Here is a 72,089-nt window from a genome sequence, read left to right as displayed (position 1 = left end):
TGCAGAATTCCATCAGACCTTCAAAGAAGACCTAACACCAATACTCTTCAAACTGTTTCATTAATCTTTTCATGCTTCCAAATCCAGTACCCACTGAGTGATTCGCACACCTTGCTAAGACTAGCTGCAGCACAAGATAGAACCTTGTTGGTCTCTGGAACACAGCTTCTTTGTGCTCTAATTAAATACTTCCCAGAAGATTTCACCTCAGCCATTCTCATACCTTCTTAATAACTATTTTCTTAGCTCCAGCATCAATCATCAAAGCTATCCCTTCTATTCTTGACTCTAAAGCTACTGCCACATGGTTGAAGATGCTGAATTCCTCAGCTTCCTGGAGATTGAACATTTCCTCCTTGTTCTATGATATTATCTACAGTATTCTGATTTGCAACTCATTTGCTGCCTGTTTTTCTGTCCTGGAACGTGCTTTGTAGATTGACCTTGAACTCAAAGATCTGCATGGCTGTCTCCTGAATGCTGGGATCAAAATCATGTAGCACGGTGCCTTGACTTAAGCTTTTCTTCACCTAAAACTTTCTCTGTCCTAGGCTGATCTTGAACTTGGAGATCAGTTTGGCGTTGTCTCCTGGGATTAACGATGTGTACTGCCATTCTTGGGACAAAGCTGTACATGGCCACTATTCCTCAATAACTGGATCACAAGTTTGTGTCTTCCAGCCTCCAAATCTGCATCACAATTGTGTCCCCCATTTCAGGATTGCAGTCCATTCCAGATTAAAGTTCTGAATGAAAACAGAAACCAGATAATAATGCCTGACATGTCATATCCATTTCTTGTTCAACTGTAAACACATACACTTATAAGATAAGCTTACCAGATGGGATCTTGCCTAAAGGTCACCACTTTTAATTCCATTTAATATTCTTGGACACAGGATTCGGCTCCATCTACTTCTTGGTGGACATCTTTTGAGCCACACATTTTGTGCTTCTCCTTTTCAGACTTGCTACACTTGATAAAAATGTTCTTCATGAGTCTAAATCAGAGAAAAATGTCTCTGATTGGCTTTTATGAGATTTCCTTTGTCAATGCAATTTTTTAAAATCTCTTTAACTTAGCCTCAGGTAGACTCTTCAAACAGAACAAAACAGCCATATTCTTTAACAAAATGCCACAAAAACAGTCTCTAGGCCACATACTGAAATTCTTCTCCACTGAAATCACATGGGCAAGGTCTTACCAGTCTAAATCCACCTATAGCACCAAAGTCTTCCATTTTCCTACTGGAATGGTCTATTAAGAACCACTCAAAGCATTCCACTATTTCCAAAGTCCCCAAATCTACATTCCTTCAAAAAGAGCATTTTCAAGCCTATCACAGCAATACCCCAGTCCCTGATACCAACTTCTGTCTTAGAGTTCCCATTCTGAGGATAGACACCATGCATGGCCAAGGCAACTTTTATAATGGACATTTAATTGGGGCTGGCTTGCAGGTTCTAGGATTCAATCCATTATCCTGGCAGGAAGCAAGGCAGCATCCAGGGAGGCATGGAGCTGGAGGTGCTGGAAGTTTTACATCTTGTTCCAAAAGCAAACAGAAGAAATCTGGCTTCCAAGCGAGATAAGAAGAATCTCTCTCAAAGCCTACTTCCACAGTGACACACTTCCTCCAACAAGGCCACACCTACTCTAGCAGGGCCACATCTCCTAATAATGCCACTACTTGGGCCTAGCATATTCAATCCACAACATTTAGCTAGTTATTTAGCCTATCTAATACTGGGTCCCAAGTTGTAACCCTGTCTTGGAACTCGCTATATAAAGCTACTGCTCTAGAAATTAGTATGCAGACCATGCTAGCCCTCAAATCAGAGATCCACCTATTTCTGTCTCCCACATGCTGCAAAAAAATAGGCATGAGGTTCTGTGCATAGGATAAGAGGGATTTCCATCTTGAACCGAAAAAGAAGCTGGCTGGAACCAAACATAGGCAGCAAGGCAGTCATTTGGACTGCTTTGTTTGCTTAGTTAAGCATGTATATAAAGTCACATTTCTTTCTAAGGGTCCATGGGAGTTGTTATCTCCAGTCTACCCTATCATTGACCCATCTTTGCTTTGACTCTAGTATTCTGTAAGGTGGTTCACTAAGTTGTCAGGACTATGTGAAACTGATTTTCTTGGAGATACCTTCCCCATTTGGTTACAGCACCAGGTTTCCAGCCCTTTTCTTCTCCCAGCATGAGACTAACTAAGCTGGCTTGGGAATCCCCTGGCCTGCAAAGAGGCTGGGGCCATAGGGTCCGCAGGCTTTTGTTCCGCGGGTTTTTGGGCACCCAGATACTACTGGAAGTTGCAGAAGATCTGAGACCAGAATCTGGGCCCAAGGGCTGGATCTGGCCCTGGCCAAGAGAAAAGGGGCCTCCAGCTGGTCCTGTGGGGAGAGTCCTTGGCTTAGTGGTCACAGACTTGGCTTGAATTTGGTGGTGGTCCTGGCTGGGAGTACAAAGAGGCCTTCTATGGGAGATTAGACAGTGGCTCTGTAAGCAAAAGCCTTCTCCATGGCTCCCCACAGTGAATCCTGATTAAAAGAAGCAGTCTATGGTTTTATGGCACTTATTGTCATGCAGAAAGTGGATGTGTAAAGCAGTATCATGCTTCTCAGGGTGGACTTGAGATTAAACACCTTTTGCAGGGGAAGATGTCTGGGAAGGAAAGCTTATTGGATAAGCCCTCCAGGCCTCTATACCCCATTAGTATGGAGATCTGTCTTGAGCCTAAGTGACCACAGGTCACATTGTCTACATGTGGAGGGACTTGGGCCATTGTCCTTATGTGAATGATGGCCACAAATCTATGGGGGGCTGCAGCTAGTGACAGGGGCCTGGTGCCTGGGAGCAGGCAAAGCTCCTACTGTCCCTTCAGAGTCTCCAGGGCTTCTAGACTTAGCTCAACTAGGAGCAATGCTACCTTTCATGCTCCCACAACTGTTGATGCAATGTGACCAGCTGCTTCAAGTCTTTGCATCCAGGACCTCTCCAGCAATATACACTGTACTCAACAACCATGAGACAAAATAAACCCTTTTTACTTTTAGCAACAGCAAAAGAAACTAATACAGCCCTCAATACATTACACAATATACACCAAATTTATCATGTGGCAATAGAGCTGCAGGAAAGAACATTAGTGTAAAATAAATTATTTTAAAAATGTGTGAGCAATGAAATAATCTGGCAGCTATATTTCTTTACATTTGCTAGTTTCCAGTAACCACACAGAGAAACAAAGCTTTATTTCAACCTATTCCTCAATATCTGGGTGGTTAAATGACATACTTCAACACTGCTGTTAATCTGAATTCCTCCCTGCCACATTCCCATGATACTTGCAGTTTAATATTATTGATTTGGCTCTTTTGGGCTTCAGACATTTTTACCTGGGTGTCTTCTCATGTCACGCCATGGTGAAGAATATAGCTATATCCTAGAGGTTTGTGGGAGGCTGAATTGAACAATTATGGACTCACTTGTCTGATAGAGATTTCAAGTCAGCTCAATATTCAGACTGCAGTGGCAAGGACACCAGGCAGGGATAGCCCAGGCTCCTCTATGTTGTGGGCAAATCAACATTCAGACTGGGCCTAAACAAGAATTAATCCATTCCATAGTGACTGCCTTGATCTAAATTGCACTACTTTGAGAAAATTTTCAAGAAAGAGTGACTTCATGTATGTTTAAGCAATTAACATGCACTCTCTGCTAGCACAACTGGAGGCACAAACTGATTAGCAATTTATATGTGCCAATCATCAATGACTCCAAAAAATGTTAGATTGTATCAAAAACATCATATATGTGAGCTTGTCAATTATCTGAGTTGGAAGCTCTCTTCCATGTATTCAAATTCAGAGCACCCTCACACTGAAGTGTGCTGCATGCTGTCACCTGACATTCTTAAAGAGCTGTGTCCTGAAACATGGCCATTTGCAAGAGTTCCTACCTCTTTCCTGAGGAAGTTTGGATATCTTATCTCCTTAGCAGGGAAATGATCCCATCCTGCCAAACAACTCTTTAGTCCTGTGTCACTTCTCATAACATTTCTGACCCTCACTCTCATCTATGCCTATATCCTTAGGTTTGGTCTTCTCATTGTGTCCTGGATTTCCTGGATATTTTGGGTTACAAGCTTTTTGCATTTTGCATTTTCTTTAACTGTTGAGTCCATGGTTTCTATGGAATCTTCAGCATCTGAGATTCTTTCTTCTATCTCTTGTATTCTGTTGTTGATATTTGCATCTCTGTCCCCTGATTTCTTCCCAAGGCTTTCTATCTCCAAAGTTGTCTCCCTTTGAGTTTTCTTAGTTGTTTCTACTTCTGATTTTAGATCCTGGATGGTTTTGCTTAGCTCCTTCACTTGCTTGTTTGTGCTTTCCTGTAATTCTTTAAGAGATTTTTGTGTTTCCTCTTTCATGACCTCAGCCTGTTGACCAAAGTTCTCCTGTATTTCTTTAAGTGTTTTTTGCGTTTCCTCATTATTGGCTTTTGTATTCTCCTGGATTTCTTTCAATGATTTTTGTGTTTCCCTTGCAAGGGCTTCTAACTTTTGATCCATTTTCTCCTGGATTTCTTTAAGTATGTCCTTCATGTGTTCCTGTACCAGCATCATGACCAGTGATTTTAAATCCAAATCTTGTTTTACTGGTGTGATGGGGTATCCAGGACATGCTGGTAGAGGAGAATTGGGTTCAGATGTTGCCATATTGCCTTGATTTCTGTTAGTGACGTTCCTGCGTTTGCCTTTTGCCATCTAATTCTCACTGGTGTTAGTTGGTCTTGTCAGTGCTGGACTCACCAGTGCAAGCTGCCCCTTCCCAGTTGGCCTCTGGTGCACAGCTTACCTCCTGCACTGCCTGGAGACAGGGTGCTGTTGCCCAGGCTGTTCAGATCCCGAAGTAGACACCCGAAGGCTCCCGCTGGTGCCCGCTGGATTCACCGGAGCACACCGACTTCTCCCAGCTGGCCACTCAGAAGCCCCTCCGGCCTCTTGCAGGACCTGGAGAGGACCTGGGTGTTGCCGCCCAGGCTGATCTGGATCCGGAAGCAGAGAGAGTTGAGCTGAGGGCTCCAGCCAGAGGCCTCAGGACTGGGACCCAAGCTCTGGGCCGCAGGAGCAAGCCGCGCTGCGAGCTCCCAGACTGCCTCTGGGTGCACACCGGGTCTCCCGCACTTCCTGGAGACCGAGCGCTGTAGCCCTGGCCGTTCAGATCCCAAAGCAGGCACCCGAAGGCTCCCGCTGGGGCACACAAGGTTAGCCTGGCCGCCCAGGCCCTGGATCCATGCAAAAGCCTGGGAGGCCAAGGTCCGAGCAAAGTTCCCCTCGGGCTATGACTGTCAACAGGGTCCGCCAGGTGACCAGGATGGCGGGCGTGCACGCTCGCGCTCCCCGAAAGCGCCGGGAGAGTCTGCTGGGCTAACAACCTCCTGGGCGGGTTGACACACAGATGGCCCACCAAGCCACCCAGTTCTTGGGGTCAGTCCAGGGCCTGTTGGGGCCTAGACCTCCGCTTTGTTAGCCTCGGGCTATGCTTGTTAGCCGTCTCTGCCCTCTGCGCGCTGGCCAGGGCAAAAAAAACCTCCTGGCTGGGTTGGCACCCCGATGGCCACCCGAACAGCCCAGGGGCTGGGTGCAGGCCAACGCTCGTCGGGCTCAGACCCCTGCGATGTTGGCCTCGGGTTATGTTTGTGTACCTCAGTCTGTCCGATCTCTCTGGAGTCCAAAACCAAGATGGAAGTGAGCCTCTCCTGACTGGCAGGAGGCCGAGTTCTGCTAGAGTTTTTATATCTACCATTTTATATGTAAATTTTTCCATAAAATAGTCAATTTAACGTGCTTGTATATATATTTCTTGAATTTTTCCAGAAATATTTTCCATGTAAATCTTCAATTTTATCTGAAAATGTTTATACTCCCCCTTCAATCAACTTAGAATTCTCTTTATGCCTATCATTTTATCTGTATAATTTCCATGATAATCTTGAACATGTTTTCCTATATATTTCTTCAATTTTATCAGAAATATTTTCCATGTAAATCCTCAAGTTTATCAGAAAATGTTTATAATTCCACTTTCAATCAACTTAGGAATACTTTTATGCATACCATTATTATATCTATATAAAATTTTCCATGATAATCTTCAATTCTAACATGTTTTTCTACATTTCCCTACAATTTTATCATAAATACTTTCCACGTAAATCTTCAATTCTATTATAAAATGTCTCTATTCCATATTTCAATTAATTTAGCAATATTTTACATTTCTACCACTTTACTGTTTAATTTTCCATGAAAATTGTCAATTTTAACATGTTTATGTGAAGTATTTTCCATGTAAATCTTTAATTTTATCATAAAGTGTTTTTACTTACCTTTTCAATAAAAAAATACTTTTAAAATTGAAAAAAAAGAAGAGAGTAAGAGAGAGGGGGGAGAGAGAGAGAAGATCTTGGGTCTTTTGAACTAGCATCAGGTGTTACTCATATTCCTTGTTTAATCTGGAGTTCAGATGTGGGTATGAGTGGGTCACCAGCTAGGATATTCTGGGTCAGCTGAGTGTGTTTCATGTTGTAGTCCGTTAAAAGACCCCCCCATACACACACTCAATAAGGCCACAGAGACTGGATTCGCTGCAATCTGCAAGAGGTTTATTGTTCCAATGTACACTGGGGTCCCCCAGCACACAGGCAAGAGGAGACCCTGAGTTCACAAAGTACACCATTTTTACGGACATTTTGGCAGGGAGTTCAGCGGCCGCCTGAGTTAGACACTGCGATTGGTTACCCTGAGCAACATTTAAAATTATTGGTCAACCAAATGGGGAGGTTGTCTCTGCCATTTGGCTCTGTCCTGCCCACCTTGAGGTATTTGTGTTATTTCCTGGCATTGTCTGTATGTGTGTGTGTGTGTGTGTGTGTGTGTGTGTGTGTGTAGTCACTTCCCTCGATGACCTCACCCTAGGCAGGGTGGAATGGTTCTGTTTAGGCCATTTCCTTATCTAGCCTCCCCCAGGCAGTTCTGGGCAGAATGCAAAGTTTCAGTCTAGCTTTGAGCCCCCATTCTGAGTCGTGGGGAGCTGGCCTGACAGGGTTCTCACAGTAGCACAAGATGTGAGTCCACATTCCATTGCCACAGCTCTGGTTTGGAACACACTGCTTAAGAGTCAAAACCAGAGGAGTACTTAATTGTGTTGACCCTGTGCTGCTGCTGGGCTTTAGGCCAAGACACTGCTCAGAGGGTGGGAAATCTCAGTCTAAGATATGGGAAGCTGACTTTGGGGTTCCCTGACTCCATGGAATACAGTCAGCACTGGGGTTTTGCACAGAGGATTCTGGAATGAGGGATTGGAGGTCCACTGGACAGGAAGAAAGCTGGAACTAGGCACTCCCAAACTCCCAGTCATCCAGGCTTCTCTGAGTCAAGAGACTTTAGGAGCAGAGTCGGCCCCACCCTTCCCCCAACCCTCCACCACACACACACACACACACACACACACACACACACACACACACACACATATACACCTACAGGCTGAGAACAACAACCAACCCTGGTCTGGAGGAAATGGGAGCTCCAGCTGAGCTCATTGGTGATTGTCCTTAGCTTGACTGTGATGTCTGGGGGCACAGACAGACTTCTAAGGGAGACTTAGGCTGTGGCTCTGTAGGCAAAGGCCTTCACCATGGTCCCATGGCAGTTTTGATTGAAGAGACAGTTGTTGAAGTCCAGCCATATCCCTGGTGATCTCACAGAAAGTCAGAGACTATTTCAGTCTTCTTGTATCTCTTGAGGCTTGTTTTGTATCCAATTATATGGTGAGTTTTGGAATGGGTTCCTTGATGTGCTAAGGTATATTCTCTTGTTTGGGGGCAAAATATTCTGTAGATAGCTGTTAAATCAATTTGATTCCTAACTTCTGCAAATTTCCATGTGTCTCTGTTGAGTTTCTGTTTTGGTGACCTGTCCATTGGTGAGAGTAGTATACTGAATTCTTGTACTATTATTGTGTTGTTAAATACGTGTTTTGAGATTTAGTAAAGTTGTGTGTGTGTGTGTGTGTGTGTGTGTGTTTGCTCTTAGATTTAGGGCTTAGAAGTTCAGAACTGAGACTTCATCTGGATGGATTTGTCCTTTGATTAGTATCAAGTGTCCTTCCCTTTCTCTGTTGATTACTTTTAGTTGAACATCTATTTTATTAGATTAAAAAATGGCCACTCCAGCTTGTTTCGTGAGCCTGTTTACTTAAAACATTTTTTTTCCTTCAAATTACACTAAAGAAGTGTATCTTTGTTGTTCAGGTATATTTCTTGTATGCAGCAGAATGACAGATCCTGTTTACATATCCAGTCTATTAGCCTGTGTCTTTTTATTTCTGAGTTGATTCCATTGATGTTGAGGGATATAAATGACTAATGATTATCAGTCCCTGTTATTTTTGTTGTTGCAGTTAGTATTATGTGTATGTGAAACACTTCTTTTAATTTTGTTGTGTGATGATTGATTTCTTGTGTTCTCTTGGGTGTAGTAACCCTCCATGCGTTGGAATTTACCTTCTAGTATCCTCTGTAGGGATAGATTAGTAGAAATATAATGTATAAAATTGATTTTGTCATGGAATGTCTTGCTTTTCCATCTATTGTGATTAAGAGTTTTGCAAGGTATAGTAGTTTAGACTGGCATCTCTGGTCTCTTATTGTCTGCAAGTCATCTGTAGAGGATCTTCTCTTTCATAGGTTTTTACCATCTCAAGGGTTGCCTCCATTTATGAATTCTTTTTTTTTAAAGATTTATTTATTGTTATATGTAAGTATACTGTAGCTGTCTTCAGACACTCCAGAAGAGGGTATCAGATCTTGTTAGGATGGTTGTGAGCCACCATGTGGTTGCTGGGATTTGAACTCGGGACCTTTGGAAGAGCAGTCAGTGCTCTTAACCACTGATCCATCTCACCAGCCCTGTGAATTCTTTATTATATCTATTTCTATTTTTAGGTCTTGGACAGTTGTCTTCATTTCTTTCTTTCCTGTTTTTTATTGAATATATTCTTCATTTTTACATTGCAAATGTTATACACTTTCCCAGTTTTCCCCTCCCAGAAAACCCCCAATCCATCCTCCCACCCCCTGCCTCTAAAAATACGCCCCTCCACCTAACCCACTCCCACCTACCCCGCCTTGATTTCCCCACACTGGGGCATTTTTCAAGCCTTTATACGACCAAGGACCTCTCCTCCCACTGATCACTGACAAGGCATGCCTCTGCCACTTTTGGCTGGAACCATGTGTACGCCTTGGTCAATGGCTCAGTACCTGGGAGCCCTGGGGCATCTGGGTGGCAGACGTCGTCTTTCTTCCCATGGAGCTGCAAAACCCCTTCATCTCCTCCAGTCCTCCCTCCAACTTCTCCTTTGGGGACCCAGCACTCAGTCCAATGGTTGACTGCTAGCATCTGCCTCTGTATCTGTAAGGATCTGGCAGGGCCCCTCCAGAGACAACAACCACGACAGGCTCCCTTTGGTATGCATTTCTTGGCATCATAATAGTATCAGGGTTTGGCGACTGTTTATAGGATAAATCCCCAGGTAGGACAGTTTCTGAGTGGCCTTTCCTTCCGTCTCTGCTCCAAACTTTGTCTCCATAATTGCTCCTGTGAGTATTTGTTCCCTTTCTCAGAAAAAACAAAGCACCCCCACTTTGGTCTTCCTTCTCCTTGTGCTTCCTCAAGTATATGAATTGTAACTTGAAGAGCATGGAGCAGATGAGCACAGGGGAAATTTTCCTAAACAGAACACCAATAGCTTATGCTTTAGGATCAAGAATTGACAAATTGGACCTCATAAAATTGCAAAGTTTCTATAAGGCAAAGGATACTATCAATAGGACAAAATGGCTACCAACAGATTATGAAAAGATCTTTATAAATCCTACATCAGATAGAGGGCTTATATCCAATATGTAAAACGAACTCAAGAAGTTAGACTCCAGAGAACCAAATAACCCTATTTAAAAAATGGGGTACAGAAGTAAACAAAGACTTCTCAACTGAGGAATATCATTTAGTTGAGAAACACCCAAAGAAATGTTCAACATCCTTAATCATCAGGGAAATGCAAATCAAAATAACCCTGAGATTCTACCTTACACCAGTCAGAATGGCTAAGATCAAAAAATCAGGGGACAGCAGATGCTGGAGAGGATGTAAAGAAAGAGAAACATTCCTCTACTGCTGGTGGAATTGCAAGCTGGTAAAACCACTCTGGAAATCAGTTTGGCGATTCCTCAGAAAACTGGACATAGCACTACCTGAGGACCCAGCTATACCACTTGTGGGCATATACCCAGAAGATGCTCCAACATGTAATAAGGACATATGCTCCACTATGTTCATAGTAGTCTTATTAATAATAGCCAGAAGCTGGAAAGAACCCATATGTCCCTCAACAGAGGAATGGATACAGAAAATGTACACATTTACACAATGGATGTGCAATTAAAAACAATGAATTCATGAAATTCTTAGGCAAATGGATGGAACTAGAAAATATCATCCTGAGTGAGGTAACCCAATCACAAAAGAACACACATGGTATGCACTTGCTAATAAGTGGATATTAGCCCAAAAGCTTGGAATACCCAAGATACAATTCACAGACCACATGAAGCTCGAGAAGAAAGAAGACCAACACGTGGATACTTTGGTCCTTCTTAGAAGGAGAATCAAAATACCTATGGCTCACGACCAACCAATGGACTGACAATAGGGTCCCCAATGGAGGAGCTAGAGAAAGGACCCAAGGAGCTGAAGAGGATTGCAGGTCCATAGGAGGAACAATATGTAACAACCAGTACCTGCAGAGCTCCCAGGGACTAAACCACCAACGAAAGAGTACACATGGAGGGACCCATGGCTCCAGCTACTTAAGTAGCAGAGTATACCTTTTCAGACATCAATGAGAGGAGAGGCCATTGGTCCTATGAAGGCTCAATGCCCCAGTGTAGGGGAATGCCAGGTCAGGAAAGTGGGAGGGGCGGTTGGTAACCAGGGGGAGGGGGATGGGATAGGGTTTTTTCAGAGGAGTAACAAGGAAAGGGGATACCACTAGAAATGTAAATAAATCAAATATCAAATTAAAAATATCCTGCATATAATAAACAATATACACTGAAAGATTCAAAGACCTAACATCTAGTATTCTAGCAGAGACAAGAAATTTTTTACATAATGTAAGGCCATTCCTTGAGGAAAAACTGTCCAATGATTACAAACTCACTAAAAACAAATCCCTTTACAATTATAAGGATGCAAAGGAAAAATCGGCCCTCCAAATTTATAATAATTCTACATGGAGTATGCAGGCCAGATTTTAATGCCTTACAAGTTCCATAGCCTCATTAACTTTTCAAAGATCTTAAGTTTGAACTTTATTTTGAACAACACCTTGAAAGTACTGTAATAATGCTGTTTCAGACTGAAACTTCCTAGGTGGGGTTTGAGCCACACAAACATTCCTGAGGCAGCTCTGAGCTTTGCATTAACTCAAATGTAAATATTTCTTAATCTGAGTCTATTGCCTGAGGCCAGGCCCGATGATTACCCCTCCTGTAGTGCTGCAGCCATAGCCAGACCATGATTACAGAAGGATCCAATAACAAAAGGAATCTTTGCTTGAGGGTTTCTGAAAATTCTACCAGCTGTTTTTAGTAGTCTATCCAAAAATTCCTGAAACAGTTCATCAGGAGCCTGTTTGATACCAAATAAATTCCCACTGAGATCTCCTTTCCAATCTCGGGGTGTGGGGGTGTGGGGGTGTGTGTGTAAAATTTTGCTCCTACCACTGTATCCAATAACGCTTGGGTAAAAGAGGCAGTAGTCCCATACTCGCCACAACTGGCTTTAACTTTTATTACTCTTGCAATCACCTTAATTACAAAATATGGGTGAGTTAAGGATCCTTTGCTTGAGATCATTCCTGCCAAAGGAACACTGGCAATTTAACTACAATTCTTAGGTTTCTCTTACAATTAGAGCATAAGCATAACTTTGGAAAGCAAAACCCAATTTTAAACAATACATCCTCTTGAAAATCAATACCAAAACCATTACTTTCACATTACAAAGTTTGGCTGCCAATTCTTATATATGAATGCATGACAGTGCAATTTTTTAAAGATATTTTCTTTATTTACATTTCAAATGTTATCCCCTTTCCTCATTTCCCCTCTATCTCATTCCTCTTTCACCTGTTCACCAACCCACCCACTCCCACTTTCCTCACCTGGCATTCTCCTACACTGGGGCATCAAGCCTTCATAGGACCAATGGCCTCTTCTCTCATTGATGTCTGAGAAGGCCATCCTCTGGTTGGTGGTTTAGTACCGAGTAGGCTTCAACACAGGGATGCAGGGATGGTTCAATATTCAGAAATCCATCAATGTAATCCACTATATAATCAAACTCAAAGAAAAAAAACCACATGGTCATTTCATTAGATGCTGAGAAAGCATTTAACAAAATCCAACACCCCTTCATGATAAAAGTCTTGGAAATATCAGGAATTCAAGGCTCATATTTAAACATAATAAAAGCAATATACAGCAAACCAGTAGCCAACATCAAACTAAATGGAGAGAAACTTGAAGCAATCCCACTAAAATTAGGGACAAGACGAGGCTGTTCACTCTCTCCCAACCTGTTCAACATAGTACTCGAAGTCCTAACCAGAGCAATCAGACAACAGAAGGAGGACAAAGGGATACAAATTGGAAAGGAAGAAGTCAATATAACACTATTTGCAGATGATAAGATAGTATACTTAAGTGACCCCAAAAATTCCACCAGAGAACTCCTAAGCCTGATAAACAACTTCAGCAAAGTGGCTGGATATAAAATTAACTCAAAGAAATTAGTAGCCTTCCTCTACTCAAAGGATAAAGAGACTGAGAAAGAAATTAGGGAAATGACATCCTTCACAATAGTCAAAGATAATATAAAATAGCTTGGTGTGACTCTAACCAAGAAAATGAAAGATCTGTATGATAAGAACTTATCTGTATGATAAGCCTCTGAAGACAGAAATCAAAGATCTCAGAAGATGGAAAGATCTCCCATGCTCATGGATTGGCAGGGTTAATATAGTAGCCTAAAGAAATCAACAGAGCAACTATTATTACATCATTAAAGATACATCGTTTTAAATCTTATCTCTTATAAGACTAATTTCTAGGATAAGAATTATATAAAATATCTCAATTTAGAAGTATCTTTAGAGGCCTGGTTTCCTGGGCTGGTTCATGCCACGTGTTATTGTTTAATGTTAGCGTTGTGACTCCAACGCTAAGTTACCAGTTTTAAGCTAAGTTTCTGGCTACCAATGTTACAATTTTTAAATACCCAATAACTTATAAGCCAATGCTTTATAACCAAGACATGCAGGACATATTTATACAATTAAGAGCAATCAGAAACAAAAATGAAATAGCTACACAAATCTCATAAATTTAGCCCAAACAAAATTTTTACTTTTTCTAGTTATAATTTCAAGAGAAAAAGCACTTTTGTCATTTGCTGAACCCAATAAACACAAGCTTTTTCTAGGAAAAAACAACTATCAGCTTATTTGCCCTAGACCTTGAGAAGCTGTTAGCCCCCTTTAAAAGCAGGTTTTCATTAGGGCTTCTCCTGCTGTGCTTGACTCCTGGCTAAGGGTGCAGGGCAACTTAAAAAACCTCCACTGTGCAATCTGAGACTGAATCAAGACATGGATAACCAGTAGATAAAGTTTTAACCATTTTTTCTTTTCAACGTGAAACATCGAACAACAGTCATTTAAACAATGAAACAAAAACAGCTACAAATGGACATGAGTGGACAGATGGGTGCACAAAAGACAGACAATGCAGAAAGGAAAGAGAACTCAATGTAATCAGAACTAAGAATATCTCCAACAGGGCCCAGGGAGGAAGCAGGACATCTCCTGATTTCCTCCTGTCCATAGGAGAGCTCTAAAATCTATTTCTCTCTCTCTCTCTCTCTCTCTCTCTCTCTCTCTCTCTCTCTCTCTCTCTCTCTCTCTCTCTCTCTCTCTGTCTGTCTCTCTTTCTCTCTCTCTCTTTCTCTCTTTGATCTGGTTTTTTGTTGTTTGGGGTTTTTTTATTCATTTTATTTTATTTTATTTTATTTTATTTAAGTCCTACTCATCTCACCTGATGCAATTCTAGACTGTGGACAATTGCCTAATATATAATTCACTGTTCCAATGCGCTGTCACCCCTACCAGATATCCAAGTTGGGCCGACACTGACTCAAGTCTAGCCTGTATCCTTTTTGAATCCCTGCAACAACAGCCTTCAAAAGATGAAATTTATAGAACTAACATTAATGCTGTATGTTGCTTACCGTGCAGGATATGTAACTTCTTCTGCTTTCTGTGGAGCTCCACGAAGACAGTGTCCCTCAGTGTCCCTCCATGTCCAGCCCCATATTGGGCACCACCTGTAGCTGTCCAGCGACCATGGAGAACTGGGTACACTGGGAAGGAGAACTAGGGATAGAATAGGATTGGCGGGTGAGAGACATAATGAACCAAGACAAAGTTCTCTGATTAAGGCTCAATGCTTAATATCTTAACTCTGAATATATAGGGGGAAACCAAGAACCCATTCCCTGTTTTGGCTGGATTCTGTTACTTTGTTTCAGCTGGATTCTGTTGTAAAACAAGCTCAATGGGCAGTCTGCCACGAGTGAGCAAGGCAGGAGACTTCCATCAAGGTCTGAAGACTCCACCCAGCTCAGCAGAAGACAGGCTGTGGCAAACAATTAAGGTCTGGTTAGCCGACTCAAGGCTGGGGGAAGGGTACAAGAAGCAAGTGGACCTGTGTGTCCTGGGTTAGAGCAGGCCACCTAGGAGACAGGCAGTGCTGTGTCTCTGGTTAAAGCAGATATTCTATGTTCCTAATTAGAGTAGGCATCATGGGAGACAGGAAGAGCTGTGGGGTACATATATAATCCTAAGTGCAGTTGGAGGTTAGGACTGGGAGAGAGATTGGATTCCAGCAGGGCAGATACAGTCAACATCTGCTGGACTCTGTGGGGTCCCGGGTGGTGTGGGTATTGGGGCAGTGGTCTGCCCTTTGTCCCACTTATAACAGTCCTCCTGGGAGACATGTGAGGTTGGGGAGGAGGCATGCCAACCTGGTCATCCCCTAATAATTTTTTTTAAATTATCTAATGTATATAGATGTTTTGTTTGCATGTATGCCCAGTGCCTAGAGGACAGAAAACTGCAACTGATCCCCTGAAATTGGTCCTATGGATAGTTATGTAGTGCAATTCGGCACTGAGGACCATATTATTCCAGTGTCTGAGGAAACCCTGGAGTGCATCAGCCAATCTCAGACAGGAATGATTGCTACAGAGTCACTGAGTGCTATCAGAAGCTACTCTATACTTCTAGCCTCATGACCACTCAATAGCAAACCATTCTGATAGACAATATACAATAGTACTTGAATCAAGTCAGGAACGATATATCCTGAAACTGTATCTGGAATACACTGGTTGTTGATAAGTTTTGTTTTGGTTTGGTTTTTTTTGTTTTGTTTTGGTTTTGTCTTAGCAAATGAGGCCAGCTATGGTACATGGTCTTTTATTTTTAACCATCCATCCACTGTCATCTAGAGTTTGAGAATATGCCCCTGACAACTATGATATTTTCCTTTGATATTTACAATAGGCATACTGGAAGGAATGTATCTTAGGATGTGTTTGTTTTTACCTTTGTCAAACTCTACTTGTCCCCCTTGATTTTGAGATAAATTATTAGGTCATCTGCAAGTATCTTCTCTAGCAACCTAGTTTAAGAAAGAGAACTATCAGTTCTCTGTTTATTGGATTCCATGCATTCCCTTGGAGCTAACACACCATGAAAGTCCACAAATACTGGAAGAGTGTAAGATTCCACAGACCCAGAAACTGTCTTTGGTACAGCCTTGGGCTCAGATCACAATGGGGTTACTGCATTCTTAGGTAGGTAGGTAAGTAGGTAGGTAGATAGGAAGGTAGGTAGGTAGGTACTTTGTCAGTCTTAGACAGGGTCACACTATGTAACCCTGGCTGACCTGGACCTCAATCTGTAGACCAGGTTGGACTTCAAATCATAGATTCACCTGCCTCTGCCTCCCACATGCTGTAAATAAAGACATGAGCCACCACATCCAGCATAAGAATGACTTTTCATCTTGTCTAGGAAAGAGAAGAGGCTATCCAGAAACATGGGCAGCAAGGCAGTGCTGTCGACAGATTTATTTGCTCATTTGAGTTTTTATTTAAAGTCACATTTGTTGCAACTTTCCCCAAAGTCCATTGGAAGTGTTAACTCTGATCCATCCCATCACAGACCCATCATTATCCTAGCTCCAGACTATTGTGAGGTAGTCTAAGTAGTTGTCAGAACTATGTGAAACATATATTCTTCATGACATGTTCCATCTCTAGATACAGCACCAGGCTCATCGACTTTTCTCTCACAGCATGAGACTCCTGCCAATCACACACAGCATTCCCTTCCAATTCTGCACTTATGTCACTTGGTGGCAACCAAATTCAAACCCAACCTGAGAATCAGATTTAATCTGTCCTGTTCAATTCTAGAGTTCACTTTGCCTTGTGTATTGGGGTGTGTGTGCATGTGTGTTTGAGGATCCAGTTTGTATTTTGCACAAAACCAGGCTTTGTGGGATCTGGTATTATCTCCTTGTGATATTAGTGTTGTTGACTTAATGGCCTGTGGAATCACAGCCCATTACATTATTTATATTATATTATTATATATTTATATTATTATTTATATTATAAATAAGCCTCAGGCATATTTATAGGTATGATAAAGTTATCTTGGCCATGTTTGTAAGTTTGAATTCTAATCAGTTATTTTTCATTTTTAGACAGGGTCTTTTTATGTAGTCATGACTGTACTGAACTGACTATGTATATGAGGTTGGCCCCAAGCTCACTAGATTAGCTTCTCCCTGCCTCCCAAGTTCTGGGCTTAAATGCCTGTGCCACCGTGCCTATTGTGGGAAGACTCACTCTAAAAGAATGCTATTGACTAGTGTTGGGTCCTGAGTTACGTAAAAAGGAGAAAGTTATCTGTTAAGAAGCATTGATTGTTCTCTTCTTCCTAACTGCTGATGCTGTGTGATCAGCTGCTTCAAATCCCTATATCCAGAACTTCTCCACCAAGTCAAGTGGCACTATAGCAAATGGACTGAGGCACATGATTACCAATGCAGAAAGGGTTGGGAAACTGAGCAACATGGTGCAGAAGTATACACTAGAGCAAATTTGTAACTCTGAAGTGACAGGGAAGTCTGTGACATCAACTAAAGTTTGGGAAAAGGATGTTTGTAGTATCACAAAGGAGCACCAATAAAGTGAAAGTGTCTCAGCAAAGTAAATTCCTTTGTTAAGAGTGTGTGATGGACCAAAACTTAGTCTGCAAGGATCCATGGCCAAGATAGACTCTGAAGTGTTTTGAATGAAGATGGCCCCCATAGTCTCATGTGTTACAATACTGAGATCTCAGATGGATGAATACTTTGGAAAGGTGTAGGAGGTGTGTTCTTGTTGGAGGAGGTGGGTTACTAGGGGTGACCTATGAGGTTTCAAGAGCCCACATAACTCAGGGTAGTTCTCTTTCTGCCACCTGCTAGTTAATAAAATTAGTCCCCCCAGAATTATTCTTACCTGCCTCCTCCTATTCTCCACACTATGATGGTCATGGACCTTCTGAAAGTGTAATCTCCTTGTAACATTTTCCTCTGTAAATGTCTTGGTCATGATGTTTTTGCTATGGCAATAGAAACGTGAGATAGCCTCTGTTTCTTATGATGAGTGCAAGTAATGACTTTGAGCATTTGAATTCATAATGTGACAAGCCTGGCTAAACTGTGAGAAGAGACATGTCAGAGTTATGCAATATGGGCCTTTGTTGAGTCCATTCCCTTAAATAATAAAAAATGCTTCTCATACAAAGAGAAGGTGATTATGCTTTGCCAAAGATGAAGAAAACCAGGAACCAGGAAGGAACACAAAAAAATGTCATTGAGATCTCTCTCTGGCCTACCCTGGGTTCTCCATATAACTCTCTCCACTGAAGTAACTCAAAACACATGGAAGAATGGGACAGACAGTCCACTGCAGAGTAAAACTGTATACACACCTTGAAGTGAAATGTATGAAGGACCATGGGACCTTTTTGACATTCTATAATTTTGGTTGATGTTATATTATCTGAAGTCTTTAGAACAAACAGCTTTCCCTGTGGGCCTCCCTGCTACACATGCAGATGTCAGTCTTGTTAGATTTCACTCTTTGTGAGAGGGGCAACACGTTCATCTATTCTTCATCACAATGTTACCTGCTATACAAGAGTCTTATAAAGTTTAGGGTCCAGAAATCAGGCTTTAATAGTTATCTATAATGACTGTCCAGGAAGTTCTGAATGTCATGTCTCTACCCAAGAATCAAACCTCATTACTGAGTAAAGAACATTCTGCACTTTCAGGATGTTGATTGGGAGGGTGGGGTTCAGATCCTTTTTCCTCCAAAACTGGTTATATATAACTATGAAACAATTGCCTCCCACATCGGTGATTAGCAGTCTGTTTAAAGAGTAAGTGCCAGTAAGTGTAGTAAGTGCCAGACATAGCAGCATGAACAGGAAGTTTAAAGATCATGTCTTTTACTGCACCTGCAATCCAGAGTGAGAGACATAGAAGCAGGAGAAGGAGCATTGTACTTTCAAAGTTTACTCATTGTGTCATGCTTCTTCCCAACAATGCCACCAACTAGGAACACATGTTCATATGCCTGAGCCTATAGACTAATTTATTTTTCTAAATACTACAACAACCACGATGAAATACCTGTTTATGTTATATGATGCCTGCGTGGTTATCCCCTACCTCCAGAAGTATAAAAGCAAAGCATATTGTTCCTTCTCTTGAGACATTATGAACCATTTTCCATTCCACCAGCTGCATGTCAACCACTTCAGTGCTGGCTTCAGAAACTGCTTAAGCAAAAGGAGAAGTGACATATATGCTAGCCGTGCTATGGCTGGCACTAGGAATGTACTAACACACTGACTATAACTGACCATTTTGAAGAGATTTGTAGATTGTTTTACTGTTTAAAACTGAATAAACCACTGATTCTTCCTTTGGTACTCCACATGTACCTAAAGTATGAATGACCTTTGGGGCTGATGAAATGACTCAGTGGACAGAGGCAATTAACAACCTGAGCTTGATACTTCAGTAACCACATGGCAGGAGTCTTACCACAAAAATTGTGGTTTCCTTTTTTGGACTTCTTGTATTGTTCATAAAATAATAATAGGTCTCACAGGAACTCTTTAGAACAGCTTTATTAGAGATTCATACAAAAACACAAAGACAGACAAACACTGAATCTTGGTTTCTTTCTGGATTATGTTGTAAAGCAAGCTCAGCATGCAGTCTGTTCCTGTAGGAAATTTCAGGTGTGGCAAGGCAGAAAACTCTACCTAGCTTGGTAGAAGACCAACTATGGCAAACATTTAAGGTCTATTTAGCCTGCTAAAGGCTGGGGAAAGGGCAAAATTCCCCCTTTTTGTTTTTTAAAGATGAGCTGGGTAGGGGCTTGTTTTTCATAATCCAGTCTAGGGAATAGAGTGGCTAGGCAATGGTGCCTGTCTTAGGTTGGTGTCTATATTGCTCCTTCTTACCCATTATGGAGGGCAAACATAGCTTTTGATGTATGTCTCTGTCTTAGGTCAACAGGAGCTCAAGAACACTCTTACCCATCCCTGACTACCAGCATTCAAAAGCACACTCTTTTCCATTCAGACCAAAGCCATGAAGGACATATGAATATGTACTTAATGCATTTCTTCATAGTGATGAGTAACTGCCAGGGTGAATAGCTGAGCTTGCTGAAAGTGATCCTGTGTGAAGGCAACCGATCTGTTTAAGATACAAAGTCCAAAAGGAAATCCCCAGTAAAAGCCAGAGAGGAAGCAGGATGTCTCCCAACTTCCTCCTACCCCTAGGAGAGCTCATAAATTCATTTTCCTTCTTTTTTGCTAACATGTCCCATACAGGGGACAACTGCTTTTCTGAGACATAATCTCTCTCTCTTTCTCATGTCATTTGTATATTTGCCATTCCTACTTCTAGGAAGCAAGCACAGCATAAATCTACTTGAGCTAAGAATTTTTCTAACATCTGTGTTTTTTGTTTTGAGGGTTTTATTCTCTCTCTCTCTCTCTCTCTCTCTCTCTCTCTCTCTCTCTCTCTCTCTCTCTCTCCCTGCTCCTCTTACCTGATGCAACTCTTGGCTGGAGACAAATGTCTATATAGAATTTCCCCATCCCCATTGTGCTGTCACATCTCTAGGTGAATAAATCATCAGGTCGACACTTGTTCAACCTAGCCTGCATCCTCTCCTAATGTACCTCCTGTGACAACATCCTCCAAAAAATAAAATTTATGATTGGCACTTACCACTATGCAGGATACTGTAACTTCTTCCATTTTCTGTGGAGTTCCACCAAGACAGCGTTTCTTACTTGATCTCCTCCCCCCCCCACTCCATTTCAGTCCCCTCGTTTGGGTGTCACCTGTAGCTAGCTGTACAGCGGCCATGAATGGACTGGGTACCTAAAAGGGAGGCTGGAAATGAAAAAGAACAGGGGCAAGAGAAGGATGAAGCCAAGACAAAGGTTTCTGATCAAGGCTCAAAGTTTAAGATCTAGCACTGTATTTATATAGGGAGAGCCCATAGACCCATCCTTTGTTTCATGGCGATTATATTGCTTTGTTTCAGCTGGATTATGTTGCAAAGCAAGCTCAGCAGGCAATACGCTCCTGCAGGAAATTGCAGGTGTACAAGGCAGAAGACCTAGGTTGGTGGAAGTCCAACTACGGCAAAGACTTAAGGTCTATTTAGCTTGCTAACGGCTTGGGGAAGTGTACACCCCACGGTGACCAAAGGGGATAGGATGAGCAAGAAGAAGCAAGACTGACCAAGCCTACAGATCAGGGAGAGCATGCTTAGCTTCACAGAAAAGAGACAAAAATAAAAGTTAATGCATTTCTGAGTACAGAAAGGCAGGAGCCTGGAGAGATGGCATAGCAGTTCAGAGTCCCTGCTGCTCTTGCAGAGCACCTGAGTTCAGTTCACAGCATTCATGTTAGGTACCTCACAGCCACATGTAACTCATGTGGTCTGGTGCCCTCTTCTAGAAGCTGTGGGCATGCACACACACACACACACACACACACACACACGCGCACACACGCACGCGCACACACGCACGCACACGCACACGCGCGCGCACACACACACACACACACGCACACACACGCACACACACACACACACACACACACACAAATATACCTCTGTTGAAAATAAAAAGAAAAGCTGGCAGTGGTGGTGCACACCTGTAATTCTAGCACCCCAGGGGCAGAGGGAGGAGAATCTCTGTGAGGTCAGGATAGTATGGTGTACATACCGAGTTGCAAGACAGGAGACTCCACAGAGAAACCCTGAAAAAAAAATTTTAAAAAAAGAGAAAACAGAGAAGTTTTCACAGTATCACCTGTAAAAACTTGGAAATCATAGTGCAGAGGTGGAAACATAGTGGGAGTGGGTGGAAACAAGATTATTATTTCATTAAAAGGATAATTATCCCTTCTCCATCCTTAGCACAGCTTTTGGTGAATAAGTTCTCCTGAAATATTGTCTTCAAGCCAGATGTTTGACAGGTCCAGCTAAGTTAAATCTTTAAAGGAAAAACAATCTTGGTTGCAGGTCACAATGTCATGTCTCATTTCAAGACCTGAGATTGATTGATTTGTTTATCTATTTATTTATTTATCAGAAGGAAGTATGATTTTTAATGGGCCTATGCAGAACCTTGACATACATTTTCAGTGGTCTGCAAAATTACTGTAACTTTCCGTATTCAATATTTGAGACTTTAAAATCACTTAAGAAACAAGATGAAACTGGGTCATAGACAAAATCCCGTTTCCACTATGATTATCTCCATCTCCCAATACAAGACATTCACCAGAAGCATCAAAGCACGGTGTTTGCTTGGGAGGGTGTAAAATCAGAGCTCCTTTCCCTGACTTCCAGGCTACAGAAAGAACAAAACAAAAGATATTCTGTGTCTTACCAATGATGAGAATAAATCTGTTTTGTGCGGGCCAAGCCCTAAACCTGTCCAACAATCAGAAAGATAGAACTGACTCCAGCAAGTTGTACATCATGTGACATTTTGAAAATATGGTACTATAAATTTCACCCCTAGAGCACTAGTGCCCAGTTTCGAATTGTCCTGTAGAAACTCATGAAATTTGATTATGTGCAGATAATACATTAGTTTCATTTTCCTTACCTCAACTTACCTTCATCCATGCCTCAAACTTTCACGCTTCTTTACCCAATATATAACTCTAAACCCTACTAATCCCACCTAGATTTCCATGAAAATGTTGCTTTTCTTTGCAATGTAAATAATTAAAAGACTGTGTTCTGCACAGGCCTCTGAGCAGCTAAAAACACTTCCTGATCTTCCAGAGGACCTGAGTTTGGTTCCAATCACCCATTTCAGGTGGTCCAAAATTGCTTGTAACTCAGCTTATAGCATAAAATACCCTCTTCTAGCATCTTGATATTTATGTGTGCATATATGCCTGAAGTAAAACTCACACATATACACAGACACAGACACACACACACACACACACACAGAGACACACACATACACACACACACATACATACAAACAACATTTTAATAAGTGTAAGTTAAAAAGAGTTATAATGGAGGAAAAGTTTGAAAATCAAGAAAATATAGAATGTATTTAAAAAAGAAAATTTATTAGAGTTTAATGGAAAAACACCCCAGGACAGGAAATTCAAACCTGACAGCTGCCTACAGGAGACAGAGAAGAGAAGCAGAGATTAAGTGAAGTTATGGAGGTCAACCATACGGTGGACTAGCAAGGACACAGGAAAGTGGGAGTGGGTGGCGGTTAGAGAAATAATAAGGAACTGAAAAGCACATTAAGCATACAGTACAATTCTCCAGGTGTCACTCCAAGGCCTAAGAGTTGGTATGACTAACAGTTTCTGGGAATCTCAGGTACTCAGCCCATGTGTGATACTTTGAAAGAAAGCAGGATGGGGTAAAACTTCAGGAAGCATGGGTTATAGAAATATATGGGAGCTAGAAAATTTGGTTCAAGGATGGAGTGGTCACCTCACATACACAGGGCCAGGGAATAGATGCCAGGCACTGAAAAAGAATGAGACAAATAAAGTCAAGCAGGAATGAGGATCAGCAAATCCCGAGCCCTGATGGGTGGGCCCTTGGAACTGGTGACTCCCTAGGGATAGTGTCTGTGATCTCTACTAGAGAAAAGCAAGTGTACTCTACCATGACTGGGGCTTCCTTTTTGCTCAGAGCCTTTCAGAGCCTGTCTCTGTAGGATGCCTAGAGTGACCAGAACAGGCAAATCCATTCTGATGTCCATCAGAACTACCAGATGCTCCAGACACAGAGGATACCATATGGTCTATCCCTGCTCTTCAAAAGGCCCTTTGTGGTCTTCAACCCCAAGAATTGAGTTAGGCCACCCATTCCAGGTTCAAAATTTACCAGAACTTTCCCTGAATCTTGCAGGATTGGGACTTGAGAAACCTAAGGATGCTCACACACAAGGAGAGAGGGAGGCAGATGGGAACTGTTTTGAGAGGCCCTAGCTCTGTCTTCAGCAACAAGTTTTAGTCTTCCCAAGACTAATCTAGGTTTTCAAAGTTAGTCTGTACAAAGTTTTCATTCTTATCTGTGCATGTTTCCCTTGCCTGAATGGACACTCTCAGGGTCCACATCAAGTTCCCAAAGCCCATGTCCATCTAGCACAACCTTGATTAGGGGATTCAAAGGTGAGAATTGTCATCTTCTTGCTTAGGTTCTTAAACCTGTTACATGGAAGACAATAGTGAACTCTTTCCTGCCCAGGGATACAATGGTGATCTCATGATAATTTCATGAACTTGAACCTGAGCATTCACAGATGTAGATGTTACTAGGTTTTCCTTTATTTTCATCCAGATACATCTTGAACTCAACATACCCAGTATGTATTCTGTAACACGGGACAAAAGCAAGGCTCTTTCTGTATCACTATCCTTGTCTTATCCTGATGCCATATATGACCTATAACCTGAATTGAACCCAGACCTTTCTTCTGATACATATAGCAGCCACATAAGTCAGCACATTGGTTGCCACAGCCTTTGTGTTACCTTGTGTGCTTCACATCGTGGCTGAGGGGAGCACCAGACAAAGACTGTATGTATCTGTAGACCTGTCCATATTCCAAGTTCAGGAAAAGCTTCCTGCTAGACCAGGACATTTCTCCCCAAGGGCAAGGCCCTGACATGATTTTACTAATGTGCCTCCAATGAAATCACCCAAAAGACAACGTGCTAGAGTTGTCATCCTTTTCCCTGGCTCCTCGCTGCACGTAGAATTCAGTGAACTCTTGAGTACACTGAGGTTCTGTCCATGCACAGATATAAGCACAGCATCTACACTGACCCTGGTGAGCAAAAAGGACTCGGAAAAAGCTTCAGTCTTCCAGGGAATTTCATAAGAGAACAATTTACGATGGCCTGGGCCTTCAGATTGAGGAATTCTCCTGTGATCATCTTTCCTGTGATTACTGAAGTTAACACATTGTCCAGATGATATAAAAGGATTCCAGGTTAACATGGAGTTCTTAGCCCGGTGAGGAGAAAGTTCATGGTGAGAATAGAGAATCCATGGATCCAAGATCAGAGAAGGAGGCCTAAGACTATGCACTCACAAGATGCTCAGCCTATTTCCAACTTGCCTAGAATGTTTTTGACAATTGTGAATGGCAGCAGCAGGCTAACCTTTTTTTTGGAAGCAGACATGTTTCCTGACAAGCTAGTTATGAACCGCTGTCTTTGAAACTAGAAAGTGAAGCCATCATTGAGGAAGAAAGCATGGAAAGGAGAAGCCAAACAAGTGGCTCCAGCAGGAAGTGAGATCAGAGGGGATACAGGAGGGGAACCTGGCAGTGTCTCTGTACCACCTGGGTATGATTATTGAAGGATCGACAAGAGATCTCATCACAGCTAGCAGCTATCTGTCATGAACAGGCATATCCAGGCTGTATAAGAGAGGAAATTTGAGTGGTAGGTATCATTCCTGGGACAGGTTTAGTCTGGGATTCGAGCACAGGCCACACATAAACAACTGAGAAAAGTCACCAAGAGCACCACGCTGAGGGCATAATAAGGATTGTTCAGCTCCCTTTATTCTAAGACTAGAATAAAGCAAAAGGACATGGGATTACTATGGGGAAGGCTGTTGTGTCAGAGTGAACTTGAGTTGTCATTACAGGGAGGCAAATTGCCCAGATGCCAGCTTCATCCTTAGGGAATTTTTGCCTCCTGAGTTTGCAGGAGGAGGCCATGAATGATCAGAGCAGCCTCATCAGGCATCTTGATCAGCCAGTGCCAGGGCTTGGGAAGAAGGTTAATCATCTCCAGACTCTCTTATCTTCTCAAAATACATCGTCAGTATTAACCTCAACATGTCGTAGGAAGTCTGGAAGACTGTACTCTGGAGTGCTCAGCCCTCTACTCTTGCATTTTGCACATATTCCCACCTTAGGCTCTCATTAAGAAATGAAAGCTCTGAACAGAGTTATTTCTATGGAATGAAAAGAGTTTTTAGAAGACCATGGGCTGAGAGAGAAGGCAGTGGTCTCTGTGGGATTTTCATAAGACAATTAATAACATAAATCATTGCATCGCCCCCTTGGTGCCTTTTCTTTCTTTCTTTTTCTTTCTTTTTCTTTCTTTTTCTTTCTTTTTCTTTCTTTTTCTTTCTTTCTTTCTTTCTTTCTTTATTTATTTTTATTTACATTTCAAATGTTGTCCTCCTTTCCAATTTCCCCAATGCAAGCACTTCATCTCATCTCTCCTTCCTGTTGTCTCTATGAGGGTGCTCCCTGACCCACCCACCCACACCCACCTCACCACCCTAGCATACCCCTACACTGGAGCAACAAGCCTCCACAGTCCCAAGGGCCTCACCTCCCATTGATGTCAGATAAGGCGATCTTCTGCTACATATGCAGCTAGAGCCATGGGTCCCTCCATGTGTACTACGTTGCTGGTTTAGTCCCTAGGAGCTCTGTGGAGGAGGGGTCAAGTTAGTTAATCGTTGTTCTTCCTCTGGGGTAGCTCCTTCAGTTCTTCCCCTGACTCTTCCATTGGAGTTCACAAGCTTAGTCCGAAGATGGCTGTGAGCATCTGCATCTGTATTGGTCAGGCACTGGTAGAGCCTCTCCTGAGAGCGCTACAGCTCCTGACAGCTATACCCGTCTCCTGTCAGCAAGCACTTCTTGGCATCAGCAATAGTATCTGGGTTTGGTGACTGCATATGGGATGGATCCCTAGGTGGGACAGTCTCTGCTCCACTATTTGTCCCTGCATTTCCTTTAGACTGGAACAATTCTGGGTTACAATTTTTGAGATGGGTGGGTGGCCCCATCCTTCAACCCGGGGCCAAGCCTACCCACTGGATATGTCTCTCCAGGTTCTCTCTCCCCTTTGTTGCATATTTTGGCTGCTGTCATCCCCGTTGGGTCCTGTGAGCCTCTTGTTTCCCTGACATCTGGGACATTGCAGTTCCCCATTCCCCAGTTTCCAATCCCCCACTGTAACACACCTCCATTCAATTTCCTGACACTCCTTACTTCACCCCTGTCTTCACCCACACCTGATCCTGTCCCCCCTTTTCCCCTTTCCCTCCTCTATCCCTCTCAGGTCCCTCCCTCCCTCTACCTCCCATGATTATTCCCTCTTCCTTCTCCTTGAGCTTCATGTGGTCTGTGAGTTGTATTATCCTGAGTATTCTGAGCTTTGGGGGTGATAACAACTTCTCAATGAGTACATAGGATATGTGTTCTTTTCTGACTAGGTTACCTCACTCAGGATATTTTCTAGTTCTATCCATTTGCCTGTGAATTTCATGAAGTCATTGTTTTTAATAGCTGGATAGTACTCCATTGTGTAAATGTGCCACATTTTCTATATCCATTTTCTCAGTTAAGAAATATCTATTTTTTCCAGCTTCTGGCAATTATAAATAAGGCTGCTATGAACATAGTGGAGCATGTGTCCTTGTTATATGTTGGAGGATTTTTTGGGTATATGCCCAGGAGTGGTTTGGCTGGGCCCTTATGTAGAACTATTTCCAATTTTCTGAGGTAACACCAGACTGATTGCACCAGCTTGCAATCCCACCAACAATCTCCCCATCCATGCCAGCATCTGCTGTCACCAGAACTTTTTATTTTAGGCATTTTGACTGTTGTAAGGTGGAATATTTGGGTCATTATGATTTGTATTTCCTTGATGACTAAAGATGTTGAACATTTTTTTTAAGTTCTTCTCAGCCATTTAAGATTCTTCAGTAGAGAATTCCTTGTTTAGTTCTGTACCCCATTTTTAAGTAGGGTTATTTGGTTCTCTGGAGTCTAACTTGAGTTTTTTGTATATATTTTGTATATATTGGATTAATTCTCTGTTAAATATAGAGCTTTTCCTAATCTGTGAGTTGCTGATTTGTCCATATCCAGTGGTTAGTCATGGCCCCCAGTTGAGGGATAGGGCCACCCATCTCAAAATATTAATCCAGAATTGTGCCTGTCTACTGAAAATACAGGGACAAAGAGTAGAGCAGAGACTGAAAGAAAGGTCATTCAGAGATTGTCCCAACTATGGATCCATCCTATCTGCAATCACCAACCCAAGACACTATTGCTGATGCCAAGAAGCACTTGCTGAGAGGAGCCTGGTATAGCTGTCCCTTGAGAGGCTGTGCCAGAGCCTGACCAATACAGATTCAGATGCCCTCAGCCAACCCTAGGACTGAGCATGGGGACCCCAATGGAATAGTTATGGAAAGGACTGAAGGAGCTAAAGGGGCTTGCAACCCCATAGGAAGAACAACCTTTCTCAACCAACCAGACCATCCCAAAGCCCCCAGAGACTAACCACCAACCAGAGTACACATGGAAGAACCCATGGCTCTAGCTGCATATATAGCAAAGGATTGCATTATCAGTGGGAGGGGAGCACCTTGGTCCTGTGGAGGCTCAATGCCTCAGTGTAAGGGCATGCTAGGGCACTGAGGCAGGAGTGGGTGGGAGTGGGGAGCACCCGCATAGAAGCAGGGGGAGTGGAGTGGATAGGGGGTGTTGTAGAGGGGAAACTGGGAAGAGGGATAACATTAGAAATTCAAATAAATAAAATAACCAATTGTTTTTTTTAAAGAAGAAGAAGAAGAAGAAGAAGAAGAAGAAGAAGAAGAAGAAGAAGAAGAAGAAGAAGAAGAAGAAGAAGAAGAAGACGACAAATCTCAGATATGTCCAGGGCTTGGCAAAAAGCAAATACATATTAGGATGTCAAGATTCAGGAAACTAATTAAATACTGGAATATTAAGCCTAAAAACCCAATGTTCACCTGTGTTTGATATACACACACAAAAAAATACCATGGCCAGGTATGGTAAGAGGCAGAGAGAGATAGATCTTTTTGAGTTCCAGACTGCCCTGGGCTAGTGGCAAATTCCAGACCCGCCAGAGATACATAGGGATCCTGTCACACAAATAAAAAAAACCTCAAATGTAAAATATGGAAAACCAGCCAAAGACACAATAGACTTCAGGTCCCAGAAACCATTTAGGAACAAGGTAAATTAGGTGTTAAGAAATTGTTGCCTGTCTTTGGATCCTGATCCCCTAACTGGGCTGCCTTCTGTGGCCTCAGTCTGAAGAGAATGCACCTAGTCTTATAGGGAACTGATGTACCAGAGTGGCTGAAACCCGTTGTCTACTTTCCCCCTTTTCAGCAGAGAAGGAGAGTGATACATCGGAGGGGCAGTTGGGGAACCAGGAGGAGGGGCATGTGCAATTGGGATAAAAAGCAAATAAATAATGAAAAAAGAAAAATCAAAAAAGAAAATGAAGAACACAATAAGTAGGTACGGTGGCATGTTTGTGACCTCAGGACTCCAGAATTAGAAGCAGGAGTATCAGGAGTTCAAGGTCACATAGTAAGGCTGAAATAACTGGTAGCTATTAGAGACTCTCTGTCAATAAAAAAAAAAAAGCAACAATACCCGAATACCACTCAACCAAAAAAATGTAAAATTTGGGTCTGGGAACTAAGTTGGATTCTGACACTATGAAGGAAAAAAAATCCCTTTATATTGGAAAATTTAAATAAAAACTAGAGTATAAAAATAGTGTAATGAACCTAACACTCAGAAAGTTCAGTCAGTACATGGCTCTATGATAAAGTCAGGACAGGGAATGCACCTCAGAGGCAGCGTGCCAAACTAGTATCCGCTAGGCCATAGATTCAATCCTAAGTTCTTTAAAACAAGAAAAAGAAAAGAAAATTTAAAATAACCCTTATTATGTAGAAATACATTTATTCCAATGAAAGAATAACTAGCTATTAGCAAATAAACTTAACATATGGAAAGGCAATGGACACAGGGTGCTTGGTCTGCCCCACCAGGGATGGACAGGCGCTAAGTACTCCTGGGGCCTTTAGGATGACTCTCTGCCTTCCTGCCTGTTCCTATGGACACTGGCCCTCTGTCAATCCTCACAGAAGAGGCAGAAACAGCCCATAATAAGGATGCACAGGCCATCAGGTAATTGCATGACAGAGTTTCTCCCATGATTTGAAGGTTCCACCTACCATCTCACTAAATTCAAAGAGCATAGGGACAGCATGGGAGCTAACATGGCTGCCACTCTAGGGACTCAGTATGTAGTAAGCCAAGTGGTTCTGGACTCTGCTGGACTCTGAGGTGGGACAGAGGGTGACTGTAAGCAATGTCTCTCAAATCCTTCCAGTTCCAGCAGAGAATGGAGTCTCCCTAGCTATAGGTCTGGCCTCTCCAACAGGAATTCAGCTCTCAGTTCCTGATTGCCTGATGGTTCTTGGGCACGGCCACATATCTCAGCTTCTTCATGATAGAGGGCCAGCCCAGCAGCTTCTGGTCCCACACATACTCTGGGGACAGCACCTTCGTAGGCTTATGGTGAAGCAGGTATTTGTTCAGATGGCTCTCATCATGCCACACAGCCTCAATGCCATTGGCCTGGTCCTCCACCATAGCCTCATGGCAGGCCTTGGTGAGACGGTGCACTTCTAGCACTGACCCCCCAAAGAAGCCCCCAGCATAGTAAAAGTCACCCTCATCCCTGGGGATGTAGGCCTGGGACTGTGGCCGTCGCTCATAGGTAAAGGCCTCTCGGCTGCTACCGTAGAAGCCAGGATGCAGGGTGCCGAAGAGTGATGAGAGAATCTCCACACCCACGTGGTCACTGAACTTCATGTCCACGTCTCCACACACCAGGTAGTCCACCTCATGCAGAAAGCGCTGCTCTGAGAAGCGGCTGATCATCTCCATCCTGTGCATGGACACATCCTGCCAGCGGGTGTAGTTGCGCACAGTTAGCACCACCAGCTGCCGTCCTGCACCCAGGGCAACCTGTGGCACATCAGCTGGACGGTCAGTGAAGACGTAGTAGATGACCTTGTGTCCCACCATGAAGTGCTGCTCTGCCGTCTCCAGGAACAGCTTCAGGAACACCACATACCTGTGAGGGAGGACAAAGGGGTATGGAGAGGTTTACCACAGCTGAAACAAGACATACCAGGGCATAGCCCCAGGCTGCAGAAACCATGTCTACCTTCGATCCCTCCACCTCACAGCTGTTCTGATCAGTCTGCAGGCTGTACCTCGCCTCACTCTGCTTTTCTTCAGAAGGCTGCAACATCAGCAACCCATCTTATCATGGGATGCTGATATAGAGGACTGGGAGCTCTCAGCCAGGCAGCAGGGCTGACTCGAGACCAAGCAGATCCCCTGCAGGCATCTCTTGTCTTGGCAACTCCTCCCTCAACAGACTATCTCTCCATGAATCTGTCACCCTGTGCCCAATAATTTTAGCTCCATCCTATGACATTCCACACTTTACACTCTTGCCTTGACGTGAGCTATACTCATACAGCCCCACTTTTAAACCCTTGGGGAAATTGGATGGATTTTTGTGGGTCTGGTACCTGTACCCCTCTTTTGTGTGTTCTATAGCACCCTATCTCAGCAAAGCAAAAGGTCTCTATATCCCAGAACTTCCTAGTCAGAGGTTTGACGTTTCCTGGGGACAAGGCACTCAATAATGCACTTATGTCCCTAAGAGTCATCACACATGAACCCCGCCGAAGCAAGACTCAGTCTCATAGAGAGGGAAAGGAGGGCGAGCATCCTAGGAAGAAAGGCTCGCTTAAACCAAACGCTCAGATGCAAGGGCAGAAAGCTTATAAGCCAGGTTCTAAGTCATTTCGAAACCTAAGGAGTTTTCATCTTTCACATGACTGCCACTCCCTTGATCATATCCAGTGCCACATAGCCCCGCCAGGGAAACAGGGATCCCCATCACCTGGCAAATGTGAAAAGCCCTCCCCACTTCAATGTCAGAAACAGGCAAGTGACAGTTATTCCTGTGCAAAGGTCACCACAGGGCTCCAGCTAGTCCCCTCAGAGGTCATCTTCTTACAGACAAAGCACCTGTCTATACCGGGCAAGTCTCTTGCTCATGTTCCCAGCAGCACCCAGACAAGGCTGTTTATGTCTCCGTGCTGTGAAGTCCTTTCTCCCTAGGGGTAACAGGCATTCTCAGGGTACCTAAGATCCCTCAAGTCTGAGTGATACAAAGGCCTCAGAGTCATTCTTGCATGGACCTCACCCAGCACTGCACAAAGCCCTTCTCACATGCAGGCAACACAAATGGCTTCTCTCAATCCCCTCAGCCTTCCACACAGTAAAAATGCCATGCTGCATTTCACAAGCTCCCACTGGGCACGTTTCTTGCCTGTGGCCTAAAGTCAGCTTGACCCAGAATCTAAGGGCTTCACAGTGTCGACCCTTCCTGTCCTCGGGCACTGCCTCTGAGGACACATCAGCTTTGCTTACATCCTCTTCCGCCCTGCCCACCTTGGGACTGAGGAGACCTGTTGGGGAGACAGCTTTGAAGTGTGTATTCAGAGGCTGATTTCTCTTCCCCGTCATCTTGTTGCAGTCCAGACTATGGCTTGGTCAAGCATCTCTAGTCTCAATGGTATACAAAAATAGTTTTCAGTCACTTCTGATTGGTTAATGAAAGAGCTGATCGGACAGTAGTTGGGCAGGAGAAGAGAACAGCGAAGGACTTCCAATCATTATCTGAGGGTCTCAAGAAGAAGAGAGATGAGCAGGAAAGAAGGTGGAGAGAGCATGTGGCTAGATCAAGAGGGTTCACCATGAGGGTTCAGTGAGAGAGCAGACGTGAGGACACACATGGTCCAGAGGGAGCCAGTGCAAGAGGAGACACAAGTAGCAAGTTATGGGGCATTTGGCTGCATATGAGCAGCCTAGTCTATTTAGAATAACTCCGGACCATCCTAGCTTAGTGCTTGTAGCTTCTTAATAAAAACATCAGGTCTTGCTGTCTTTCATTCAGGAGCTAAAAAGAGCTAGAGCTGTGCATAGAAACATCCTACAGTAATTTGAGAGCAAAGGGACTTAAGAAAAGCCTCTGGAATTCTACTTGCAGACCACCTGAAGTGTGGAGAGGGATGCGCATGGCACCTGGCTGAGAGCACAGAGAGAAGGGCAGCTGGCTGGGGTCCTGGATGGAGGCGGAGCTGGCTTTACTCACCTGTGAGCCCCCCCAGAGATCAGGAATGTGACTCACTGAACAAGCCCCACACCCACAGCATCTTAAATACAAGCTTGGAGTTTGGAATGCCTGGACCGCCACCTTGACCGTTGTGTGTGTATATTTATAGGTATGAGACATATATATATATGCTCATGTTTACTTTCCTATGTATCTGTGTGGAAGCCAGGGGGGTGACTTTGGGTGGCTTCTGCCATTCATCCTTTCTGTTCTTCAGACATGGTTGCTTCATTGACTCTAAAGTTCACTGATTGGCAAGTCTGTACAGAAAGTAGCTTGGATCCACTTTTCTCTCCCCTCCACTCCCACTGCTGGAATTACAGGTGCATGCCACCATGCAAAGCGAGTATAAGGGTGCAAAGGATCAAACTCAGTTCCTTCTGCCCTTGAAGCAAGTGTGTTACCCACTAGCTGTCTCTGCAACCCCAGATGCTTACTTTTTGATGGCAAACACCGTCAGTCCAATCGTGGTATTCCGAAGCCTGAACTGCTCATTCAGTATGTCGATGTTGAAGGTCCCCTCCCAGATGATGGGAGCCAGCCAAGGAGTGAAGACAAGAACATCTCTCCTACTATACGGGGAGAGAGCCAAGGGCAACATGTGACCAAACGTGCCTGCAGGAACTCTTCTCAGGTTCCCCACCCTCAGCTTCCTGCAGGGCTGATCACCCTCCTAGAAGACCTGAGCCAAGCAGAAGCCGCTCTCACTGACTTTGGGTATTATTTGCCATATATCTTTTTTTATTTTCTTGATTTTTTCAAGACAGGGTTTCTCTGTGTAGCCCTGGCTGTCCTGGAACTCACTCTGTAGACCAGGCTGGCCTTGAACTCAGAAATCCGCCTGCCTCTGCCTCCCAAGTGCTGGGATTACAGGCGTGCACCACCACCGCCTGGCATTTGCCATTTATCGTTTTTATTCCTCAGTCTTGGTTGCTTCATTGACCCTGAAGATCACTGTTTGGCTAGCCTGTCCAGAAAGTTGCCTGGATCCACTTTTCTCTTCCCTCTACCAACACTGCTGGGATTACAGGCACACGCCACAATGGCAAGATATTGCAACCCCCAACCCCAGGCATAAAAGCAACTGAATTTTCGTAACACCACACCCACCACATCTCTAAAAATTCCTGATGACAGACAGAAAGCATGGACCAGGAGCCCAAATGTAAAAGGGAAGACAGAAGATTCTCAGTGTCACACACCTGAATCAGATACCCCTCAGACTCTGAAAGTGTTGATAAAGTGAGGCCAGTGAGAATTATAATTACATCTTTGGTTTTTTGTGAGTTGGGTTTTTTCCAGTGCTGGAGACTGACTCGGGGCCTCGGGTGTGCCACTGAACTATTCCTCTAGGGCAAGCAAATCACCCTTTAGTGCTTTAGGACTCCTGGACTACACATGCAGTGGCTAGATCTACTCACGTGGGTGTTAGCACCTTTGGCTGTGGATAGGCCACCCTGAAGGAAAAATAATAATAAAACAGAACTTAAATTGACAGTTAGGTCATTGGATGTGATGTTTATTAGGCAAAGCACCCTGCAACCAAGTCACCTTGTCTGCCCATAATCCTGGGATCCAAGGATGAACTAAAGCAGGAAGATCACAGTCTTAGTTGACATAAGGTACAGAGAGGAATCATGACACCCTACCCCAACTTAAGTCTGGGATGTCAAAAGACTAATTTACCAGACTGAATACATCTGTCCCTGGTGCATGCTGACCATCCCACCCAGGTCTGCAGCCTGAGTTGGTCCTCTCCTTGCTAATGGTGCACAGCATCGTAGCTTTCAGTCTCGGTCAGGCACACGTTCCATCATCAGTGTAAAGTGATTTCCTCCAAATTCCTGAGATAGTGTGTGGCAGTGGGTTGTCCCTGCACTGGATGCCAAGCCCCATGGCAGAAGAACTACTTCTGCTTGTAAGTTTCATGCCCCATGATGGTTTGTAAAACAGGGAGCAGGGTTGGAATTATGCTCAGCACTAAGACCCCTGGATACCCTTGCAGAAACACTGGATTTAGTTCCAGGCACCCACGTGGATATCCACAAGAGTCTATAAGTCCAAGACTAGGGAACTTCTGGCTTCTTTGTACATAGGAACAAATGCAGCAATAGACAAACATGTAGCCAAAACACTCATGCACATAAAACAAAAATACATCTTTCTTTAAAAAAAATAAGACAGGAAATTTCTGCACAAGAATGAAGCTTGATGACATCTTATTGGGTGAGTTTTGCAGACGCCAGAAAAGAAACCCTTCAGGACCCCATCCCTAGAAGATACTACTATAGAATGGCCAGGATCAGAGGAAGAGAACAGAAGAGACAAGGTGGGTGCCAGACCCCCTGGTAGGAGCCAGTGCTTAGTGGGCACAGTTTCCAGGATGGAGTAGTCTGCAGGTGGATGATGATTGCCATCCTGCATCCCACCATGGCTGCACACATGAATGCGCATGCTGCACTGAACTCTCACAATGGCGAGAATGCTAAACTTGTTAGATATATGTTGCTCTGAGAATGGTGGTGAACACATATAAACTCGGGTCTGTGCCAGATGAGCCAGCCTGGCTCCTTAAAAGCCAAATGACATGCAGTTATTCTAAAGAAAGTATAGGACTATATGTTCCACTTCCAGTGCAGATAAGGACTTCCCAGGCGCCCATGGTATACACACACACACACACACACACACACACACACTTCTCCACCCCAACCTCTAGTGCAAAGCTTAAGAGCACTTTGTGAGGACCAGTTACCTTGACACAGTTATAACTTCCTGGACATCCAGGTGTCTGATAGCCATGCTGCAGAAAAAGAACACATGAGACAAGTTGATACCAAGAAGGATTAGGGTTCAGGTGCACAGAGCCTGAGGGAAGGTTACAGTGGTGCCTGAGAGTAGAGTAGATCTGTTAGTTATGGAGCCATGGTGATTGCGCCAGGCATTATGCCCACAACACAAAAGTCAAACACAGTCACACTGCAGGCACAAATGTCAAACACAGCAGTCAAAGTTCACTGCCCCACACTCACAAGACACTCCTGACTGGAGCCTGAGTAGAAAAGGAGTTCCAGAACATAGCAGACTCCCAGCCCCTTTCCATCAGGAAGTGGAGTCTAGTCCTATCCTTAACCTGAGATAGCAATGATACTGGATGACTTCAAACTCAGCTTTTGGGATCCAGAGATGACATGTAATAGATCGATGGTCTAGAACCTTCCAGCCAGGCTGAGAAGTAGCATAACCTACACAGGAAGGCCCCAGGGATGGGACTTCTGCCTGGGGACACCCCCTCAACCACCAGAAATGTGTGAGACCTCTAGGGAAACACACCTCCCTCTGTTTAGCCAACCATAGGAACCTGTGAAGACAGAGTTATCAAAGATGTGACTGCCTACTAACATAAGTGAGGGTGTGACAGAGTGCTTTGTAGTCATGAAAAGGTGTCACAAGAGGGATCTGATGGGAACAGAGAGCAGGTGACAGGCTGGGTGGTCGAGTGGGAAGCACAGCATAGACAAAGATCAAGGCCAGAGCCCCAGCTCAACAGCATGCATGGCTTGTGCCGGAACACAGGGGTAAGCTGCTGGGGAGGATGGATTAACAGTCTGGAGCCAACTGTTCCTACCCTCTGTTCTGAAGAATAACTAGCAAAGTAGGGTTGAGATAGACACATACCTATGTGGCTGATACAAGGCCACAGCAGAACTAGGGAAGGAGAGCAATCACAGGGGATGCCTTTCCGAGATACAAACTGAAAAGATCTGGGAAAGTTGGAGGAAGAGGGGCTACCACCATGGGTCTGATTATAGAAGGCAAATGACATTGTACTCAGCAGGTTGCTGGGGAGGTGGGTGGGGAGCAGAAGCTGTTCTTGGAGTTGCTTAGGTATATACAGAAGGAATTAGACAGAAGCCAGAGAACACACATGGCCTTTAAAGACAGCGGGGATCAGCTGAGGCTGCACCGAGGAGCCTGGGAAACATTAGAGTCATCCATGTAGAAATACAGTCAGAAACCACAAAGCAGCGTGTAGCACAATCTCAGTCAGCCATTAACCCATCCCCCCCACATGCACAGTATGACACACGTATGTCACACAAACACTCACAGACATGTACACACTTTTCAATGCTCACTCACCAAGTCTCACCGGCTGAGTTCCCCAACACCTGAATTCTGTGGCTCAGGAACCCATAGCTGTGGGAAGGACAGGCATAGGGACAGATGATCATGACACAGACCCGAGACCAGCTGTCTGCCCCGCCCTCCAAATGTACCACTGTACCCAGAACAGTGAGCACAGAACTTCCCAGTGGGGATCCAGGGCCAGGTGGCAGGCCTAAGCATGCTCACCCCATGGGAAGAAGAGGTGGTAATAAGGGTCCTGGGAACAAGGCTTGCATCTGAACACCTGTAGCAGTTGCAAATAGTTCCTACTGTGTGCCAGGTACCTACAACCCAAGGCAACACCAGGGAGTATTTCCTGCCTGTGTCTACACAAGGCCCAGGAGATATGGTAGTGTCTTTGCTCTTTTGTGTGTTCACAGACCATCTGCATCAGAGAAGGCTGACTCCTGCCCCTATGTCTGACCACCTCACCTTCCCCAGGCCAGCCATCACAGCAAGAGCCAAATAACTGGGTATGTATCCACAAACACCTTTTGTGGAATCAGAGGCTTTACTGTGTAACCAACAAAATGTGGACATGCCTCTGTGGGTGCTGAACCAAGAGCACCTTCATCATTGCTGTAGCTGGAGGGTTGCAGACAGTTCGGGATACCCATCATCCTCTCAGCCCTTCTTCTCCAGCCTGGGTTCTTACCAAAAGAAGACTAAGACAAGCACTATGAAAGATAGGATTCCAAGGTGAAGAGAGTGGCATTTCGGTCTTCCTGAAAAACAGCAGCACAGGATCCAGTTACTCACCGGCTTCTTGGGCCTGACTGCCCTCCAGCCCTGTCCTGAGATTCAGAGGTGTTCCCATGCCATGCAGCACCCACTCAATATCAGACAGCCCAGTGTGGGCTGGAGCTCTAGCCCTACTGAGCACTCAGACAGAAGAAAAGGTTGTTCCCTTCCAAATCATTACTCCAGCTGCTCCCCTAGGTCTCTGCTGTCTCCTCAGACTCTAATGTCCTCATGGCCCTGATCAACCCTTTCCATGATAAACTGAAAGCTAATGAATACCTTGGGCTCACTGCTGGATCTATCACAGGAGGCTCAGACCAGCTCCTCTGCTGGTCCCATAAACTTACATCCACAGGGACAGCAAATGGTCTTTTCTAGAGAATTATTCTCCTGCTGGAGTTGAAACCCAGGGATGATATGTAATAGGCAAGTATTCCACCACTGACCTTTGTCCCTAATGCCTCAGATGATATTTTATGTGTCTAGAAGATATATGTTCTCATAATTAGAACCAAAATGTCCTAACAACATATATCTAAAGAGACACATATGCCAGCTCTGGAGAAAGAGCTCAGTGGGTAAATGTTTTGCCACAGCGGAGGGGGGGGGGAAGCATGAGCACCTCAGTTCATATCCCCAGAGCCTCTGTAAAAAACAGATATCTGTTACTGTTACTCCAGCACACCTATGGTGGAAATGAAAGTTAGGGAAATCCATGAAAGCTCATGGGACAGCTACACTGGCATACACAGTGATGAAGAACAAAAGAGACTCTGTCTCCAACAAGGTGAAAGCCAAGGTTGGGACCCACGGTTGTCCTCTGACCATCGCATTCACATCCACACTGATATGGTATGTTTTAAGGCTTATGTCTAAAAATACTTACCTTTCCAAATCAGTCATTTTCCTTTTTCACACCTACCTGATGTGGTATTTTTTAAACATTTCATGAATTTATTTAGTTGTATGTGTGTGCATGCTACATGGCACAGAGAACATGTAGAGGTCAGAGGACAATTTGTAAGTGTTGGTTCACTTTTTTATGATGTGGGTTCTATGGAATGAACTCAGGTCATCAAGTTTGGCATCAAGGATCTTCACCCACTGAACCATCTCATTTGTCACTTCTTATGTTTTCTCTCCATGTCTCCAAATCCTCCAAAAAATAGAAAAACTAAATTTCTCAAAGACTAGAAACATATGAGAAGGTAACATTTGAACTTTATTTGTTCTCTTCCCCCTTTGGATAGTTGTTAGCTTAGCTACAGAGAAATCTAACTGAAAGCAATATCTGGCCAATTTTTAAATAAATACATAATTTTAATTTGGGGACTTAAAGGATGCTATAATAGTTAAGAGCACTAACTGATTTTTCAGAGAACCAGCATTCAACATACATCTGTCAACTCACAACTGTCATTACGACCAGTCCCAGGGTATTCATTACCCTCTTTGGGCCTCCATGATCACTGAACATATATGGTACACAGACTTGCATGTACACCAAACACCTGTACATGTAAATTTAAAATAAAAATGAAAAGTTTTTTTTGTGTGTGGGGGGGGGTTTCAGACAGGGCTTTTCTATGTGGCCATGGGCTGTCCTGGAACTTGCTCCATATAAAAAGTGGGCCTCAAACTCAGACATCTGCTGCCTTTGCCTCCTGAGTGCTGGGATTAAAGATGTGGGTGACAACCAAGCACCTAAAAAACCTTTTTAAGGAATAATTTGCACATAAAAATATGACCGTTTTAGAGACTGTTTGATAGACATAGAACAAACCCCCTTACTGTGTATGCCCCAACATTTCTCTCCTCATCTACATAGGAGGCATGAGACACATGTGCCCTTTTGTCTGCCTGCTTACATAGCACAATGGTGTTGAGACATACCACAGGGTCATTTGTGAATTTTTGGAGAATCACTGGGTTGTTGGCTTCCAACGAAACTAGGAAAACTGAGCCTTAGGCTCAAAGGAATCGGTAAAGAGGGATAAAGAAGGATACCTGATGCCCTCTTCTGGATTCTGTACTGACACTCATACACACACACACACACACACACACACACACACACACCTTCAAAAAATATTGATTACTGGCAGTTAGTAGAAGAATGCAAATTGATCCATTCTTATCCCCTTGTACAAAGTTCAAGTCCAAGTGGATCAAGGACCTCCACATGAAACCAGATACACTCAAACTCATAGAGGAGAAACATGGACACAGGGGAAATTTTCCTGAACAGCACACCAATGGCTTATGCTCTAAGATCAAGAATCAACAAATGGGACCTCATAAAATTGCAAAGCTTCTGTAAGGCAAAGGACACTATCAATAGGACAAAACAGCAACCAACAGATTGGGAAAAGATCTTTACCAATCCTACATCTGATAGAGGACTAATATCTAATATATACAAAGAACTCAAGAAGGTAGACTCCAGAGAGCCAAATAACCCTATTAAAAAATTGGGAGATCTTTCCATCTTCTGAGATCTCCCATGTTCATGGATTGGCAGGATCAATATTGTAAAAATGGCCATCTTGCTGAAAACAATCTACAGATTCAATGTAATCCCCATCAAAATCCCAAATCAATTCTTCATAGATTTAGAAAGAGCAATTCTCAAATTCATCTGGAATAATAAAAAAAAAAACAGGATAGCAAAAACTATTCTCCACAACAAAAGATCTTCTGGGGGAATCAACATCCCTGACCTCAAGCTCTACTACAGAGCAATAGTGATTGCTGTTTGGTATTGGTATACAGACAGGCAGGAAGATCAATGGAATAGAATTGAAGACCCAGAAAAGAACTCACACACATACGGTCACTTGATATTTGACAAAGGATCTAAAAACATCCACTGGAAAAAACCATTTTAAACAAATGGTGCTGGATCAACTGGAGGTCTGCATACAGAAAAATGCAAATCGACCCATTCTTATCTCCTTGTACAAAGCTCAAGAACAAGTGGATCAAGGATCTACACATAAAACCAGACACACAGAAGCTTATAGAGGAGAAAGTGGGGATGAATCTTGAACACATGGGCACAGGGGGAAAGTTCCTGAACAGAACACCAATGGCTTATGCTCTAAGAACAAGAATCGACAAATGGGACCTCATAAAATTGCAAAACTTCTTTAAGGCAAAGGACATGGTCAATAGGACAAAATGGCAACCAACAAATTGGGAAAAGATCTTTACCAATCCTACATCCCATAGAGGGCTATAATATCCAATGTATACAAAGAACTTAAGAAGTTAGTCTCCAGAGAGTCAAATAACCCTATTAAAAAATGGAGTACAGAGCTAAACAGGGAATTCTCAACTGAGGAAACTCGAATGGCTCTAAAGCACCTAAAGAAATGTTCAGCATCCTTAGTTATCAGGGAACTGCAAATGAAAACAACACTGAGATTCCACCTTACACCAGTCAGAATGGCTAAGATGAAAAACTTAGGGGACAGCAGATACTGGAGAGGATGTGGGGGAAAAGGAACACTTCTCCATTGGTGGGATTGCAAGCTGGTAAAACCACTCTGGAAATCAGTTTGGCGATTCCTCAGAAAATTAGACATAGTACTACCTGAGGTCCCAGCTGTACCACTCATGGGCATATACCCGGAAGATGCTCCTACATGTAATAAGGACACATGCTCCATTATGTTCATAGCTCCCTTATTTATAATAGCCAGAAGCTGGAAAGAACCCAGATGTCCCTCAACAGAAGAATGGATACAGAAAATGTGGTACATTTATACAATGGAGTACTACTCAGCTATAAAATCAATAAATTCATGAACTTCTTAGGCAAATGAATGGAACTAGAAAATATCATCCTTAGTGAGATAGCCCGATCACAAAAGAACGCACATGATATGTACTCCCTGATAGGTGGAAATTAGCCCAGAATCTTGGAATACCTAATATATAATTCACAGACCACATGAAGCTTAAGAAGGAAGAACAAAGTGTGGATACTTTGATAGGGTACAAAATACCCATGGGAGGAAATACAGAGACAAAGTGTGGAGCACAGACTGAAGGAAAGACCACCCAAAAAGTGCACCCCTGGGGATCCATCTCATATACAGTTACCAAACCCAGACACTATTGAGGATGCCAATAAGTGCTTGTTGACAGGAGCCTGATATAGCTGTTTCCAGAGAGGCCCTGCCAGTGCCTGACAAATACAGAGGGGAATGCTCTCACCTAACCATTGAACTGAGCACAGGGTCCCCAACAGAAGAGCTAGAGAAATGACCCAAGAAGCTAAAGGGGTTTACAGCCCCATACAAGGAACAACAACATCAACCAACCAGACCACCTCAGAGCTCCCAGAGACTTAACCACCAACCAAAGAGTACACATAGAGGCACCAATGGCTCCAGCCACATGGGTAGCAGAGGATGGCCTGGTCGGACATCAGTAGGAGGAGAGGCCCTTGGACCCATGAAGGCTCATTGCCCCAGGGTAAGGGAATGCCAGACCAGGGAAGTGAGTGTTGGTAGGTTAGTGGGCAGGGGGAGGGGGATGGAATAGGGGGTTTTCAGAGGGGAGACAAGAAAAGGGGATAGATAGCATTTGAAATGTAAATAAAGAAAATATCTAATTAATATATATATATATATATATATATCACATCAAATAAAAATCACTACATGGATGGTGAAGGGGTTCTAAGGAGTCATTTGTAACTCACAGCTATGGGGAGGGAAGAGTCCATTTGCTACAGGAAAACAGACCCTGAGAAGCTGCTCCTGCTCCTATATTATCCTACAACCCAGTAAATACAGGTAGCATTAAGTGGACTATATAAGTTTTTAAATAAACATACTTAGGAGGAAAGAGGCTGTAGGGTCAGGAAAGGAATAGAGGAGGAGCTGAGGGATATGAGGTAGATTTAAGATATATATATATATATATACAATAATTGTTTTTATTCAAACAATAAAAAGTAAATCTAAAATAGGAAAAGCTGTTTCCTCTAAGCAGTCAAGCTGATTAGACTGCTCAGCAGTTCAGAGAGCACATTGCATAGCAGAGGACCCAAATTCAATTCTCAACACCCCATTAGGTGGCAAACAGTCTCCCATACATTTCAGCTCTAAGAGGGCCTGCTAACATCTCTGGCCTCTGCAGGTACCTGTGCATATAATCACACAGAGAAGCATACACATTTACATAATTTACATAAAATAATAAAATTAAAACTTTAAAACAAAAAGTACTTAACCACACAGGTGGTTCCATTTCTGGAGTCTGCATCTACTCTGTGGAGCTGTGGTCTACCCTAACTCCAGCCTACACTGACAACTGTGGCTGTTCAATTCACCCTGGGGGAAATTTCTCTAGCTATGCTTTTATCTTTCAAAATATTTTGGGACCTTAGAATATCTGGATACTTTGGAACCACTGAATTTCCATAGAATATTGAGTTTCCATTTTTAACTTCTATAAAATTTTTGTGGAGTTTCCTTGGTGTTATGCATGACCCACCCACCAGCCGAGGCAGAAGGCAGCTTAGCAGTGCCAGACCTTCCCACCTACGCATGCAGTACCTGTGTATTCCTTTCTGTAAGGAACATTTGATTCAATAAGCTTCAGTGAAAATTGTATAAAATTGTCTAAAAGTTCTTCTAGTTGTCAGATATGACTAATCTTTTATTTTGATGTTAAAAGTATTATACTATAAAAACTAATTTAGGCACTGACTTTAGTTCCTGAACCCTTGTTCAGATGGCATAGCCACTGAGCATGTAACATGTGAAGAGATGGGACATGAAACTGCATGTATAAAGGATCAACGGTGACTGCGGCCACAACCAGAGAGGGAAAGCCAGGACTGGAAGCATGAAGAGAAGAAACCAAAAAACTGACAATAGGTACACAGCTTAAGACTGGAGGGGTGGGTGAACTTATCCTATCCATTAAGGCCCGGGCCTGGGAGCCAGTTGAAGTCACAGCAGCAAGAACGATCAGGCCGAGTGGAAGCAGACAAGTTGCTCATCGTCGTTGAGCAGGTGACATCTAAAGGCACTGGTTTAAATCCTAATGCCAAAGTATGGCACGAAATTCCTTCTGGAAATCCGCATGGCACTGCTGTAACCAAAACCTCTTGGCCTGAAACTGCAGCCACATCTGGATCTGATGAGATGCACCCTGAGAGCAATACAGAACTTTCAGAAGATAGGTTTAAGGAATACGAAGTAATGTATTCTCCATCTTGTGAAACCACAAAAAATACTACAGACATTGAAGAGTCAGCTGATGGAATGCTCTTAGGACCGGAAGACCTGAGTTACCAACTATATGATGTTTCTGGAGAAAGCAGTTCAACAATTTCTACAGAAGATTTAAAAGAATGTCTGAAAACACAACTGGAATTCTGTTTCTCATGAGAAAATTTACCAAAGGACCTTTACTTGATGTCTCAAATGGATAGTGAACAGTTCATCCCAATATGGACAGTTGCCAACATGGAAGAAATAAGAAAATTGACTACAGATCCAGATTTAATTAATTCTTGAAGTATTGAGATCTTCCCCTGTGGTACAAGTTGATGAGGAGGGAGAGAAGGTGAGACGGAGCCATAAACGTTGTATTGTGATTCTCAGAGAAATTCCTGAGACCACACCTGTAGAGGAAGTGAAAGCTTCGTTTAAAAATGAAAACTGCCCCCAAAGTGATAAGCTGTGAGTTTTCACATAATAGCAACTGGTGTATCACTTTCCAGTCAGACACTGATGCACAGCAGGCTTTTAAATACTTAAGAAGTTAAAACATGTCAGGGCAAGCCCATCATGGCAAGGATAAAAGCCATCAATACATTTTTGGCTAAGAATGGTTATCGATTCATGGATTCCAGTATGTATACTCAACCTCTTCAGACGCCAGCCCAGTGTCCCTCACCAGTCTTCATGCAGCCAATGTATAATCCTCGTCAGTAGTACTCAGTGTATAGTATTGTGCCTCAGTCATGGCCTCCAAGTCCTGCACCTTACTTTGAAACACCACTGGCTCCTTTTCCTAATGGTAGTTTTGTGAATGGCTTTAGTTCACCAGGATCTTATAAAACAAATGCTGCTGCTATGAATACGCTGACCATTCAAAAAAAAATCACATGAAGCCTCATTTTAGGTCATCCAGTGGTTCAGAACACTCAACAGAGGGCTCTGTGTTATTAGGGGATGGACCACTGAGCAGATCTAGTTCAAGGATCTTTCTTTCTGAACGGCATAACCCAACAGTAACAGGGCATCAAGAACAAACTTATCTTCCAAAGGAGGCTCCAATTTTACAGATGGAACAGAATGGGGACTTTGGAAGAGGCAGGAGAACTCTCTTCAGAGGCAGAAGACAAAGAGATGATGACAGGATCCCAAGACCCCAGCCTGCTGCAACTGAAGCAAAGGCTCCAAAACCAAAGTTTGACTTGCTTGCTACAAATTGTCCTACTTTACCTGGAAGTTCATCAAGAATGGCAGATAAACTTGCTTTGAAGAATAGAATGTCTGATATCGTTAAAGGTGTCTACAAAGAAGGACGGTGAGGATGTGAGAGTTAGTTGCCCGTTTCCTGCAGAGGACGGACAGACAGACTGCACTTCTGCACCACAACTCAGCATAAGTCCTTGTCCTCCAAGTACAGCTGAGCCTCCTGTGTTAAGCACAACTCAGCAGTAAAAGGATCAAATGGAGGATTCCATTGTTCCAAAGGATGTTCTCAATCCAGTGACTGTACCAGTGTCTTCTCCAACTACTACAAAGTCATCAAGGGCAAACACTGTTTCACCTTGCAATAGTAACATAAATACAATTATGGCTGTGGCCCTACAGGAACCTCGAAAGTTAAGCTATGCTGAAGTGTGCCAGAAGCCTACTAAAGAGCCATCTCCAGTTCTTGTCCAGTCACTGTGGGAATGGTCCAGTGTAGTATCTCCCACCAGAAATGAAGAGAACGGAGCTCCTGAGAAGCCTATTGAGAAGCCACATGAGAAACCAGAAACAAGGGCTAGTAAGGATCACTCCAGCTTCCAAGGCAGCACCATTCCCAGAGGAGCAGCTGGAAAAATTCAGGAACAGAGACTCCAGTTCAGCCATAGGGCTACACCTCAGGGAGTGACTCGACGCAATGGGAAAGAGCAATACGTGGCACCCAGATCACCAAAACCAAACAAAACTACTCAGAAGCTTCTCTTCCCACTATACTTGAGCCTCTGTTGAACTGATTTGGAGGGGAGAAAGTAGCCAGGAAAGAATGGGAAGTAAGTACTAAATATTACGGATTTTTGGAATTATGAGTAGAAAGAGCCCAAAATTCATCTCTAAATGATTTTCAAATATATAATTTTTCTGGTTTGGTTTTTTATTTTAATTTGCAGGATTTTCTGCCTGAAACCAATTTTGAGGGTTCAGATTTAGGTTGGGAAAGAAAACAAAAAAGTATACATCCTTCAGTATAGGAGAGGAGGGAGTGAGAGAAATATTTTTTGAAGAAACATGTCTGTAATAATTCAAAATTACTTTTTAAAATCTATTTAAAGTTTGCCTTGAAGAATGCTATCTCTGACCGAATGGCCTTGTGTTGCAAAGTAGATGAGTGGCTGGGGAGTCTGTTCTGGTCTGAGTGTGTGCAAAGGGGATTTAAGCCAAATCTGTTGTCATGTTAATAAATGCTTTCAAAGCTGAATGTAATACTTGAGTAGATTTTCTTTGTAGTTTGGAACTTAGTTTAGTTTTTTTGACATTGCTAATACTGTATTGTATGAGCAAGCTATAATGCTCTGATTGTGTGTAAAGCTGTGACTACCAATCAGTTTGATATTCAAGGAAAGAATGGAGATTATTCAAGAAAAAAAAGTTGAAAATTCTGTTTTAGACCTGAATACTGGATAGGTCAAATAGATTTCAGAGGTTCAAACTGCCCTGTGAGTTTTTTTTTTTCCTTTTTAAAATTTTTTCTTACTTGCTTATTAGTCTCTGTTTGTTGATTGTCTGCCCCAAAAGCAAAATAACAAACTATTTATTGGACTGTATGTTTCTTACTACTTTGACCAGTTTAATCAAATCATATAACTGTTTTAAGCTGCATAATGGAATATTGAAAGAGTTTATTCAATTAGAATTTTAGGTCCTAGGATGGTACTGACCTGCCAGTAATTTATTTGTATTGGTGTTAAAAAATGAAATAGTGCTTCTTGGTATGGGGGCATAAATCTTCAACCCCGGCCTCCAGAGGCGTGGCAGGTGGGCCTCAGTCCCAGTCCGTCCAGGACTCTACCTCTCACTAACTAGTCTCTGTCTAAACAACAACAACAACAACAACAACAAAGAAAAGAAAAGAAAAGAAAAGAAAAGAAAAGAAAAGAAAAGAAAAAGAAAGACGAACCATGTAACTGACTTTTTAAATAGACTAAAAGAAAAATTCAAACATTAATTTGGGGGAATTTTATTGTTTACAATGTTTATCATCTTTCTTTTACTTCCCACAAAAGTAAAGTTTAGCATTCGCAGACAAAAAATAGCAAGTTAAGGATTTTTTGAAATAAAGTAAAAAAGTGGCTGAAGAAAATAAATGCATAATTTCTCAGTGAATAAAGTTGTAGCTGTCAATACTACAGAGCAATAGTGTTAAAAACTGCATGGTATTGGTACAGTGACAGGCAGGAGGATCAATGGAACAGGATTGAAGATCCAGAAATGAACCCACACACCTATGGCCACTTGATCCTCGACAAAGAGGCTGAAAACATCCAATGGAAAAAAGATAGCCTTTTCAACAAATGGTGCTGGTTCAACTGGAGGTCAGCATGCAGAAGAATGCGAATTGATCCATCCTTGTCTCCTTGTACTAAGCTCAAATCCAAATGGATCAAGGACCTCCACATAAAGCCAGACACTCTGAAGCTAATAGAAAAGAAACTGGGGAAGACCCTTGAGGACATCGGCACAGGGAGAAAGTTTCTGAACAGAACACCAATAGCGTATGCTCTAAGAGCAAGAATTGACAAATGGGACCTCATAAAATTAGAAAGTTTCTGTAAGGCAAAGGACACCATCAAGAGGACAAATCGGCAACCAACAAATTGGGAAAAGATCTTCACCAATCCTACATCAGATAGAGGGCTAATATCCAATATATATAAAGAACTCAAGAAGTTAGACTCCAGAAAACCAAACAACCCTATTAAAAAATGGGGTACAGAGTTAAACAAAGAATTCTCGCCTGAAGAACTTCGGATGGCGGAGAAGCATCTTAAAAAATGCTCAACTTCATTAGTCATTAGGGAAATGCAAATCAAAACAACCCTAAGATTTCATCTTACACCAGTCAGAATGGCTAAGATTAAAAATTCAGGAGACAGCAGGTGTTGGAGAGGGTGTGGAGAAAGAGGAACACTCCTCCACTGCTGGTGGGGTTGCAAATTGGTACAACCACTCTGGAAATCAGTCTGGCGGTTCCTCCGAAAACTGGGCACCTTACTTCCAGAAGATCCTGCTATACCACTCCTGGGCATATACCCAGAAGACTCCCCACCATGTAATAAGGATACATGTTCTACTATGTTCATAGCAGCCCTATTTGTAATTGCCAGATGCTGGAAAGAACCCAGGTATCCCTCAACAGAAGAGTGGATGCAAAAAATGTGGTATATCTACACAATGGAGTACTATTCAGCCATTAGAAACAATGAATTCATGAAATTCTTAGGCAAATGGATGGAGCTAGAGACTATCATACTAAGTGAGGTAACTCAGACTCAAAAGGTGAATCATGGTATGCACTCACTAATAAGTGGATATTAACCTAGAAAACTGGAATACCCAAAACATAATCCACACATCAAATGAGATACAAGAAGAAAGGAGGAGTGGCCCCTGGTTCTGGAAAGACTCAGTGAAACAGTATTCAGCAAAACCAGAACCGGGAAGTGGGAAGGGGTGGGTGGGAGGACAGGGGAAGAGAAGGGGGTTTGCGGGACTTTCGGGGAGTGGGGGGGCTAGAAAAGGGGAAATCATTTGAAATGTAAATAAATTATATCGAATAAAAAAAAACTATGGAAAAAAAAGTTGTAGCTGTCATACATTAAATAGGCAAAGTCACATGCTGGTATTTAGAAAGCATCTCAAATATGAAAAACTATGTTGCATTAATCTGTTTTAAGTCAGACCATTTTTATAGTTTTATGTAGAGTGGTGGTTTATTTTTCTTCTTAAGGATAGTTTAGCAAGAACTGTCCCTTATATTAGTGAGTTACATATGTACAAATTGAAACTGTAAACTGTAAACAGTGGGAAGCACCACTGTACATAAACATCGTAGTAATATATTTAAAATCAATGTAAATGGAAGTTAAAATTACGTTACTGTGAAACTTACCTTCCAACTCTTAAGTGTCAGAGATTTGTCTTAGTGGGTAATTCTTAAGAGTTTTGAAAACACTGCACAATCTATATAACCAAGAATTATTATTCCTTTGTAACTTACTATTCAGCTTGGCAAGCACTTTTGATTAGGCGAATTGATAACATGGTATAATATATTTACTTAGTTGGAAATAATTATTACTACATACTTTTTTTAAAAAAATCTGCTAGATGAAACTACAATAAAACTTCCTGTACTAAAATTTGGGAGAACTTTAGGTCCTTTAAAAATATTAATAATCATTAGCTACATCTATGATAAAAGTGTTTATTCTGGTTTACTTAGAAATGATAAATATTTAAAGTGTTAACATCTTATGAATGCAGTGAATTAGTAGAATAAATGTTTTGCAAAAAATCACTAAGAAAAACACTTGAGGGGTATTTTTTTCTTAATTTGATATACTGGATTTAAAAGAAATAGATGTGAAAAGAAAGGATAACACAGTATAACATATATAAATGAATATTCGTGACACTGAGACCATAGTAAACATTTATGGTAAAATTAATAAAAAAGAAATAGATACAGAGGTGGAGAGATGGCTCCCAGCAACCGCATGGTGGGTCACAACCATCTGCAATGGGATCTTATGCCCTCTTCTGGTGTGTCTGAAGACAGCAAGGGTGAACACATAAAGAAATAGACATCGCTTCTCGGCCTTTTGGCTAAGATCAAGTGTATAAAGAAATAGACAAGAGACAAGAGAAAAAATGGAGGTCAGTAGCTACAGCCAAGTTAATGGCCTTGGAGGAACAAAGACTCTGTTTCAAGAAAACAGAAGAAAAATCTTGCTTCTGATGTCACTGCAAACAGAAAAGGGAGAAAATTATAACCAAAGAGAAAGAAACAAACAATAAGATTAAAATTCAACAAACAAGAAAGAAACAAAGACAAAATAAAAAAACACCAAAGGTTGATTCTTTGAAATCATTAAGAAAATCAGGAAAACTAGCTGGTAAGATGCCAAGGAATAGACCAGGCAATCGTGGATCACACCTTTAATCGTAGCACCAGGGAGGTAGAGGCAGGTGGGTCTTTGAGTTCAATGACAGCCTGATCTATAAAGGGAGCTCAAGGACAGCCAGGACTACTGATTATTGTGTGACAAGAGGATTTTCTTTTCTGGTCCAATCTATTTTGTGTTCTATAGGCTTCTTGTATGTTTATGGCTATCTCTTTCCTTAGGTTGAAGATGTGTTTCCAGAGAAACACTATCTGGAAAAAACAAAAACAAACAAAACAAAAAGATGTTGAGAAACATATGACCAAAATCTAAATGTAGGAGCAGCTCCAATGCCAATAGAAAATGCTCAGAAAAAATCATGAGTGTGATTCTTTGTTACACTAACTGAAATCACGATGCTCCAGATGTTACTCCAGATGCATAATCAGAAAGAGGAGATAATTGCAATCAATAAGCACTTTGAATGTCTAACCTCCAGGAACAAGACACAGTGTGGGTGGAGGGAGGAACAATTTCTCAGTGACATATCTGCTTTCTAAACATTTAATGTACATTAAGAATATATAAATACCCTTTGGGCAGGCACCTTCTGCCAGGACAGGGCACCAGCTTGTCTACTCCTCTGAAGATACCATATTCTCAAGGCCTCCAAGAGGTCCCCTGCATGCAGGGCAATTGGGCAACAGACCCCACAGTCCTAAGGCCTCCCGAGAGATCTGCTGCAGCCAGGGCAATGAATCAGTAGCTTCTCTGTCCCTCTGAAGACCCCACAGTCTGAAGGCCTCACAGGAGGTCTGCTACAGCCTGGGCCACAGTCCTACCAGGAGACTGGCAGCAACACAGGGACACAAGAGGCAGGCATTAGACAAAGACACCCAGACCAACTAACCAGGAATAACCAGATGTCGAGAGGCAAAAGTGCAAGACCATAAGCAACAGAAGTCAATAAACTTTGCATCAACAGAACCTGGTTTTCCTATACCAGAAAGCCCTGGATACACCAACACACCTGAAAATCAGGAAGCTAACATAAAATCCTATCTCATGAAGATAATAGAGTCCTTTAAAGAGGATATGAATAACTCACTGAAGAAAATACAGAAAAAAATGGGTAAATTAGTAGAAGCCCTTAAAGAGGAAACACAAAAATCTCTTAAAGAAATAAAGGAAAACACAACCAAACAGGCGAAGGAATTGAACAAAGCAATCCAAAACCTAAAAGTGGAAATAGAAACAATAAAGAAACACAAATGGAGGCAACCCTGAAAATGTAAAACCTAGAAAAAAGGTCAGCAATTACAGATGTAAACATTGCAACAGAATACAAGAGATAGAAGAGAGAATCTCGAGTGTAGAAGATACCTTAGAAGATATTGACACAACTGCCAAAGAAACAAAAAACATAAAAAAAAAAAATCCTAACCAAAAACATTCAGGAAATCCAGGACACAATAAATGACCTAATCTAAGAATAATAGGAATAGGGGAGAACAAAGATTCCCAGTTCGAAGGACCCAAAAACATCTCCAACAAATTCATAGAAGAAAACTTCTCCAACCTAAAGAAAGAAATAGCCATAAACATACAAGAAGTCTATAGAGCACTAAATAGATTGGACCAGAAAAGAAAAGCCTCTTGTCACACAATAATCAAAACACTAAATACACAGAACAAAAAAAGAAAATTAAAAGCTGCAAGGGAAAAAGGTCAAGTAACATATAAAGACAGACCTATCAGAATTACACCAGACTTCTCAACAGAGGCATTAAAGCCAGAAAAGCCTGGACAGAGATCATGCAGACCCTAAGAGAACACAAACGCCAGCCCAGGCTACTATATCCAGCAAAACTCTCAATCAACATAGATGGAGAAAGCAAAATATTCCAGGACAAAAACCAAATTCAAACAGTATCTATCTAACAACAAAGCCCTACGGAGGATTCTAGAAGAAATACTCCAATGCAAGGAGGGTATCTATACCAAAGAAAAAATAAGATATTAATCATCTCACAACAAAGCCAAAGGAGAAACTCACATATACATAATGCCACCTACAACAACAAACATAACAGGAACTAACAATCATCTGTCTTTAATGTCTCCCAATATCAACAGACATAATTCCCCCATAAAAAGCAATAAGCTAACAGATTGGATATGCAAACAGGACCCAGCATTATGCTGCATACAAGAAGCTCACCTCAATAAGAAAGACACACACTACCTCAGAGTAAAAGACTGGAAAAGAGGCTTCCAAGCAAATGGTCCCAAGAAACAAGATGGAGCTGCAATCCTAATATCCAATAAAATAGACTTTCAACCAAAAGTTATCAAGTGAGACGAGGAAAGATACTTCATATTCATCACAGGAAAAATATACCAAGAGAAATTTTCAATTGTGAACATCTATGCTTCAAATACAAAGGAACCCACATTCATTTAAAAAAAAAAAAAAAACTTCACTAAAACTAAAAACACACATTGAACCACACAATAATACTGGGAGACTTCAATACCCCACTCTCACTAATGAACAGATCATTGAAACAGAAACTAAACAGACACAGTGAAACTAATAGAGGTTATAAACAAAATGTATTTACCAGACATCTACAGAACATTTCAACCTAAAACAAAAGAATATACCTTCTTCTCAGCACCTCACGGTACCTTGTTGATAGTTGACCATATAATCAGTCACAAAACAAGCCTCAACCAATACAAGAAGATTGAAATAATCCAAAACATCCTATCAGATCACCACAGATTAAAGCTGTCTTCAATAACAAGAAAAGCAACAGAAAATCCACATACCCATTGAAACTGAACTCTCTCCTCAATAATAACTTGGTCAGGGAAGAAATAAAAAAACAAAAACAAAAAAAAAACCAAGAACTTAAAGACTTCCTGGAATTGAATGAAAATGAAGACACAGAATGCCCAAACATATGGGACACAATGAAAGCAGTGCTACAAGGAAAATTCACAGCACTAAGTGCCCTGGTAAAGGAATTGGAGAGATTCCACAGTAGCAACTTAAAACCACACCTGAGAGCTCTAGAACAAAAGGAAGAAAACACACCCAAGAGGAATAAAAGGCAGGAAATAATCAATTCAGAGCTAGAATCAACCAAGTAGAAACAAAGAGAACTATGCAAAAAATCAGCATATCCAAAAGCTGGTTTTTTTTTGCTTTTTTGGTTTTTTTTTTTTTTTTGAGAAATCAATAAGATAAATTAGCCCCTAGGCAAACTAACTAAAGGGCCCAGAGACATTATCTAAATCAACAAGATTAGAAATGAAAAGGAAGACAAAGCGACAGAAACTGAGGAAATTCAAAAAATCATCCAATCCTTCTACAAAAGTCAATACTCAACAAAACTGGAAAATCTGGATGAAATGGATGATTTTCTAGACAGATACAACATACCAAAGTTAAATCAACAGCAGGTAAACTATCTAAACAGGCCCGTATTTCCTAAGGAAATAGAAGAAGTCATTTAAAAATCTCTCAACCAAAAAAAAGCCAAAGGCCAGATAGCTTTAGTGGAGAATTCTGTGAGATCTTCAAAGAAGCAATAATATCAATATTCCTCAAACTATTCCATAAAATAGAAACAAAAGGAACACTACCTGATTCATTCTGTGAAGCTACAATTACTTTGCTACCTAAATCACAAAAGGACCCAACAAAAAAGGAACTTCAAACTAATTTTACTTATGAATATTGATGCAAAAATACTCAATAAAATTCTCACAAACCGAATTCAAGAACACATCAAAAATATTATCCACCATGATCAAGTAGGCTTCATTTCATGGATGGAAGGTTGGTTCAATATACAAAAATCCATTAATGTAATCCACTACATAAACAAACTCAAAGAAAAAATCGCATGATCATCTCATTAGATGCTGAAAAAGCATTTGACAAAATAAAACACCCCTTCATGTTAAAAATATTGGAGAGATCAGGAATTCAAGACCCATACCTAAATATAATAAAAGCAATATATAGCAAACCAACACCCAATATCAAATTAAATGGAGAGATACTTGAAGCAATCTCACTAAAATCAGGGACAAGGATAACCACTTTCCCTTATCTATTCAATGTAGTACACAAAGTTCTATCTAGAGCAAAAAGACAGCAAAAAGGGATCACAGGGATACAAAATGGTAAGGAAGAAGTCAAGGTATCAGTATTTGCAGACAAATATGATACTATACATAGGCAACCCAAAACGTTCAACCATAGAACTTTACCAGTGATAAAACAACTTCAGCAAAGTGACTAGATATAAAATTAACTCAAATAAATCATTGACCTTCCTTTATACAAATGATAAACAGGATGAGACAGAAATTAGAGAAGCTACACCTTCACAATAGTCACAAATAATATAAAATATCTTGGAGTAACTCTAACCAAACAAGTGAAAGATCTGTATGATGATAACTTCAAGTCTCTCAAAGAAATGGAAGAAGACCTCATAAAATGGAGAGATCCCCCATTAACATAGAATTAACATAGAAAAAATGGCCATCCTACCAAAAGTAATCTACAGATTCAATACAATCCCCATCAAAACCCCAACACAATTCTATAAAGATATGGAAGGAGCAATTCTCAAATTCACCTGGAAAAAACAAAAAAACCCAGAATAGTGAAAACAATTCTTAACAATCAAAGAACTTCTGAGTGAATCAACATCCCTGACCTCAAGCTATACTACAGAGCAATAGTGAAAAAAAACAGCATGGTATTGGTACCAAGACAGGTTGATCAATGGCATAGAATTGAAGACCTAGAAATAAAACCACACATTAATGGACACTTGATCTTTGCCAAAAAAAAAAAGCCAAAAATATACAATCAAAAAAGAAAGCATATTTAACAAATGGTGCTGGTCTAACTGGCAAACTGTATATAGAAAAATGAAAATAGATTCATATTTGTCACTTTGTACAAAGCTCAAGTCCAAGTGGATCAAGGACCTCAACATAAAACCAGATACACTGAATCTAACAAAAGAGAAATTGTGAAATAGCCTTGAACACATTGGCACAAGGGAATATTTCCTGAACAGACCAGTAACTCAGGCTCTAAGATCAACAACTGATAAATGGGGTCTCATGAAACTGAAAAGCTTCTGTAAGGCAAAGGACACTGTCAATAGAACAAAATGGTAACCAGAAAAATGGGTAAATATTTTTACTAACCCTACATCTGATAGAGGGCTAATATCAAATATATACACTAATATACAAAAAGTTACACTCCAGAAAACTAACCCAATTTTAAAAACTGTCTACAGAACTAAACAGAGAGTTTTCAACTGAGGAATCTCATGAATTTTGTAGGCAAATAGATGTAACTAGAAAATATCATCCTGAGTGAGGTAACACAGACCCAAAAGGACATGTATAGTATGTACTCACTAATAAGGAGATATTGGCCAGTAAAAGTACAGAATACCCAGGACACAACTCACAGGACACAAGAAGGTTAACAAGCCAAAAGACCAAAGTAAGGATGCCTCAATCCTACTCAGTGAGGAGAAGAAAGCAGTCACAGGGAGCAAAGAGAGGGAGGGAATTGGGTCGGAGAGGGGACCTGAAGGTGGGAACATGACCAGCTAGTGTGTGGGGAACAGGAGTGAAGCCCAGAGGACTAGCAGAAAAAAAACAGGCAACCTCGGGAGGTAGGAGGTGGGAGGACTCTCTAGAGTCTTCCAGAGACCTGGGATGTGAGAGACTCTCAGTACTCAAAGGGAGAACCTTGGATGAAGTGCTCTACAGTTGGGAGAGAGAACTTGTAGAGTCCATCTCCAGTGGAGTGACAGGACATCAAGTAGAGGAGGGATGGGGCTGCTATCCCACAGTCAAAAGCTCTTACTCAGAATTGTTCCTGTCTCAAGGAACTGCAGGGACAAACATGGGGAAGAGCATGAGAGAAAGGAGTTCCAGCGGCATACCCTAATTGGAATCCAGCTAAGAGGGAGGCCCGGGGCCCTGACACTGTTACTAATGCTGAGGTATGCTTGCAGACAAGAGCCTAGCATGGCTGCCCTCTGAGAGGCCCAAGAGGCAGCTGAAAGAGTCAGATGCAGATACTAACACCCAACCATTGGACGGAAGCTGGAGACCCCTGGGGTTGAGTTGGGGGGACGTTGGAAGAAGCTGCAGGAGAGAGTGGCTCCTTGGAAAGACCTGCAGTCTCAACTGACCTGGACCCCTGAGGTCTCTCACACACTGAGCCACCAACCACCCAGAACACACCAGCTGACATGAAGCCCCTGACATATACAGCAGAGGACTGCCTGGTCTCAGGCAGTCAATGAGAGAAGACCCACCTAACCCTCAATAGACTTGAGGCCCCAGGGAGTGGGGAAGCTTGGGAGGGGATTAGGGACATCCTCTTGGAGATGGAGAAGGAAGAGGTATGGAATGGGGAGCAGTCGGGGGCAGACCAGGACGGGGATGAAGTCTGGACTGTAAAAAAGGATTAAAAAATAAAAACTAAATATTTCTTTAAAAAATTCAAAAACAAAACAAAATTAAAAAATTAATTATGATTTTAAAAAAAGAATATATGAAGAGCCAATTTTGATGGCACAAGCCCTTAATTTCAGAACTAAAGAGGCAGAAGTCTGAAGATATCTGTGATTTCAAATTCAGCCAAGATCTTTAGTTCCAGAACAACCAGGAATATGTGTGTGTACATATGTATATGTGTATCCTGCATGCATGTATATACAAATACATATATGTATACATGATGTTTATATGTATGTATACATACATTTATGTGTATATGTGACTGTTGCAGGAATATTAAAAAAAAAAGACCTGACACGTTCCTGCGCCCGCCATAGCAGCAAGGCAAGCAGCCAGCGGACCACGAGCTAGCGCCAGGCCCTGAGGTCTCCTGCACCACGCAGCTGTTCTGTAGTAATAGCACTGACAGTTGCTATTACTATAACACTATGTCCCAGCAGGGTCCCTCTAGATCCTCTTGCTTCCATGCAAATCCCACACACCCCACAGGCCACCAGCTCTCCGCCATCAGTGGACCCCCATTTCAGTAACCAAGCAAATCAAAACTCTTAATGCTTAATTAGTTAGCAAATCACATTTGTGTATATTAAACTCACAATTACAAGATGTCAGATTACAATGATAAAAGTCTTAACCCAATATTTCTAACCTTTGTGAAACATGCAGGAAAAAAAACATCACAAGCAATTGTTTAACTCCTGCTGCCACCCTCTCCATGCACACCTGGGCCCTTCCTCTGCAACTCATAGCTTCGCCCCTTTTTCCTTGTCCAATCACAGACCCTTTCTGCCCTGGTGTAATGTTACAGGAAAATTCCTGTAATGTGTGACATACTCTCAAAACTGAGGAAATACAAAATGGGATACCTTAGCTCATTTAAAAGGGAAAAAAGATTATCAAGCATTTTAGCTCAGCATTGCTTCCTATTACATAAGCACAAATCAGAACCACATCACAGCCAGCTGTGGGTCTCTGTGAGCTGCAGACTAGCTAAGGCTATGTGGTTGTGTTGTTTAGTTTAATTATTGCCAAGCATCAATCACTACTTCTACATGGACTGAAGAGTTGCTAAGTGTGGTCAGACAGGTTCTGGACAAGCAGTCTCCACACAACACGATCACTTGAACTCTATTCAATAAGCACTCTTGCCAAGCACTGAGGACACCAGAGCAGAGAGGGGGACCCAACAAACAGCCACTTCCAAGAATTCCTGGTTGGTCATTTCTCCGAGTCTGCACTCTCTAAGAAGCCATTCCACACAGCAGCCATGCCCAAACAGCTCACCAGCCACCACTGTGTGTAAACCCCAGGCTTACATTCTCTGGTGGGAGTCCTCTCTACTTCCCAGCACACTGCACCAGCTTTGGTGGTGGGAACTCCCCTGCAGTGGGTCTTCTCGTGGCACACTTACTTCCTAGGTTCTCACACACCAGGCCTCTCACTTACAGGGAGCCTCGTGTCTCCAAGCCTGTGTCCGATTCCTGCTCACTCTCTGTGGCAGGCACTTACCTCCTGGTCCCTGGCTTGCTGATCCCAGTGTTCAACAAAGTTCACTGGGAATAAATAGAGATTAAACAATGGAAGTAGCTTAAGAACAGGAACTAATTTGTCAAGTGCCACAAATAACCTGAACTCGTTGATCTTTGAAACATTTGTCTTGATGTCAAATGTCAAGATGTCTTCCCCAGACATGGGCAGATCCTAAACTGGTGTCTGAAGTGAATGAAGGGTCAGGTCCTCTGCAGATCCCAGAGCAACTATGATGACTAATCTCTTACCTGAAGCCATGGGAACTGAGGAACTGGTTTGTTCCTTATCTTGACTGAAGGTTGGGTCACAGACCCAATTGTATCAAATTGTATACTCTATATTATATTGCTTTACTATATAATAACTGTTACCATATATTGAAAAGGAAAAGGTGACAAATGAAGGACTGGGTAGAGGGATAAAGAAAGGACAGAGAGGAGCCTAGGAAAGCATCCCCAGTGACAGGAGCAGGGGTTGCAGTTACATCACCACAACTCCACTCACTCTCCACCTCTCCAAACCCTTTTCCCCACAGCAGCAGCAAGGGATCACCTCACCCCTTCACAACCCAAGGACTTACTGAGAGAAGAGTAGGTCTAAACACGGCACGGCTGACTGAGCACTAACACTGCGACTGCTGGAATCACCTGTGTCCTGATCTGAGCGAGTCCATATTGTATTAGGATTTTTTCAGCCTATACTTTGCCATAAGAGGTTCCATCATCTGTCCAGCACCACCCATACAGTAAAGAAGGATAAAAGCCTTATTTATTGAAATAATAAAGGAGTTACCCTATCACCCTGTAAAGATATGGGTGTGAGTTGAGAGTAGAGGGGCACGCATGTTAAACTCATATGAACTGTGGTAGTTTAGGTACGAATGACTCAAATAGACTCAAATATTTGAATGCTTAGTCACCAGGGAGGGAGACTATTTAAGAAGACTTAGGAGGTGTGGTCTTGTTGGAGGAAGTTTGTCACTTATTATGGGACTTAAAGGTTCAAAATCCCACGCCAGCTCCAATCCCTCTCACCCTCTGCCGCTGCCTGGGGATGAGGTGGAGCCCTCAGACCCTGCTCAGGTGCCAAGTGTGCCACCATGATGATAATGGACTCTAAGGCTCTGCAACTGTAAGCAAGCCCCGACAAAATGCTTCCTTCTGTGGCCATGGTGTCTCTTCTCAGCAACAGAACAGTGACTAAGACAGAAGCAGGCACCAGGGAACAGGGTGTTGCTGTGACAGGCCTGACCAAGCTGCTTGTTGGGTCAATGTTAACTCTGCGACTTTGGGCTAGGAAAGTGGTTAATCTCTTTAAGAGTTGTTTAATGTGTATCCTAGTAGGAACATAGAAGACAGCAGTGCTGAGAGTGATATAAACTCTGAAGGCCCAGCTCCATTTCAGAATATTGGTGAGTGGCCTAAGGACCATTCTTGCAATCGTGTGCTAAAGACTGTGGCAGCTTTCTGCTCTTGCACAATTGAAGGGTTTTGGATTAATGGTGTAAAATAAGAAATTACAAAACAGCCTAGTATCGACTGTGTCACTTAGTTATTAGTGGTAACCCTTATGCAGATCTATTATGAAAAGGTTCAAGCTGGACAAAGAGAAATAAAAAATATCCTATGTGAGAAGAAAAGGAGCACCCGAAGGTGTAATGGAGCCAAGTCCAGTGCTCACGAAGTCAAAAAGTTTTAAGAAAAGCCTGATGCCCCTCAAGCAGGGCTAGGACCTCACCCTACCTGAAGGGATCTGTGTCTCTCCCTTTCTCTGTGCTTACTCTAGGTGTAGCTCCCATTTTGCTGAAAACACCAGCTTTTCTAGGAGGCGTCCTCTAACTGTGCTCCCACCCAGGTGGGAGAAGAAAAGGGAAGGGAGCTTGAGGATGATCAGATGTGCCAGAGGCCTAGAACCTTAAGGAAAGCAAATGGTGCTGTATATGGCTGCCCAGATGAGATCACACATTGCTAACACAATAGCATCTCTTCTGCACCTGTCCCACCAATCTGCACCTAGTCCAAGTTGCTGCACCCTCCACTTCAGCATCCAAGTCCAATGTCCCCCAAAGATGCAGGCAGAGAGGGATACATCAAGAAACACAGATCTTCCTATGCCCAAAGCTTCCTAAACACCAAGTTCCAAGGGGAACCCAAGGCGGCTGCTCCAGAAGCCCAAGCTGGTGCCAAGAAGCCATTTACTTTCCTGCCTGTGGAATACAGACCATTATCCTGGGGCGCACACTCACGTCGGACCTGCCCCTCCCTCATTAGTCTCACCCCACAGCATCGTGAGCAGTTTCTTTTTAGGAACTCAGCTCCCTGTGATGTCCAAGCAGTTGGTTATACACTACAACTCCAGTTGAAGAACTGAGCAGCACCCTTTGTGTCCCCAGCCCCATTGTCCTGTCATAATACCTACGATTTGACCTCTGGCTTATAGGGCCTGGCAGGGACACCATACCTGGCAGGCTGGAAGAATAAATGCACAAGAATCATGGTGCCAGCGGGTGTTCTATTACGGCTAGTTCTTTCAGGCCTGTCCCAGGCCTCTTCATACTTCTGTTTCTTGGCAGTGTTCTTCTAATTTACTTGTGTAGATGAGAACACAGAGTCACCCAGAGGTGACAAGGTTGATCTGAATGGAGTTCGGTGCCTCCACAACTTGATTAATTTTTTAATTCATACTTCTTACTCTTCTGTCATGTAATTGTGTTAACCTTGATCCTCCCACTCATGTTAGGCATGGGTTCCATGAACACACTATTTTGTTGCATAGAAATACACTGTGTGCCAGAAAAATGGAGCCCTAAGCCCATAGCATATCTCACCATCGACCTTCACTTCTCTCCTAGCAACTCCATAGGCTTTCAGTATCTGGTTGGGAGCTAGGTGGTCTGCTCTCCAGGGAACTGGAAAACATGCAAGCAAATCCCAAGGCTCCATTCTCCCTCCTCCCATCACTGGGCCCATTAGGAGGGAGACACCACAGTTTATATGCTGGAACACTCAAAGCTGTGAAGATGCCTCCCTTCCCAGCCTACAATAGAGAGTCAATAGAGCACTATAAAAAAAAAATCCTAGCAAGTTGTTTTTGTAAATTTCAGAAGGTTGATTTAAAACTGGGTATGTTTCATACCCACAGCCAGTGGATCCACTTTGCAGGTAGAGGGAGGAAAGTCAAGATTTCAAGGTCGTTCTTGACGACCTAGTAATTCTACATCAGACCGAGATAAGACACTTACATCATCTGAATAAAAGACTAATTTTAAATTTAAATTTTAAATTTTAAGCAAAGTCGCTTAGACAGCCAACACAAAGCCTGAGGACTCATGCAACCTGAGAGAGCATGGTATTTGAAAGACTACACAAACAGGTCAGTGGCGCAGAAATAGAAATCAGTCATCCCACTGATCTTTAGCAAAGAGTTAAGGCCAATAAAATGTGCAAATGGAAGTCCTGGGTCCCTTAAACATATACATGCAAAGTAAACGGGAACAACACTGCTATGCCTTCATAAATGTTAATTCTGTACAGATTAAGTCAAGCCACTTACAATAGGATCACTTACGAGGAAATAGAGACCATGAGAGTTTGGATAATGACCTTTTAGATATAACACCAAGAACAGACACATGAAAGACATGATTAAAGCTACCCTCAAAATTAATATTTTTCTGATATAGCAAATGCAAAGAAAAAAGGAAATGTATTGATTGCAAAAGACATATGATAAAGGACAATTATCCAAAGTACATAAGGAATTCATAAAATCCAGCCACATAAAAACCTGCTGACCTGAGTGTGGTTAAACTTAACTGTCAACATGGTAAGATCTAGAATCAACTAAGACACATCTCTGGGAAGGCATTTCCAGGAAGTATTAAATGGGTGAAGTGGCCCAGATATATAGGGTCCAGGGAAGAGCCTTGTTATATGCTTCTTGCAGTCAGAGTGCCTCACAGTGGACCACTTCCACCACTGCTACTTGTCAACACCCTCATCTGAGAAACATTTCAGGGGTGTACTGTGAGCATGGCATTAAACTGCCCCACTTACCCACCTCTCAACAGTACACATGTTAAAACACACACATCCAGGGACCCTCAAGGTTCCTGCCAGCCCAGCTGGCCAGGTCTCCTCTGAGCCACTGGCCCATCCCAGCAACAAGGAACCCAGAACCAGATGGTAAGCAATCAGTGGAGGGTGCCCACAGCCATACCCCTGACCACCCATCAGTTCACCTCTGAGATCCATGGCAAGGCCCAGGATGGTTCCCCTTCTGCACAGTAAGTTGGTCAGCACAGCCAATACCTCAAGCACACAGCAGGACTACCCTCGGGAGAGACAACACCCAACTCTGAACACCTGTGGGCGGGGAAGGATTCTGGCACACTTCTGATTTGCCCAGGTGTGTCTACAGGAACCAAGTGTCCTCAGGCATCCCCAAGGACAAAGGCAGTATCTCACCCACATCTTGCATCACAGGGTCTGTGGGTGCTTCCCCGTGCTGTTAGGCTCTAACCTGTCTTTGCTGTGGTCCCCAAATCAGTCACCAATGTCTATTTCAGCTTAGGTTCCTTCCTAAGCTATCAACCCTGCCCTACCTCACCTGACTGTTTTGTTTTAGGGTATTCTCTCTCATCTTTCTCCTTCTCTCCCTCTTTCCTAATCCTTCTCACTTTCTCTTCCTCCCTCCCGCCTCTCCTTCCTCTCCCTCTCATCTCTATCCATTCTCTCTCACCCCATTTCTTCATTTGTATCACTCCTTCATGGTGTCATGCTTCCCAGGCTGGCCTGAACACACACTCAAGGACGGTCTTGACCCTCGTCTGATTCCACTTCAAAAACGCTGTGGTCTCAGGCATGCAGCACCACCCAAGTTTATCCAGCACTGGATATGGAACCCAAGTTCCCAGCCCTCGTTCTCCCTTGTCAGCCCTTAACTCCAACATGGCGTCATTTTCCCTCCCTGAGAACCTTGAATGCACATCCACTCTAGAACCTACAGGTTAGTGATACTTTTCATGCCGTATGTAATTCACTCATCAGTGGTTTCTAACCTGTTTGTAGAGATCCCTTTAGCAAACCTCTCAAAAATATTTACACAATAATTCATATCAGTAGAAAATTATTTGTAAAGTACCAAGGAAGTAATATTATGTTTGGGGGGTCACCACAAAATGAGGAACTTTGTTAAAAGGCCAAATCTTTAGCAAGGTTGAGAGGCACTCCATTAGGTGGAAAACTCCTAGTCCTACTGCTGTGATCGGGTCATTCAGACACTCACCAGTCTGATCATTAATAAAGCTTAGCAAAGGAAAGGCTTTTATTCATATACTGGTGCCAGCTCTACATATGGGTGTCTGGATTTTTGGATGCAGCCTACAACTTCTTAAGTATGGTGTTTATAAAGGCAAAGAACACAAAGTTACATTCTCTTCTTATGCAAGCAGAATGTACTGTCCTGCAAAAGAAGATTTTGATTACAGGAGAAGAAACAGGGTTTGACTTTAAAATATATTATCCTAGATGAACAACAGTTTTGTTAAAATTGTACAAGACTAAGCAATTGCAAGAACCAACCCTCAACAGCTCATAACATTTGGAATCTAATTTTACTTTAAATACATCATATGCATAGAAATTTCAAACTTTTAAGCATAGCATTAGCCTTTACATTCCCTCCTGCATTGTGCCCTGAGTCTAATCCTTGCATCTGTGCTGGGTACCTATTCATATTGGGACTTAATGACCACCAGCATAGTTGCTCCTCAGAGGGAGTGTATATATCTAGTTAAAGGATTGATGGTGCCGGAGTCAATTACTAGGCACAAGAGAAAGGTCGTATAATGTCTGACAGCAGAACTACTAGTTAGGCAGTGTCTGAGAAAGAGAACAGGAGTTTTCTGTTTTTCCCTTTCTGAATGGGAGGGGTTTTTCCTGGAGCACAGCCAAGTTATATATAACGATTTCCAAAATGTTTGCATAGAAACAACTTTCCTCTAAAAACATAAAGTAGCCTCTTTTTGGTGCTTAGGGCGGGTCCAGCACTCTCCCAAGCTGTAAATCCACCTCAGCTAACAAAGCAACCTGTTCTAGCTTGGCAATAGATTTTTTTTTTCTAATATAGACAGATTCTGGGTGATTTGGCTTTCGAGGATTTTGAGTTAATGTCAGACATTACTGTACCAGAGGTGTCTAGAATGGCTCCTTCTGTTGACACTAAGCGTATTATGAAGGGCGAGAAGAGAATTGCGGGTCATTGCCGTAAGATGAGTGATGGAAGGCCCTGTGTCAGTACATGCATATATCTTCTCCAAAATGAACCATCATAAGCCTATACTGGGGGAACTTGGATACCAAAGTACAGAATGTCATGGACTGATGCATCTGCCAACAGGCAAACAAAAATATAACCCACCAGCACATAAAAACCAAAAAGTTCCAATTAGGAAGTAGAGGACGAAAGATCTACCTCTGTAGTAGTACAGAGGCTGAGAGCTGTGAGATATTTATGGCAAATTTGCATTTGCTCTTAAAGGGAGATCTAGATATATATCCCATGAACGAGTGGGAAGAAAAATAGTCCAACAAAACAACACCGTTAGTCTCCAACTCACTTCACTCTTATCTTTAGTGGATTTCACAGACTTTGCTGATGGTCCATTTTTCTGTAGCCAGGTCATGATCTGCCTGACTTGGGAATGTTTCCAGGGGCAGACACCAATTCTCATGACAACAGTGGGAGTGGATGCTGGCTGGAAAGGAAATGCTCTGGGAACCAGAACTTCCAATGCCCATGTAACCTAAGACTGAGGCTCCATAGTCAGAACCCTAGTTCAATGGCCAGGATGCTTTGGCTGGTGCTATTAAGCTTTGCCCCTCCCGGCCTCAGTCCAGGGACAACCCCCATGCCCTACCTATTAATACCATCCCATGCTGAAGTAGCCTCAGTCCTGGAATAATGCTTAACACTCACAGCCAACTATGCCCTACAACTCCAATTCTCAGGATGTACCTGCACAACTCTGAGGTGTCCTACAATTGGAGACCTCAGCTTTGTCCTATGGTGGCTTGTGCCTCTGAGCAGATCAATGACATCAAATCCTGAATGACCAAGGAACGCAGTGAAGTAGGTGCCCCATTCCAGTTGGTGCTTCCAGGCCTGTTAGAGACATCGTCACACGTCTGCCTCATGGTGGTCTTTTCATCTCTTAGCTGGTGAGAATACAGAATCACCTGGAGGCAACAGAGTTGCACAGGATGGACTTTGGTGCCCCCATACCTTGATTAAGGTTTGATTTCATGTTTCTTGTTTCCCTGTCATCTGATCTCTGTCAGGCAACTGTCTTCATCCTCTCACTCTTCTTGGTGTAAGATTCATGGTCTTGGATTTGCATCACATAGAAGTACACTGTGTGTCAGAAACATGAAGCCTTACAGCCATAGGATGTCTATCAACTGTCACTTCTCTCCTAGCCACCCCTCCTGCTTCTACTAATTAGTTGATAGCTAGCCTGCTTTCCAGGAACTGGAAACCAATCAAAGAAATCACAAGGCTTCACTCTCCCTCCTCCCATCACCTGACCCATTGGAAGAGAAGACACTTTATATACAGGAAGACTCAGAGCTGTGAAGACACCTGCTCATCCCAGCCTTTGATATAGAGTCAGTGGATCACCATCAAAGTCCTAGAAAGTTATTTCATTAATTCAAAAAGGCCACTTTAGAGCTGGGAATTGGTCTTGGTTGGCAGCTTTCCTAGCATGCTTAAAGTCAGAGTTTGATCTCAACATCTTGCAGGTGAAGGCAGGAGAATCAAGATTTCAAGATCATTCTTGATTATCTAATGAGTCATGTAACCGCTCAAGATAAGACACTCTATCTACACGCAAAAAAAAATTGATTTTAGATTTTCTGTGGGTAACCAAAATCCCCCAGGATAAGCCAACACAGTGATAACAGATAATGCCGAGGAATCATACTACCTGACGCAGCATGGTATTTGAAAGACTAGTAAAGCAGTCAGTGGAGACAAACAGGGAGCCCAGAGATAGGCCCACAGATATCATCAGTTCTCTCCTGAAGCAAAGAAGTGAGGCCATTACAGAGGAGAAATGACAGTGTCAGAGCCATTTAATATCCATGTGCAAAACAAACAAGACACTGCCCGGCTTTCATAAAAGTTAGGTCAGTTTTGCAGCTCACATCCTCATATGCAAATCTGTTACTAAAGGATTGCTCAGGAGGAAATGGAGACCATGATAGTTTTCATGATGAGGTTTAGATAGAGCACTAAGAGCAAGTACATGAAAGAAATGATTAAATGCTAGCTTTCCTTAAAATTTTAATTTTCTGCTCTAACAAGGGACAAAAAAAAGACAAGATTTGAATGCAAAAGACATTACCAGATGAAGGACTGTCATCCAAAGTACATAACAAATTTACAAAATCCAACCATTTAAAACCTGTCAAACCTACTGTGATAGTTAAACTTAATCAGCACCTTGGCAAGATCTAGAATCAACTAGGACACATATGTGGATATGACACTTCCAAAAAGTTTTAAATCAGTGGACAACACCTTCATGAAGTACACCAGACAGAGAGGGTCCCAGGGAAGATCCTTGATGCATACTTGCATTCCTCAGTTTCTTGCAGTTAAGGGTGCCTCTCATGACTGCCACAGCCACCACAACTACTTATTGTCTACAGCCTGATGTGAGGGAAAAAAATACATTTCTGTGGCTGCACTGTGAGTATATCAAAACCTGCCTGAAACCTACTCAGGCCTTCCTCAAAACAATCATGGGCTTTTCAGAATCTTTTATTGACTTTCTTGGTTGTCATACAGAAGCAGTAAAAGACAGGTGTTAGATAAGCCAACAAAGCCAAGTTTTGTACTTAATGAGTAAATGCTGAGACCAGCTAAGACAGTTTGCTTTCAATGTAGGAATCCAGGACACCAGGACTGCAAAGATACCTCAGTGGCTCCCTGGCAGGCTAAAGGTAATTTTAACATGCCAAATTCTTCATTTCTTGGCCAATCAGTGGAGAACATGTTTGATAAAGATTGACACCTCTTTGGATCTATGTTTTTGGCACTAGAAATAGCTGCAGTTATAAACAACTCAGAAAGCATACAGAGTGACCAATGAAATATTTCACAGCTCTCAGCAGCAACCTCAGAGAGTTCAGGATTAAACCTGCCACCAACTGGGAACAAGATTCTTAGGAGTGCAATGGGCATAAAAACAGTATCTACAGGAGTTTGGGGACCAATTCCCCAGGCACACTAGGATTACATGTGGGGGAAGGTAGTAGAGATTTAAAGGGAGTTACTGCTATTTTTGGTATAGTTGGTGATTGTACTGGGGAAATTAAGGTACTAATGTCTTCAAATGGGACAGTGTCTATTGACACCATTCTATTCCTCAGCAACTGCTACTACCTTATGTTACCATGAGCCAAAGAAGTTTAGAATGAAGATTCCAAGAACAGAAAATTGTATCATGTGCTCATGGCACATGCCTCTTTGACACTTGTGACAAAACTTTGTCTGGTCTTACGAATACTGGCGCTGATGTTATTGTTATTGTTTCTACTTTTGGCCACAAAAAATAGTCTACTCAGTCACCATCCTCTGATGACTGATTGATCGATTCTCCGATCTGTTTTCAACAGTGAACAACTACAGAAGAAAATGTAACATCTTAATGTATTGCTATAGCAAAAAATTGGATGTAGGTTATAGAGGATATCCCAATGATCCTTGGAATACTCCACAATTTCCACCATAACAAGAGGATCAGTAAAATGACAGTTGCTACAAGTCCTGCATGCAGCCTATGGGGCCTTTGCAACCAGGTCTTCCTCATCCATGGCAATTCCTACAGATTAGCCTTTTATCATAAGAGATTTAAATAATTGTTTTAATCAAATATTCCTTTAGCCTACTGTGATAAAGAAAAGTTGATCTTTTCTCTACCTGTCGTTAATAAGTAATCTCTACAAGGAGCCCAGAGGAAATTTCTTTCCTTGGGGAATGATTAAACTAACCTCAATGTGTATCCTCACTGCTAAGTCTCATGCCACGTGTAATGAGTGAGAATGCTTTTTAAAATATTAAACTAAAAATAGTTGACCATAACTTGATTATAGATACCTTTATATTTTGAGTATACCTGCACTTCCTATAGACATTCAGGTTTAACATAGCATCAAAAGATAAACAAGTTTGTCATGTTAATCTGACAGTTTTACTACCCCTATATTAACTTACTTTCATATCACATAAGAACAGGATATAAATGATCAATTCAGAGATGGAAACCAATAATTTATTGTTCTGTTTGATACTTCCCAAGTTATTTATATGCTTTTTGTCTTCCATAACAAAAACAATTATCCTCTTTTACAGGATAGATCTTACATCATTGCCCCAGTGATAAGAGTCTACAAGGCCACAGCATACCTCTTTTGTTGTTGTTACGGTCCTTCCTTTTCGCTTCTTCCTGGTACCTCACAGCTTTATGTATCTGTGTTACAGTTCAGCAAATGCTGGGTCACTCTGTCTCGATACACTTGCTGTTCTAGTAGTTTCTCAAGTGATCAAAACAAATAATGAACCTGTCTATACTTTACAAACTTCTATCCTCTTAGAGTTTACCCACCAATCACGACTGACCTAGTGTGAAGAACGCACTCGCCCCCTCAGGCATCCAGCCCTCTACACTCCTCTGATTTTACTGCCCCAATCATTCTTTCCCTGCCTCCAGAGCAACTTCAGTGAACTCTGGAGTAACCACCGGCACCCCTGCTGCCCAACTCTGGAGTATCCCCCTGCACCCCTGCTGCCCAACTCTGGAGTATCCCACCTGCCCCCCTGCTGCCCAACTCTGGAGTATCCCACCTGCCCCCCTGCTGCCCAACTCTGGAGTATCCCACCTGCCCCCCTGCTGCCCAACTCTGGAGTATCCCACCTGCACCCACTGCTGCCCAACTCTGGAGTATCCTACCTGCACCCACTGCTGCCCAACTCTGGAGTAACCTACCTGCACCCCTGCTGCCCAACTCTGGAGTAACCACCTGCACCCCTGCTGCCCAACTCTCGAGTATCCCACCTGCACCCACTGCTGCCCAACTCTGGAGTATCCCCCTGCAACCCTGCTGCCCAACTCTGGAGTATCCCACCTGCACCCACTGCTGCCCAACTCTAGAGTATCCCCCTGCACCCCTGCTGCCCAACTCTGGAGTATCCCACCTGCACCCACTGCTGCCCAACTCTGGAGTATCCCACCTGCCCCCCTGCTGCCCAACTCTGGAGTATCCCACCTGCACCCCTGCTGCCCAACCCATAGGCTTCAAGCACAGCTTTTTCTTTTCACTGAACCTCAACCTCATCCAAACTTGCACCCCTAAAACTAAGCCCTCCTTGGGCCTGCCATGAACGTGTGAGAGGTGAGCACTGGAGTTTGCCTTTGTCAAGTCTCACTGACCATCCCTGGTGTGGGAGACCTGAGTTTCCTCCCCACTCCAAACTGAGCTTGCCAAATAAAATATGATAAGGACCCACTTTGTTCGAATGTGTTTAAAGACACCAAGCTTTGCATTTAAAATTGCTAAGATTGGCCAGTAAGATAGCTCAGTAGGAAGAGCCTTCCTACATATGCTTGACAACTTGAGTCTGAGCTCCAGAACTCATGCATTAGGAGAGAAACACCTCCACAGAATTGCCCTCTGAACCCTTCACACATACCCATGTGTACACATCACGCATATAAATAAATAAGAAAAATCTATTTTCTTTGTTTTGGAGAAAATAAAAATGGTTAAAATGATAATTTAGTTTTATGTATTGTGCCACAGGAAGAAAATATGGAGAGTGAGAAATGAGGCTTTTTTTTTCCTGTCTAAGGTGGTGAATCATCAAGGGTAAATACTCCATAACCGTCCCATCTTCCAAAACTCTGGTGTTCATGCCTGCGGATTCTATCATGCCCTTACCCTTTGTTCTGATTAGGAATTAGACAGTGGCATCAGATTGTAAGGTCCAGGCCCACAGGTGGGGTGAGAGGCAATCACCACTTGAGCTAAAACAAAAACTCAAGTGGACTTTACACTCTTATGTGCTTGCTCACAGTTACTGGAAAAACAATCAAGACTATTTTTTTCTAACAAAAATGATCCTGGCTTGAGAAGCCGAGAGCTGAAAGTCCAGCCCTATCTGTTAGGATTCTGTCTAAGCTCTACCCCACAATTACCTGGCAACAGCCAGGTATGCCCCTCCCCACAGTTGCCTGGCAACAGCCAGGTAGACCTGGCCCACTATAAAAGGGGCTGCTTGCCCCTCCTCTCTTACCTCTCTTACCTCTTTCGCCTCTTGGCACTCTCACCTCTCTCCTCTCTGCCCTCTTGGGCTCTCCTCCCTCCTCCTCTCCCCACCCCCCCCACCCCCACCCCCCATCCTCACCCTCCACCTCCAACCCCCACCCCCCACCCCCACTCCCCCCATCCCCCGCCGAGAAACAACATTTGGTGAGCTAGCCAGGAGCTACAGGCAGTCGCCATCCAGCAAGGCTAAGAAGACACCTGCTGCAGAGTTCTCATAGCTGCAGCTGCCATCTCATGGACTACTGCCACCTAGTGGACTCTCACCACCACACAGACCAGCAGACCATCGCTGGGCAGCTGCTGCGAGACTCACAGGCTTCCATCATGTAAGCTGTGCACTAAGGCTCACCACGTAGAATTGCCTCCTGACCAACCAACCAAACGGTTCCACATTCCATTCTCACAAACACACATCGACATATTGGTAAGGTGCTTTGGTTAGCTAGAGGGAATCTTAGCCCCAGATGAGACCTGGCCAGTCTTTCTTGAGCTAAGATTTGCTTCCCATGCCTAGTCCACACAACTGGACTTCTGGCTAACATTCCTGGTAGGACTTTAAGACCCTTGGGTGTCCCCTAACTCAGAAGCGACCCAGATACTCCCATAGCTTTTACAGCTGCCGATAAATCCTGGTCTAGGTTGGGGCTTCTCCTGATGTTCTGGGAACGTCACTGCCACTCACTAGGGGTCCTCGTGACTACCTGGGTCTCTAGTCTGGCCACACCATGCTACTAAAATTCTTCCAGGAGGCTGGAATTTTATTTAGCAGCTTCCTCACTCACCCAATGGGTGTTAACTTGTCTTTGACCATACCTCCAGGCACCCCACTGGGATGTTTCCTGGAAAATCTCAAGTCTCTAAAACTAACGCCCAATTTGAGGTGCTCAAAGTTAATAAACCTCAGTAATAAGGTCTGGACTCAATATACATTAGACAATAATTCCAAATGGCCACATTATGATACTCTAGACACGATCGTTTTAAGGGAACTTAATACATACTGCCAGCAATCCGGAAAATGGGATAAGGTTCTATATGTTCAATCTTTCCTCTATCTCCATTCCAAACCCTCCCTCTGCTCTGCATGCCCCCAAACGCAACTTCTCTTAGTCATGAAACCTACCCACCTTCCACTAGATGATGCTACATTTGATCCCGCTAATGAGCCACCACCACCCCCATCCACTGCAGGCCTAGAACCTACTAACCAGACCTCCCCAGATCCCTCCTCTCCCTCTGTGCCAGCTACACACTCCAAACGCCCTGAACTGACACCACCCGTTACCCCTCCTATAACGCGTTCCAAGACTACAGCCAAACCCCCAAGTTGTTCTTCTCCTCCGAGGACACCTAACCCAGC

General features: G+C 42.8%; 1 protein-coding gene and 1 pseudogene across 1 annotated transcript; one reads left to right on the top strand and one right to left on the bottom strand.

Moving 5' to 3' along the window:
* Positions 1–29,772: 29,772 nt before the first annotated feature.
* Positions 29,773–37,916, bottom strand: LOC127686468 (histo-blood group ABO system transferase 1). The gene is made up of 7 exons (XM_052184679.1): positions 37,859–37,916; positions 37,755–37,824; positions 37,073–37,129; positions 35,685–35,732; positions 34,351–34,386; positions 33,367–33,501; positions 29,773–30,808 (listed from the first exon to the last, which is right to left on the bottom strand). Exons 1-7 carry the CDS (start codon positions 37,914–37,916, stop codon positions 30,121–30,123), a joined length of 1,092 nt encoding a protein of 363 aa, XP_052040639.1. The 3' UTR covers positions 29,773–30,120.
* A 6,073-nt stretch (positions 37,917–43,989) lies between these two features.
* On the top strand, positions 43,990–45,750 carry LOC127684103 (la-related protein 4-like; annotated as a pseudogene).
* The last annotated feature ends 26,339 nt before the right edge of the window (positions 45,751–72,089 follow it).

Source organism: Apodemus sylvaticus, chromosome 5, assembly GCF_947179515.1.
Source record: "Apodemus sylvaticus chromosome 5, mApoSyl1.1, whole genome shotgun sequence".
Taxonomy (NCBI): domain Eukaryota; kingdom Metazoa; phylum Chordata; class Mammalia; order Rodentia; family Muridae; genus Apodemus; species Apodemus sylvaticus.
The sequence above is the reverse complement of the archived record's forward strand: the minus strand, read 5'-3'. Positions and strand labels throughout refer to the sequence as shown.

Bases quoted from the DNA above. Each gene is read 5' to 3' on its own strand.
- LOC127686468 (XM_052184679.1), bottom strand. From the start codon at position 37,916: ATGGGAACACCTCTGAATCTCAGGACAGGGCTGGAGGGCAGTCAGGCC. The intron at 33,502-34,350 runs GTGAGTAGATCT...CTCCCCGTATAG, and splicing joins CCAAAGGTGCTAACACCCAC to TAGGAGAGATGTTCTTGTCT. The intron at 30,809-33,366 runs GTAAGCATCTGG...CCTCCCTCACAG, and splicing joins ACGGTGTTTGCCATCAAAAA to GTATGTGGTGTTCCTGAAGC.